Raw genomic sequence first — 70,975 nt, forward strand, 5'->3', positions numbered from 1 at the left:
CCAGTCATGTGACTGACCTGTTGATAATTAACCCCATTAGTGATAAAATGCTCCTCTAGCTGTTTTCATAAGTACCACTTACTTTTCCAGCCTCTTGTTGTCCCGTCCCTACTTTCTGAGATGTGTTGCTGCCATGAAATTCAAAATGAGCTCATATTTTTTCATGAAATGGTAAAATGTCTCAGGTTTATGTTGTTTATATTCTATTGTGAATCAAATATGGCAGGGCTTTTCAAAATGTGTGAGAGTGAGAAGAAATTATTCATTTGGTAGACCCCCACTCACGAAAGGATTGAAATTGGAAAAAAAAAACATTTCAAACATGTATGTCTAATCTTTAAACATTTCTAAAATTAATATATTTTGGTTTGAAAATGTCCTTAAACATCTGCCTTTCCCTCTTATTCAGTTATAATGCCATTAAATACCCTTTTTCATTTTTTGGGCCATTTTACAACTTCCTTCTGCTTCTTTTCCCCATTTTTCCACTTTTATCCCATTTTTGCCCTTTTTCACCTTTTTGCCCATTTAAGCTCCCTTTCATCATCAAATATCCCTTTTTCCCCAATTTTTGTGCTCATTTTTGCGACGTCTTTTTGCCACTTTTTCCCAATTTTTGTTTTTTTTTTTTTGTTTTTTTTACAATTTTTGCCACTTTTCGTCCATCTAAGCTGCCCATTGCCATTTAATACTTTTAATTCTTTTTAAATTTTTAATTCTTTTTTTGTTGTTGTTGTTGTTGTTTTTTTTTAAATTTTTGCCCTTTTCCCCTTTTTTGGCCACTTTTTCCCAATTTTTGCCACTTTTTCCCAATAATAATAATAATTATAATAATAATAATAATTATTATTATTATTATTTTACAATTTTTGCCACTTTTTCCCAATTATTATTATTATTATTATTATTTTACAATTTTTGCCCCTTTTCGTCCATCTAAGCTGCCCATGGCCATTTAATACCACTTGGTTCCTTTTTTTCCTTTTCTTTCTTTCTTTTTACAATTTTTGCCCTTTTTTTTTAAACAATTTTTTGCCACTTTTTGTCCATTTAAACTACCCTTTGCCATTACATACCACTTGGTTCGTCTTTTTTGGGCCTTTTCATGCCTTTATTTGATAGAGGAAGGACAGTGGATAGACGTGGAAACAGGGAAGAGAGTGGGGAGAGACATGCGGTGAGGGCCACAGGCCGGATTTGAACCTGTGCCGCCCACGTACATGGGAAGCGCCTTAAACCACTCAACCATCTGCACTCCCCTTGTTTCCTCTTTTTTTTTTTTTTTTTTACCTTTTTTGCCACTCTTGACTGCTTTTTGCCCATTTAAATCACTTTCCACTCACTTTTTTGTCACTTCTCACCCATTTCTGCTACTTTTTGACCATTTTTCCACCTATTTTTATTGCTTATTCAACCTGTTTTTGCCTGTTTCACCTCTTAGATTGTGGCTCTTGTGAAGGTATTTTCAATAGTTTGGCTCTTTGGTTGAGTAACACTGCTCTATAGCATAGTCCCTATAGTAACTATAAATTCATCCATTTTGCTCCATGCACAGCAGAGGTTAGCAAAGCAAATCACCTTTTTCAGGTTTATGGTTCCACGCCTCCCTGAGGCTCTGTGGCGCCCCCCAGAGGAGGCCTGCCTCACCCTTTGAAAACCACTGAAATATGGGTTTCTAAGATTTTACAGTCATTGAGTTCTGTTTTTATTTACATTTGGTGCAGTGACCCAGCTTTTCTGGAACTGTACTTATATATAATCAGGTCAATTAAAACTAATCTAGACTGGCTTTGTTATATATTTGGAGTTTGCTCTGTTAAACTTCCCAACTACAGGTCAAATTTCACACGCTGACAATTCAACTCTCTAATTTTAGAATATATTTTGCTTAATATTTGATTTTATTCATTTTTTAATCTACGTTTTAATGATTTGTAGTGATATTTTAATCTTCGCTCAGTAACATTCACCTGAAATGCCCCTCATGTTAAAAAGTGAACCTTTAAAGCAGAAAGAGTTACTGATGATTTCCCATCAACAGAAGCAGAGAGCCACGGCGTGCGTCTGAGTCGATGACGGTTTTATTGATTGTGAAAAGCAGAAATCTACAAACAGCCGCTGACCTCCAGCATCGTCGGTCCGACCCCGATCCAAAGGCAAACATCCGCTCCACCCGCCCCCATCGGCGGGGTTTCAGGGATGGAGCTTCATGGACAGGGAAAGAGGGAGGGACTTTGTGCTGGATAGCCAATCGGCTGACAGATGGAGGGTCTGCGCTCCACCCAGCCGGTCCAGAGGAAGCTGCTCAAGCCTTCCTCCGGACGCCGTGGGCGGAGCCAGGACCGACTGATTCTTTTCATCAGATACATTCACCAACAGGAGACGTTCACATCATCCAGCTCTGAAACACGGCACGCCGTCTACGACCACACGCACACTCACGCTTCTGGAATGTTCCTCCGAGGACGTTAGACTCATTTAACACTGGAATAAATTAAACCAAATTATCAGGACGAGTGTTAGTGCAGCTCACACCCTGAACTCTTATTTCATTCTTAAATTAGTGACATTTCTTTTTTTAGCCTCCTCAGCAGATTTAGAGGTAATCCTGATAAATTCATCTGTTCATTCAGGGGTTGTGATGCTGAAACTTTAACTTTTTAATGTCAGCGTTTCCATGCAGAAACGCTGACAAAGCTTCACACATGTAGACGCTGCATGTGACCCATAAATCCTGATAAACAGACGCCGTTTTTAAACATTTAGGAAGGTTTTTACCCTCAATCATCAAAATTACTGAGAACTAAAGAATGACATCCTCAGTCCATCCTCAGCCTGGAGACGTCGCCGTCGCTCTCAGCGTAGAAGAAGAAACGACCAGCAACATCAGCACACACACCCACACACCCAAACACCCAAACACACACACACACACACACACGGAGGGGGCGGGGCAGTGTCTATGACAGGTTGGGGCTCGGCGCCGGGCTGTTGGAGCTGTTGTCCTGATTGGCCGCCTGACTCCCTCGTGGAGGAACCTCGATGATGCGAGGTTTGTCGATGATGCGAGCGCGCCGGTCGCCTTTCTCTACGATCCCGATGATCCAGGCTCCACCCACCGCCCCCGGACCTCCGGCCCCGGAGCTCTGGCTCTTCATCTCTGAGCAGAACTTGGCCGCCTGCTCTCGTGGTAAACACACCAACAGACCGCCTGGAGGGAGGGAGGAGGGGCGTGAGGGGTTAAATAATCTGAGATGGTTAACTAAAATCTGAGTTGGGAATCTGAGATTAATGTTAGAAATCTAACATTAAAGTTGGAAATCTGAGATTAATGTTGGAATTCAGAGAGTAAAGTCGGACTTCTGTCGTTAGAGTTGAAATTCTTAGATTACAATTGGAATTCTTAAACTGGGAATTCTGAGATTAAAGTCAGGAATCTGAGATTAAAGTGAGAACCCTGAGTAAAGCCCAGCCCACAGGAGGATCTACGATGGTAAATCTATAAAGGTAAAAACACCAGGACCGTCTGTTTCAGTCAGCAGTGACGTATTAAACCTAAAATCAGCTCCATATTCCCGTGGTTTTAACCCCGTCTCACCTGACGTCTCCGCCGATGTGCCCTGAACCAGGTTGAACAGGTTCCCGCAGGCTTTACTGACGGCGGCCATCTTGGCTATGATTGGCAGGTTGTGGATAACGAAGGCCACCTCGTTTCGTTGCTGTGCTGCCAGGTTGTTGGCGTGACCCAACAACCCGAAACCCGTCACGTCTGTGGCGGCGTGAGCCTGGAACTTGTGCATCAGGCCGGCCGCTGGAGACGGAGAAGGAGGAGTCAGGAACATTCAAACAGAAACGAGAGAAGGATGTTCTGTCACAACAAAGCGTATCAGAGCGTACCTGTGCGGTTTAGCGTTGCCATGGAGAACATGGCTTCCTGATAGGCCTCTTTGACTTCCTCTTTGGTGATGACCAGCTTGATCTTGTTCCACCGCTCCGGCTGTGGAGTCAAACAGAGAAGGTAAACACGGGCTCTTAAAGAGTCAAACTTAAACTTTCTCTGACGATGAGGAGGGTCGACCTGATCGAGCCACTGATGAGCGTTCACCGCCACCTGAGTCCCCAGAGGTTTAGTCAGAACCAGAACGTCCCCGGGCACGGCGCCGTCAGGCCTGGAGCAAAAACACAAAACGTGAAGACGATGGTGAGACTGCAGTTTAAAACTTTATTTAAATTAACAGAACAAAAAATGAGTCTGAAACTACATTAAATCCTGCTGGGAGGATCCCAGAGTGTGCATGCAGAGCAATGCATGATGGGATTGTGTTTGACTATGCAGAAGTGTGCAGAGAACACCTGTGCTGTAGTACGCTATAAACCAGTGATACTCAACCTGTGGCTCTGGAGCCTCATGTGGCTCTTTTATGTCTTAATTTGAAATATTATTCTTTAGAAAACATTAAAAAGTTCAACTTTGACCTCAGAATTATCCATTAGAAGTCACATAAATCAGTTTGTTTCCCACACTTATACAGCAGGCTTTAATTTATGTTTTTGTTTGTACATTTCCATCGCCCTTATTTGCATTTTTTGCCACTTTCATCCCATTTTTTTGCCATGTTTATCCTACTTTTTGCTGTATGCAATTTTTCCCTATTTTGCCACTTTTTGCCCACTTAAGCTGCTGTTTGCCAATAAATGCCCATTTTTCCCCCTTTTTTGCTGCTTCTTTGCCAATTCTTGTCACTTTTCACTCATTCTTTTCTACATATTTGCTGGTTTTTGATCATTTGGCACCTGTAGCTAATGTTTTTGTCACTTCTCAACCATTTTTGCCGCTTTCTGCCCCTTTTGCCACTGTTTCTCCCAATTTTTGCCAATTTTCACCAAATCTCTCCATCTTATACCTATTTTTTTTCCCTTTTCACCCATTTTTACCACGTTTTGGTCACTTTTTGACCATTTTTGCCATATTCAACTTGGTTTTTGTTGCCACTTTAACCCTTTTTTGCCCATTTTCACCATTTCTTTTTAGCACTTTTCGCCCATATAAGCTGCCTTTTGCCATTAAATACCACTAATTTCCTATTTTTTTGCCAATTTTTTTCCAAATTTTTGCCCTTTTCACCATTTTTTACCCACTAAAGCATCCTTTTGCCATTACATATGTTTCCTATTTCTTGCCTATTTTTGCTCCTCTTGACTGCTTTTTGCCCATTTTAATCCCTTTTCACTCATTTTTTTGCCTTGTTTTTGCCACTTTTGGACTGTTTATTGCCAACTGTAATGCATTTTTTTGTCACTTCTCACCCATTTTTGCTATTTTCTGACCCTTTTTCCACTTTTTCTCCAAATTTCCGCCCGTTGTCATCAATTTTTGCTGCTTTTTGACTATTTTTGCCATCCTTAACTTATTTTTATTGCTTCTTCAAGCCACTTTTCACCTCTTAAATTGTGGCTCTTTCTGTGGTATTTTTCCACAGTTTGGCTCTCTGGTTGAGTAACACTGCTCTACAGAGACCCTGCCGACTGGAACAACAAGGTCAAACACTCTGGAGAAATGCATGCTGGGAGATAAAGATGAACCACCCAGGGGAAGGTGATGTTAAAAACATCAGCCTGTGTGAGACGTGGCGTGTTTTTAGAACGATCTAACGGTCGCTCACATGATGAACTCGTTGGGCTGACACACGACCGAGGCCACGCCTCCCACGATGATCCACGGGTTGATCACCGTCTGACCGCCCGTCACTGAAGTCCCGCCCTCCTCCGCTGCATCACGAAACCCACGGATCATCAGCGGCATCACGCGCTCGCGGTCCTGAGTCAAACACACACCAAGCGTTAGTAAAAGCAGAAAACTCAGCGTGCGTGATGACTGCATGTGTCGGCGGCGCTGTTCTCTCTGGTCAGACACGCAGGCGTGTAAATCCTCATGTAAGCTAAACACAGCTGCTGGGAGGATGACAGCAGAGTCATCACTCTGAGGGCTGATGTCTGACATCCTCTCACCTTCTCGTTCATCTTCTGGCTGACACTCAGCAGCATCAGCATGTTGTCACACTCCGTGATGCCCATGGCGTAAAGGTCGCTGAGGACGTTCGCACAGGCTATCCTTCCCTGAGAGAGAGAGAGAGAGAGAGACAGAGAGAGATAGTTAATGTGAGGGAGAAATGTCTAAACGAGTCATGATCAGGTTAAAAATCCACATATTTAAGGAGACTGAGGCTTAAACCAGAGCGCTGAACGGATGATCCTGTTTTTATGATAATTCAGCTTTAAACAGTAAGTTTACATCAGTTTGACTTTATAGCAGACTATGACGGTTTCTGACCTGTTTACCACCAGCATCTAACTTTAACCATCTAACTACTGAACCAAATACAATCACAGCTGCAAAAAAGTTGGGATGCTATGTAAAATGTAAATAAATGCAGAAGTCAAAGTTTGTGAAATCAGCTAAAATCATATTTGAAAACAGACATTTTAACATTACAGGAAAATATTAACTCATTCTGAATTTGATGGTAGCAACACATCTCAAAAAAGTAGGTCTGTAAATGTCTGGGAAGTGAGGAGGAATGTTGTCCCATTCTTGTCTGATGTAGGATTCTGGCTGGGTGTTTTCTATTGGTGAAAGGTCTGGACTGCAGGCAGACCAGTTCAGGACCCGGACTCTTCTCCTGTGAAGCCATGCTGTTGTGACGGATGTGGTATGTGGTTTAGCATGGTCTTACTGAAACAGTCACAGCCTTCCCTGACAGAGACGTTGTCTGGATGGGAGCATATGTCGCTATAAAACAGCGTTATTCAACCGAAGAAGTAGCAAAAAAGCTGGAAGTAGCATTAACAATCAGTTAAAGGAGGCAAAAATGGTCAAAACGCAACAAAAACAGGTGAAAAGGGGTGGAAATGGGGAGGAAAACTTGGAAAAAGGGCCAGAAAGTAGCAAAAATTAGTGATAAGTGACAAGAAAATGAGTTACAGGTGGCAAAATGAGTGAAAAGTGGCAAAAATGGGCAAAAAAATAGGAAACAAGTACTATTTTATGGCAAAAAGTAGCTAAGATGGGAAAAAATTGAAAAAAATGGTGGAAACGCGACAAAATGTATAAAATTGCCAAAAAGAAGTGGCTAAAATGGGCACAAATGAGGAAGAAAGTGGTATTTAATGACAAAAGGTAGCTTAAACGGGTGAAAAGGGGAAAAAAAATTGGATGAAAGTGGCAAAAATTGGAAAAAGGGGCAAAAAAAGTTGCAAAACAATGGCAAAAAAGTAGGAAAAAAGTGGTATTTCATGGCAAAACGTAGCTTAAAAGGGCGAAAAAAGGCAAAAAATGGTGAAAAAGGGCAAAAAATGGGAAAAAAGTGGCAAAAAGAAGAGGCAGAAATGGGGGAAAACAAAACTATTGATATTCAATGGCAAAAAAAGTAGCTTAAATTGGAAAAAAATGGAAAAAAGAATTTGCAAAAATGGGCAAAAAGTAGGAAAAAAGTGGTAATTAATGACAAAAGGTAGTTTAATTGAATTTAACGTGGAAAAAATGGTGAAAAAGGGGCAAAAAAGTTTTCCATTTGTAAGGTTTTCATTTGCAGTAATATTTAAAATAAAGACATAAAAGAGCCACATGGTGAGTATCACTGCTCTAAAAGCTCTCTCTACTTTCAGCATTGATAGTTCCTCTCCAGATGTTAGAGCTGCCCACGCCATAATAGGCACTAATGCAACCCCATACCATCAGAGATGCAGGCTTTAGACCTGAGCCAGGAGAACAACCTGGATGCTCCCTCTCCTCTTTAGTCCACAGGACACGGACTCTGTGGTTTCCTCTGACCACAGAACAGTTTTCCATGTTTCTTCTGACCACAGAACAGTTTTCCATGTTTCTTCTGACCACAGAACAGTTTTCCATGTTTCCTCTGACCACAGAACAGTTTTCCATGTTTCCTCTGACCACAGAACAGTTTTCCATGTTTCTTCTGACCACAGAACAGTTTTCCATGTTTCCTCTGACCACAGAACAGTTTTCCATGTTTCCTCTGACCACAGAACAGTTTTCCATGTTTCCTCTGACCACAGAACAGTTTTCCATGTTTCCTCAGTCCATGTTAAATGAGCTTTGGTCCAGAGAAGACGGACCATGGTGTTTCTGGATCCTGGTCACATATGGCTTCTTCTCTCCATCATCCAGCTTTAACTGTCATTGGTGGATGGCACGGCCAACTGTGTTGACAGACGATGATTTCTGGAACTTCCGGAGCCCATGCAGAGATTTCACTACAGAATCATGTCAGTTTTTAATGCAGTGGCCCCTGAGGGCCCCTTCAGCCTTGGCCCTTGCTCTCAGAGATTTCTCCAGATTCTCTGAATCTGTTGATGATATTCTGGACTGTAGATGGAGGGAGATTCAAAAGTCGTTTTATGTTGAGGAAAATTTTTCTGAGATTTTTCCACAATTTTTAGACTCAGTTTATCACAGATTGGTGAACCTCTGCCCATCTTTACTCCTGAGAGACTCTGCCTCTCTTAAATGCTCCTTTTATACCCAGTCATGTGACTGACCTGTTGATAATTAACCTGATTAGAGTCAAAATGCTCATCCCACTGTTTTTTTCAGTTGTACCACTTACTTTTCCAGCCTTTAGTTGCCCTGTCCCTACTTTTTTGAGATGCGTTGCTGCCATCAAATTCAAAATGAGCTCATAATTTTATGAAACGTTAAAACGTCACAGTTTAACCTCTGATCTGTTGTTTCTGTTCTAATGTGAATAAATCATGGGTTTATGAACTTTGACAAATATTGTGGCTCCAATATCAGCCTTTAGTGGGTAGAACAGATGCATTATGGGAAGAGCAGCCTGATACGACCATCACATTTAGTTTGTGTTTTTGTCTTTGCAGTTCCAGTATTACACTGGAGGATTTCACAGCTAAAAGGAAGGTCAGAGTTTTTTAGTTAACAGGAGAGTAAGAAGCCTGGAGCAGCAGTGTGTTTGTTAAAGGAGTAACTGAGTATAAATAAATAAATATATTATAAAGTATAAATAAAGCCTCCATGTTTACTAGAACAAACACTGCTACAGAGACCGGCCCATCAGCAGACTCGTCTCTGTGTTTGGACAGCTTTTCTCCCTGGACGGTTTCCTGGACAACAGCAGGTCGTGTTGGGGTCTCACCATCATGTAGGGGTCCTCCACCAGGGGGTAGAAGAAGTCTGTGGTCTGAACCAGAGAGAGGCCTCCATGTCTGAGAGGGATCACGCAGCAGTCCATGCCGACACCTGCCAACAGCAGGAAATAAGCTCCATCACTGAGTCAGGGGTACGAACAACATCCACACATGTACAGAGAGAAATGTCAACGCTCTGACTGGGCTCTACATCTTCTTCTGACCATATATGGTCATGCTTTAACTCAGGGGTGACAAACTCAAGGCCCGGGGGCCAAATCTGGCCCGCGGTGCAGTTATACCCGGCCCACCAGATCAGATCATATTTTCATTCTAACTGGTCCACCAGTATGAGTCTGCGGATTTCCTCCAGTATAACAATGTAAACTTAACACTGATGATTTATAACATCCTTGCTGACTCATAAAAATTAGAAAAAGTAAACAGTAAAAATAATTAGATAAAAAACCTCGAATGTAGGAGAAATTTGTGTTTTCTCTATATTTTTAATTTTGCATCTCCCATGACTTAAAGTTATGGTTTTGACTTGTTTCATATTTTAACATTTACATCTCATAACTTTGACTTTTATCTCATATTTTTACCTTTTAGATTATTTTACATTTTAAATCCCTTTTTAGACCTTTTAAAGTCATGATTTTGACTTGTAAATCTCATGAATTTGAAATTTAGAAGTAACTGCATATTAAATCACAACTACATTATTGTGGGAAAAAAAATTGCAATTAAATTATTTTCTTGCATCGTTCATCCCTAGAGGTCTTTACCATGAAATATGGTCCATATATATCAGTTAAAAAGAGTTTTGAGGTTTTGGCATATCAGAAAAAATGTTGCATGCCAACATGTTTTTGAGTTTATTCAAAAACACCTTAATTTCAGGGAGCAGGAGCATGAATAATCTGAATATTTCTAGTCCTAAAGCAGCATTTTGACCACTCTGGCCTGATCTCAACCAACAAAAGTCCGAGGAAAGTTTTAGAGAAAATCTAGATACCAGTTTTCAAAATCTAGACTTTTCACAAATAAGATTTATCAGTAAAACTGGGCTGTTTCTTTAGTTTTCACACTATTGTGTAGGACAGTGATACTCAACATGTGGCTCTATTGTGGTGATTTGTGGCTCTTTTATTTCTTGATTTGAAATTTTATTCCCCCAGAAAACCTTTAAAAGGAGAAAATCAGAATTATCACATTAATCCGTTTGTTTCCCTCACTTACACAGTAGGCTTTAATTGTCAACCTCTATTTTTGTCTGCATATTCTCATTGCCCTTATTTGCATTTTTTGCAACTTTAATTCCACTTTTACTGCTTTCAGCCCATTTTTGACACTTTTATCCTGCTTTTTGCAAGTTTCGCCCATTTAAGCTGCCTTTTGCATTTAAATGCCACTAATTTCCCATTTTGCCACTCTTTCATGCTTTATTTTGCAATTTTCCCACCTTTTCTTCTGATTTTTGCCCATTCTTGTCACTCATTTTTCACCATGTTTATGGACCATTTTGCCACCTATAACTCATCATTTTTGCCACTTTCTGACATTTTTTGCCACTTTTCTCCCAGTGTTTGCAGCTTTTAGCCCACTTTTGCCACTGCTTTTTGTCACTTTTCTCCCTTGTTGCAATTTCTTGCCCATTTAAGCTGCCTTTTGTAATTAAATGCCACTTGTTGCCCATTTTCCCAACCTTTGTCTGATTCTTACCCATTTTAGTCACTTCCCACCCACTTTTTGCTACTTTTCCCCCAGTGTTTGCTGCTTTTTGACCACTTTAGCCCCTTTAACTTATTTTAATTGCCACTTTTCACTCTTAGATTGTGGCTCTTGTAAATGTATTTCCAACAGTTTGACTCTTTGGTTGAGTAACACTGTTATAGGAGTTTCCCAGCCATCGCAGTGACTTCTATTTTAGTCCCTGTGTTATCAAACAGGTTCCAGTGTAATGTGATTTCCCTGTAGTTTGAGGCACTGATGTCCTGCTCCAGTGTTACTGACTCCAGTCTTTGTTCAGTCTGATCAATGATTTCCAGCCCTGAAGGAGTAAAACAGCAGCTAACTCAGCTCTGATGGTTGTGAAACCTCTGAACAGGAGAAATAATCTACCAGCAGATTAACCTTTGCACCAAAATCTTGTCAAACATTTCTGCTGAATCATCCATGACCATACTGGTCTCACTGGTTCTCTGACATTTCAGAGAGCTCGATAAAACGCTGCTAGCTCCTATTCTCTTATTACATTCATCTATGCTAAGCTAACTGGCGGCTGCTGGTGTTCTCTTAAATATTAAACTAAATAAAACTTTGTTATAACTCATAAATAAAGTTTTTAAACCCCCAGTGAGCGTCAGGCTGCCATATGAGTGAACATACGCTACGATACGCTGAAGCTACGCTAACTAGCTAGCTGACGTTGAATGGTGTTACGATTAAATGGGCGACCGTGCAAACTGGTGACTGCTAGCCAAGATGACGTTGACATGAGCGGCTCAAGAGAAATTACTTCACATACGTTAACGATTACTTTTTTCTGTTAAATTTATTAATTCGAAGATCGAAAATGTAGTTTTTGTTTTTTTTTACTCTAAAAAATGGCTTCCCTAAAATGTATGACTCAATGATAAATGATAAAAAGTTATTTCTGCTAAATCGACTCCTTACATAATTTAAACATTTGACATTTTAATGTCAAATGTATTTTTTTTCTTAAATTTACAACTTTGAGACACCAACGTATTTGTGTTTCTTGTAGTTTTAGTAAAAGACAAATTTTGACTGTCTTTAAATGTACTGTAATTTAATTTAAAAATAAAACACTGAAATTCAAATCTATTATTATATTCAAATTGAATTTACAAATATTCATTTGAAATATATTTATCATTAAAACTTTTTTTGTTTTACTCTATGGTCGTTCCATTTCCCAATTCTATTTCGCATCCGGTCACCAGTTAACACGGTCCCTAGTTACAGCGTAACACCGGTAACGTTTCTGACAGCATGTCCGGGACGTGAAGCCGAGCTCTGAGGACTTTACCGAGCCGGGGTCCGGGCAGCTGCTGGCCGAACTCTGGTGCCTGGTCTCCGGCCTTCGGTACCCCATCTCCTCGGTCCGCCTCCAGTCCCTGCAGGAGTTTGAGCAGAGCCTCCTGCGGGACTTTACAGCCTCATCCCTTCAGGTCCGAGTAGGCTGTGAGCCGGAACCCGCGCTCCAGGCCGTGCTCCTCGGGTTTGAACGGCTTATATCCGGGGGGAAAGCATCCCTCGGTGCCCGCGGCTTCCACAGAGGAAGGCGGGGGAGTGGAGCCTGACATGCCGGCCTTTAGAGCTCCTCAGGTGGATATCTCCTGAAGAAGACACCGATAAATACAGAAAAACGATGAATGGAGCGTGAATCCGGACAGAGCCGCTTCAAAGAGGAGACGAGTGTGAAGCTTAACGAAACACAGCCGATTCTACTTCCTGTTTGGACTTTCACAATAAACGTATAATGTGTACCTCCAATAGAAAATGCTACATTAATCAAAAATTTCATCAATAAAATGATTTTATATTTGATTTTATCTTTCATCATATCAATTCAGCTCATTTAAAACAGAAACGAGATCTAAATTGTCCGAAATTAAGGCACAATCTTTTTATTTTGAAAGCAGAAACTACGCTTTACAAACGGTAACGGCCGCCTGAAGCTCACGTTAGGCTGAACCGTCAAATTTAAATACTTGTGCGTTTACTTTTAGGGCTGGGCACATATCCTGATATGTTTTGCGCTGCATGCCTTTGTATCTTTGATATATTAGTCTGTAAATAAGTAAATAACAAAAACTAAGTAATTTCTAGGTCAGGTCCAAATGCAGAGTGTCCCACGTGGACTTTTATCAAAAGAACAATGTCTACTTTTACATGAAAAATGACATCAAAATAAAATACCAGTTTAAAACAAACAAACAAACAAAACAGTACTTATGTTGAACAAATAACGGGGATGCACTGAAGTGTACTGGTTTGCTGACATGTCCAGATAAAAACTTGTTTGATACCACAGTTACAAAAATAAAAGTCAGAGACACCAAATAATGGGTGATGTTGATCAAAACTGTATTAAAACTCCTGAACGTCATCATTATTATTGCTTTTGCTGAACCTCTGACATAAACAACACTGTTTTACCCCATTCTTCATTTGAAAAATACGGATATGACTTCCACACTAATTGTGTGAAACAGCATTGTGAACCATTTCCTTATTCACTGACACTAAACACAGGTGTGTACTTACTGCAGACTAACCTGTCAGGTATTAACATGTCCATTATCTCTGTTATCTATGATCAGGCTTCTCTCCAGTCTAAAACATGGAGATGCCGGGGATTGAACCCGGGGCCTCATACATGCAAAGCATGCGCTCTACCACTGAGCTACATCCCCGTTGTGACTAAGTGTGTTAAATGACAGTTTAAATAACAGTCATCTGCGTGGACAGAAACATGAGATGGTCACATGTTTACAAGAGGATCGGTGTTACTATGGTTTTGTTTTATTTAATCCGAGAATCAGATTTTTCTTCTCCTATCCTGACTTTAAAATCACAATTTTGGTGAAAAAAAAATATGAATTCTGACTTAAATCTCAGAATTCCGACTTTAGCCTCTGAATTATTTTTTTGTTTGTTTTCAATAACAGGATTCATAAAAACTTTTTTTTACACCTTAAATTCAGTGTTGTTTTTAATTATTGTTTTCAACCATTTATTTTTGGCCATCTTTTGTGTGTTATTATTGGAGCGTCCACATGAGGGCGCCAGCATGAAAGTCTGTAGCTCTGACTGAGTGATCATCAACAGGAAGACTGAGCCCAAACACAACAGGCCCCACAGAGTTCACCAGGATGATGTCATCATTTAGACTTAATTAAACATTCCATCCTTGCCTTTAAAGGATGATGTCATCATTTAAACTAAATTTAACATTCCATCCCTGCCTCTAAAGGATGATGTCATCATTTAGACTTAATTTAACATTTCATTCCTGCCTCTAAAGGATGATGTCATCATTTAAAGCTAATTTAACACTCCATTCCTGCCTCTGAAGGATGATGTCATCATTTAAACTTAATTTAACATTTCATTCCTGCCTCTAAAGGATGATGTCATCATTTAGACTTAATTTAACATTCCATTCCTGCCTCTAAAGGATGATGTCATCATTTAAACTTAATTTAACATTCCATTCCTGCCTCTAAAGGATGATGTCATCATTTAATCTTAATTTAACATTTCATTCCTGCCTCTAAAGGATGATGTCATCATTTAGACTTAGTTTAACATTCCATTCCTGCCTCTAAAATATGATGTCATCATTTAGACTTAATTTAACATTCCATTCCTGCCTCTAAAGGATGATGTCATCATTTAAACTTAATTTAACATTCCATTCCTGCCTCTAAAGGATGATGTCATCATTTAGACTTAATTTAACATTCCATTCCTGCCTCTAAAGGATGATGTCATCATTTAAACTTAATTTAACATTTCATTTCTGCCTCTAAAGGATGATGTCATCATTTAGACTTAATTTAACATTCCATTCCTGCCTCTAAAGGATGATGTCATCATTTAAACTTAATTTAACATTCCATTCCTGCCTCTAAAGGATGATGTCATCATTTAATGTTAATTTAACATTCCATTCCTGCCTCTAAAGGATGATGTCATCATTTAATCTTAATTTAACATTCCATTCCTGCCTCTAAAGGATGATGTCATCATTTAGACTTAATTTAACATTCCATTCCTGCCTCTAAAGGATGATGTCATCATTTAAACTTAATTTAACATTTCATTTCTGCCTCTAAAGGATGATGTCATCATTTAGACTTAATTTAACATTCCATTCCTGCCTCTAAAGGATGATGTCATCATTTAAACTTAATTTAACATTCCATTCCTGCCTCTAAAGGATGATGTCATCATTTAATGTTAATTTAACATTCCATTCCTGCCTCTAAAGGATGATGTCATCATTTAATCTTAATTTAACATTCCATTCCTGCCTCTAAAGGATGATGTCATCATTTAAACTTAATTTAACATTCCATTCCTGCCTCTAAAGGATGATGTCATCTTTAGACTTAATTTAACATTCCATTCCTGCCTCTAAAGGATGATGTCATCATTTAAACTTAATTTAACATTCCATTCCTGCCTCTAAAGGATGATGTCATCATTTAATCTTAATTTAACATTCCATTCCTGCCTCTAAAGGATGATGTCATCATTTAATCTTAATTTAACATTCCATTCCTGCCTCTAAAGGATGATGTCATCATTTAAACTTAATTTAACATTCCATTCCTGCCTCTAAAGGATGATGTCATCATTTAAAGCTAATTTAACATTCCATCCTTGCCTTTAAAGGATGATGTTGGGGGTCACTGTTTTATCCATACAGAACAACCAAGACTTGACCCCTCTCCCCCAAGGTCACAGTCTGTCAATGTCAAGGACATTGTTGCTGTCTGTCAGTGAGCGCTAGTAGCGGGTATGGACGGGATAATTTCAGCAAACACTTGTTCCCTGACACAGCAACTTTAAAACAATGTTTTATTTGATTTTATTTCATGTAACTGTAAGGCTGCTGAATCGTTGCGCGGGTATCACAGATGGCATGTTTCCATTATAAAAAGCAAAAGCAAAATAAGCAATAACTAATGAAATAATAACCCCAATAAAAGAAACAATAGCTATCACTGCCGCCATCTCTGATCGTAGTCCTCCACACTGAGCATCCTCTGACTTAGTTCCTGGTTTCACCTCCTTCAGCTGCATGGATGCACATCTGTAATGACAGAGGGATAGACACCACACAGGTCAGGGGTTTAGCTTCATCAAACCTGATTCTTAATACCCAGATCAAACCAAAGATTAACAACACAGCTAGTTAGAAAGTTGCAGCTGTCTGAGCCTTTAGAAAGTTGCAGCTGTCTGAACCTTTAGAAAGTTGCAGCTGTCTGTACTTTTAGAAAGTTGCAGCTGTCTGAACTTTTGGAAAGTTGCAGCTGTCTGAACTTTTAGAAAGTTGCAGCTGTCTGAACTTTTAGAAAGTTGCAGCTGTCTGAACCTTTAGAAAGTTGGAGTCGTCTGAACCTTTAGAAAGTTGCAGCTGTCTGAACTTTTAGAAAGTTGCAGCTGTCTGAACCTTTGGAAAGTTGCAGCTGTCTGAACCTTTAGAAAGTTGGAGTCGTCTGAACCTTTAGAAAGTTGCAGCTGTCTGAACTTTTAGAAAGTTGCAGCTGTCTGAACCTTTGGAAAGTTGCAGCTGTCTGAACTTTTGGAAAGTTGCAGCTGTCTGAACTTTTAAAAAGTTGCAACTGTCTGAACTTTTTGAAAGTTGCAGCTGTCTGAACCTTCAGAAAGTTGCAGCTGTCTGAACTTTTAGAAAGTTGCAGCTGTCTGAACCTTTAGGAAGTTGGAGTCGTCTGAACCTTTAGAAAGTTGCAGCTGTCTGAACTTTTAAAAAGTTGCAGCTGTCTGAACCTTTAGAAAGTTGCAGCTGTCTGAACTTTTAGAAAGTTGCAGCTGTCTGAACTTTCAGAAAGTTGCAGCTGTCTGAACTTTTAGAAAGTTGCAGCTGTCTGAACTTTTAGAAAGTTGCAGCTGTCTGAACTTTTAGAAAGCTGCAGCTGTCTGAACTTTTAAAAAGTTGCAGCTGTCTGAACCTTTAGAAAGTTGCAGCTGTCTGAACTTTTAGAAAGTTGCAGCTGTCTGAACTTTCAGAAAGTTGCAGCTGTCTGAACTTTTAGAAAGTTGCAGCTGTCTGAACTTTCAGAAAGTTGCAGCTGTCTGAACTTTTAGAAAGCTGCAGCTGTCTGAACTTTTAAAAAGCTGCAGCTGTCTTAACCTTTGGAAAGTTGCAGCTGTCTGAACTTGTAGAAAGCTGTAGCTGTCTGAACTTTAAGAAAGCTGCAGCTGTTTTAACCTTTGGAAAGTTGCAGCTGTCTGAACTTTTAGAAAGCTGTAGCTGTCTGAACTTTTAGAAAGCTGCAGCTGTCTGAACTTTTAGAAAGCTGTAGCTGTCTGAACTTTTAGAAAGCTGCAGCTGTTTTAACCTTTGGAAAGTTGCAGCTGTCTGAACTTTTAGAAAGCTGTAGCTGTCTGAACTTTTAGAAAGCTGTAGCTGTCTGAACTTTTAGAAAGCTGCAGCTGTTTTAACCTTTGGAAAGTTGCAGCTGTCTGAACTTTTAGAAAGCTGTAGCTGTCTGAACTTTCAGAAAGTTGCAGCTGTCTGAACTTTTAGAAAGCTGCAGCTGTCTGAACTTTTAAAAAGTTGCAGCTGTCTGAACCTTTAGAAAGTTGCAGCTGTCTGAACTTTTAGAAAGTTGCAGCTGTCTGAACTTTCAGAAAGTTGCAGCTGTCTGAACTTTTAGAAAGTTGCAGCTGTCTGAACTTTCAGAAAGTTGCAGCTGTCTGAACTTTTAGAAAGCTGCAGCTGTCTGAACTTTTAAAAAGCTGCAGCTGTCTTAACCTTTGGAAAGTTGCAGCTGTCTGAACTTGTAGAAAGCTGTAGCTGTCTGAACTTTTAGAAAGCTGCAGCTGTTTTAACCTTTGGAAAGTTGCAGCTGTCTGAACTTTTAGAAAGCTGTAGCTGTCTGAACTTTTAGAAAGCTGCAGCTGTCTGAACTTTTAGAAAGCTGTAGCTGTCTGAACTTTTAGAAAGCTGCAGCTGTTTTAACCTTTGGAAAGTTGCAGCTGTCTGAACTTTTAGAAAGCTGTAGCTGTCTGAACTTTTAGAAAGCTGTAGCTGTCTGAACTTTTAGAAAGCTGCAGCTGTTTTAACCTTTGGAAAGTTGCAGCTGTCTGAACTTTTAGAAAGCTGTAGCTGTCTGAACTTTTAGAAAGTTGCAGCTGTCTTAACCTTTAGAAAGCTGCAGCTGTCCGAACTGAGCTGTTGAAGCTCAGATCAGGTCATCTGATGATGCTACTTGTGATTCAGTTCATTTAATCCCTTTCAGCCCATTTTTGCCACTGGCTGCATTTTTTGCCAATTTTAGCTTATTTTTGTCAACTCTTTCATCATTTTACCTCTTTTGCCACTTTTTCTGTGCACTTTTTAACCCATATTTTTAAAATGGTTTAGTCCAGTGTACCCATCTTCATTATAATTACCCACAAAAAGCTAATTCTGTTTAATGAAAAGGGGCTTACATCTTGAAAAAGGCTAAACTGTACTACAGCTTTATCAAATAAATTAATTTTGTTGCATTGGTCAGAGAGGTCTTTATTCAGGTTAAAAATAAAATGTTTATCACAGATGAGCTTTACAGTGGACCATGATGTTGCTGATCTTCCTGGCCTCAGAAAGCGCCCCCCTTTATCCCCCTAATGGATGGCCTTGGTGTTCATGTGAGACCTGAAGCTTCACTCACCTTTTATGAGGCTGACAAGATGTAAACATCCCATCTGAGAACGTCCCAGCAGAGCACCTAGAGCAGACTGTGTCTGAGACTGATGTTCCTGCAGAAAAGGGACAAAAACTGTTGAATAAATGAGACTGAGGACAGCGTTTGGTCATTCTTCCACCAGAGAACAAGGCTTGGACTGACAATCCAGCACATGGGGCATCTTCCAGTGGGCTGATGTACTAGGAGCTGGTAGGGTTTATCTGTCTGTATTTTAGAGGCAGAGGCCCATCGTTTGTTTTCTCTATAATGACAGTTTACAGGTGTGTCTACAACCCTCCTCTCCCCGTCCACCTCAGCTTAGAAATTGAAACTAAAACAAACTAAAACTGTCTTTAAAATGCTGCAAATGTAAAGATTGTGTTTCTGCAGATCTGATGCAGGGATGGAGCCGTGAGAGGTGAATATTCAGGGCTTAGCCCAGTTTAGAAAGAACTGGTCTATCAGGCAGATATATGCACTGTTTTAATATCATAGTAGATTTAAAATGCCAACAAATCTGCGTCATCTGGGCAAAAATAACTCAGTTCCACCTTAAAAATGGCATCCTTAAGAGCCAATATAATTTTTAACATGTAAACATTCACAAAGTGTCTCAATCCTTTTGAAACAACACGCTGATGATCAATAATTTCCACTTCTACCACCTGAAAAAGGCAGAAAATGTTCAGTAGTACTCTTTAAACCCACTTTAAACTCACCGTTCTCTCTGATGTATTCTCCTGGTCTACAGCTTGTGTGTTTAATTGCCTGCAGGCAGCTGTTCTCTGCAGACTCTATGCAGTAAAATCCCTCCAGAGGTTCACAGACTGTGTCTGAGGTCTCTGTACAGGATGCATTCATCCTCAGACCCGAACCTGTCAGCACAATCAGAGGTTAGACATAATTCACATATTTATATATATCATTATAAAAACAGCCCTTCTGGGTCCTCTGGGCAGTCTTTTGTCTCCTTCAGGCTCAGAGGGTTCTGCACAGTTTCTAGGTACACCCTGGACAACAAGGAGCACTCACACCCACATAAACGGGCAATTTAGAGTCACCAATTAACCTAACGAGCATGTCAGTGGTCTGTGGTGGAGAGAACTAAGGCCCGTCCACACGGAGACGAATTCAGGAGTATACGCAAAAGTTTTTGTCATATCGGCGTTTCATCCACACTGAAACGGCATTTTGGGTGACTGTAACCGATACTTTTTGAAAACGGGTCCCAGAGTGCACAAATCTGTAAATGACTACCGTTTTGTCTCCGTGTGGCGGCCAACTGCATCTTTCTTGAAACGAATACATCCCACATAACCACGGACAACAACCAGAAGGACAACTAGAAGAAAGTTTGTCAGTTTTCTGTTATCTTCTTCTCTCTTTTGGTGCATTTCCATGGCAGCAATACAGCGCCATGTACAGGCTTGACATATGCACTACAGCCCTGATCATCAACTGGTGGCCCGGGGGCCATATAAGGCCCCCAAAGCTTCCTGTCCGGCCCACAAAAGATCAATAAATTCAGAAAAGGATGAAAAGGAGATGTTGTGCTTTTAAGAGTATCCTGTCTGCAGCTCTTAAATCCATTACAAAAATGACTAATAGTGAAACCATTGAAACCCAGCTATTTTAAGAAAATATTAAAGAAAGGGGGTTAAGGTTTGCAGAAATGTTGCCAAAATGGCCGGATTAAGTGATGAAAAGGGGCTAGAGAGTATCAAGGTGGGTGCTAAGATGCAAAATGGGTTGTTGAGTGACATAACTAGACTGAGATTTGCAGGAAAATGTGCAAGAATGTGCCAAAAATGAGGAGAAAGGGCAATGGGTAACAAAAATGGGTAAAAAGTAGCAAAAATTATGCAAAAGGTAATAAAAAGTGGTCAAATAGTTGTAAAAATTGATAAAAGCATGCCACAAAAGGGATAAAACATGCAAGAAAAGTGGTTTAAAAGGGGTTAACGAATATCAAAAATTGGGTTAAAGAGGCAAAAATGGGAAAAAGTATCAAAAATTGGTTAAAAGTGGAAAAAATATAAACAAAAAGAAGTAGTGAAAAGGTGTTAAAGAGTGGCACAATGAGGGAAATTACTGGCAGGAATGATGCAAAAAGGGGTCGAAGAGTGGTAAAATGGGTGAAACGTGGAGAAAACAACGCAAAAAAAGGAAGTGAAAAGAGTTTTAAGTGGCAAAAAGACGAAAAGTGACAAAAATTGAAAAAAAAAACGACACAAAGGGGGTTAAACATGCAGGAAAAGTGGTTAAAAAGGGGTTAAAGAAAGGCAATAAATTGGTTAAAGGGGAAAAAAGGTATCAAAAAGGGGTTAAAAGTGTAAAAAATGAGTTAATATTGGTGCTAAATCACAGCTGGGGAGGGCCCAGCTCTGCTGTCAGGCCTGTCTTCTTGTGTCCTGCTGTTATAGATAATAGAGATAGATCTCCCTGGTAATGACTAAAAATGTCCTGATGCAAATACTACTGCAATAATATTTCATATAATCTATAACATATCATTCAGACCAAAATATTGATTTGATTTTTGTTTATGTGAAAGTCTGACCCCCAGAGTTTCTGTCAAACCTGGCCCTTGTGCAGATGTGGTTGATGACCCCTGACCTACAGCGTTTTTAGTCGTTCCGTGTTTACGCGGATATTTCCTGAAACGATCCTGTCTTCACGAAAAATTTCATCAAAATAAAACAAATATATCATTTTCGTCTCCGTGTGGACGGGGCTTTAGAGTGATCCGTTAACCTAACGAGCATGTTTGTGGTGGTGGGAGGAAGCCGGAGAACCTGGAGAGAACCCACACACGCACGGGGAGAACATGCAGACTTTGCACAGGAAGGCTCAGACCAGGAGGTGAACCAGGTGAGGCAACAGCGCTGACCCCTGCACCCCCGTGCAGCCCCTTATTTCTTATAATACTATATTTAATTTTCTCATGGTTCTACAAAACCAGGTTCAGGTCTAGGAAAGACCAAAAAACTAAACCAGTTTGGTGATTAGCTCTTGGAGAGAGTGGGGAATGACATGAGGGAAAGGAGCTCCAGGTCAGGTCTGAACCTGGGCTGCCAGTGTGGAGGACACCAGGACGGTCCCAGCTCCTCTGATTGGTCCCTGTTATAATGCTGACTCTAGAGTTCTGATCTTGGATGTCAGTATTTTAGTCTCTCTACTCAGTTAAACTGCTGAATGATCTAAAACCTACCTGTGTCACAGCTTCTACAGTCATAGCAGCGTGTACGGTTACTGGGATGGTCCATAAAGGTTCCCTCGCTGCAGGACACACAGCGAGTACTGCTGGAGTCCGTGCAGGCTTCATCAACCAGACTTCCTGTTTCAAAATAAGACGATAGAGGAGTTTATATTAAAGATGACAGGAAAACCTCGTCACCATCTCTAACGTCATCATTCTCTGGAAACCTTCAGGTGATCTCACCTGGAGGACACTGAGGACAGCACCTGTCCCCGATCTGAAACTCAGGAGGTCTACAGGTGAGAGTCTGAGCTGAGGAGACGATCATCAGGAGGATCTGGAGAGAAAGAGAGAGACCTTTAACCAGACTGGACTACAGAGGGACTAGATTTAGCTCTGATTTATGGGGGATAGTCAGTGAGCAGAGAGAGACGTTAACTTTATTTAAAATGTCAGAGAAAGATCAGGAAACTGAAATAACTGTGAACTAAAGACTGATGAAATAATAAAATATTGCACCATCAGTGTTACCGCTGATCCTGGATTCAGGGTCATTCTGGATAAAAACAAAGAGGAGACTCTTCTTTTATGCCATGAATGAGCCGAGAGTTAAGACGAGGAGAGACGAATCCAGACTGAGGGCGCCATCTGAAACAAGGGAGAACCACAGTAACGCTCTATTTATTATAGCCGACACATTAACAGGATGATAAGACAGAAAAAAAGGTTAAAAAAGGAGGGAAATGGGTGAAAGTACAAAAAAACTAGTGCCTGCAAAAGTACTGACCCCCTTGTTGGGTCAGTCACGTTAAAGGGGCTGAATATTCATTCATGTCATATCACTGCATGTCTCTACTGGCCCAGTCTCTGACTCTCTAGACCCGCCCCTGCTACAGTAAACTGGTTTATCTCTTTGTTATTTGGATAGTGTCTCTGAGGTCCCAGCAGAGTCCGGATCATGTCTACTAACAGGATCGACCCACATGTGGAGCTGTTTACACCCAAACAGGACTTCAGTCCTCTGATCCATTCAGCAGCAGAGACTTCTCTGATCCGGATCACCAGCTCTCTGAGAGTCCTCTCTCTCAGGTCTAACTCAGTCAGCTGACTTTAACAAAGTTTAACGTTTACCAGAGAACTTTAATAAAGAGAATCAGGAGAGGAAGAGACTCAGACCTACCTTCAATCATGAAGAGGCAGTGTGGGAGTGCCTGAGAGAACTTCCTCTCACCTTCACAATAAAGTCCTCCTCCTCCTGCCGCTCCTCAGACTGTGATGAGAGCAGCAGCTTTATTTTGAAGGTTCACACATGCATTGTTAACTTCCTGTTGTGTAAACAGTCAGTAGGTTTCTGTCACCTCTGTCCTCATTCACCCCGCCGTTACAGACAGAGACACTTCCTGTTTCTCTGTTCCTCCTCTCTCTCACACTCCCTAAAGACACTCTGGTCTCATGAGGCAGACATTGATGTTAAACTGAGTACATTTAGACTCTGTGTGAACTTTGTTTACATACTGGCTACGCTCACACTGCAGCTGGTTTCCAAAGGATCAGATACACATCTGATCTAGAACCACATACTAAAGTGACCTGGTTCTGATTTGGAAAGGTCAGATTCAATGCGACTTGTGGTGTTCACACTGTCAGAGAAACATCCAGGTCACTTTAAACTGCAGTGTGAATGTAGCGGTGGTCATCATCTTAACATGATGGACAAAGACAGAAAAATCTGAATCAAATGTAGTTTATGACATTAGTTAGCTTTCCACACTGACGACAACAGACTGCCATACAAGTAATGCTGTCAGTCACTAATGTACACAAGAGGTTTAGATGACTCAGCAAAAATTAGACACAAGAACCCAACATTAAAGCTTTTAAAAACACTGGTGGTCTTAGAAGGAGGTCTAAAATGCTCATTTTCCTTTCTTGCAGTCCCTGTAGAGTTTCAGGTTACAGAGGCTCAGAAACAGCGTCTAAGCCTGCAGGAAGTTAAAAAAAACTGCTCAGTGCTCTCCTCAAACACGTCTACCACAGTCGTCTCCAGGATTTGATGGACCCCTCACACCCTGGACACAGTCTGGTCAGCAGGCTGCCATCAGGGAGGCTGAGAACCATCAGGGCAAAAACCAAAAGGCTCAAGAACAGTTTTAACCCAAAGAGGCGTAGACAGCTAACCTGGCACGCCATCTGGTAAACCTCTCATAGACAGAAAGGCAGAGGCTTTGAAATAAAACTCAGAGTGTGATTGGATGAACGTCCTGTCTGTCACATCTTTACGGGCCAATCAGAGCAACAGAACACGTGATGTAGCCGCTACTGAGGAGTAAACTCCATAGAGAACTGCATAACGGTAACCATGGCGACTGTAGACATGTCAGTACTCGACTTTTGTGGGTTTTTGAAAAGAAAACAACTCACTGCTGTTCTTTGTTCTTCTTTTAACCAAGAAATGTGGTCAAGCTCTGATAAAAGTGGCGCTTTAGCAGCATCCACGCTAACCTCCTCCTCCATAACTGCACCAGCTCTTGCTGCTGCTTGTTTACGTCACGACTCTGCTGCGCCTGAAAGTACCGCCCCTCATCACTGATTGGTCCTGTCACTTTCTAATCGGGCCCAAACAGTTCAGACAGGAGCTCCGAAGATGGATTCACCAGAAAGAAACATGGAAACGGGCGTGTCCATCTGCTTTGTAAGGTTAAGGGATCAGTAGGTGGAATAAGAATGTTATCTGAGCGTCTCTTTCTATACTAATGTGAAGTTAGCTAAATATGCTTGTCTAGGTTATCTGAGGTGATGTCGTCACTTTGTACTCTCTAGTATTGTGCCGTTTGAGGTGAAGCAGTCAACGTTTACATATGTTGGTATCAAAGTTGCTCTAATAATCACTTTCAGCTTATCGTTTCTATGCAAAGTCCCATTTAGATAGAACAGAGTGGAAGTTGTGCCCATATTTCATGCAAAGAATCATGGGAGATAGGAATGAGGTGGACTGATGCCTTTGAATCCTTACAGCAGTGTTTTCAGTGAGCCTGGGTCTGTGTGACTTTTGGGGACTTGAATGATCAAACCCACACCAGTTAACCTGATATTAGATGGATTTTTATTCATTTTAATCCAGTTATGATCCTTTATTACTACCAGCCTGAATAATAACCATCATATTGTTACCCTCTGTGAGGGTCTGTCAGCCAATAGCAGGCTGTTGTGTAATCACATGATGCTGCCTGAATAAAGCATAAAGGAGAGAGCCTGTGCTGCAGCCTCCTGTGTTATTGTTATTTTAATATTTAGCAGTAAAACTCAATAATCAGAGATGCTGTGAATCATGATTCTTTTAGTTGAGCCATGTTCTGAGTCAAATATTTCAGACCAGGCCTCGGTATCGGCTGAAACCCAACACCTCGGTATCAGGAAGGAAAAAGTGGTACCAGAACATCGTTAACTATTAACACACAAACAAAACAAGAACAGATGTGCATCTCACAGGTGTGAATCAGGCCTGATATCCCAGTGTAAATAACTTCAGCTCATCTCTGTAAAATAAACTCTGAGCTAGCCAGCATACGTGTGTCCCAGAGTGTCTGATGTAATCATCCACTCTGTGGAGGGTTTAAAAAACATAAAAGCTTTTATTACAAAAGTGTCACAAAAACTCCACTGGATGTACACTAAAGGACAGAAACATGGACAAAGACACAGTATGAAAACCGTGTGTCTCTACAGCCAATCAGACCTCTTTTCTGAAGTCTGTCGCTGTAACCGTTAGTAACAGCGTCCTCTCTTAAAGCAACAGGAACTTAAAGCAACACCTGCATCAGAACTAAAGGAACATGTCGATAAAGATGATTAACACAAATCTAAAGTTTTTATCCATACCACTGATGAATTTTTTTAGAATAAAACAACAGAAACAGTCCTGGTCTCATACGTTTGTCAGTGATTCATTCCTGGTGCAAACACCCTGATCTTCATCTGATGTGTGGGGTAAATACTGCAGAATCCAGCTGGATCTCATTCTGGGGAAAGAAGAGATTTAGATGTTAAAACAGACCTGTTAGTCTTTCTACCTCTTGTAAAATTGTCTTTTATTATCATATCTGTTCAGTATGCACACTTTACAACGATACCATGAACGTACACAGACCTGTACATACTAGAAAAATACATCCAAGAGCTTGTGTGTATTTGAATTTTACATTTTTATCTCCGTCGAGGAGGTCATGTGATCGGCAGGGTTTGTTTGTTTGTTTGTTAGATTGTTAGCAACATAACTCTAAAAATTATGGACGGATTTTGATGAAATTTTCAGGAAATGTGAGAAATGTCATCAGGAAGAACTGATTAGATTTTGGGACTGATCCGGATCACCGTCGGGATCCAGGAGTTTTTGAAATGATTCTGTGCTGTTGGGAGATAGGGCTGATAGCGGAGGTCTGCGCTCTCTGAGTGCTTTTCTAGTTTAAGTTTGTGTTTATTTCTTGTATGTTTGTATTTTTGTATTCCTTGTTGTCTAAGCATACTAGGCCACTGAAGCTGACTGGTTCTGAAGAACAGGAGAGGTAATGTCAGTGAACTCTGATAAAAACTCTACTGTCACCTCATCATTTAGCTTCCTCTGATGTATTTTTTCTCATTCTGTCAATCCTTTGAGAGAAGGTGGATGTGTAAGTATGATTATTTATTATTATGTAGTCACTTCATAAAATGAAGACAGAGTTAGACACACAGGACTGAGAGTGTATAACATACCGTATGATGATTTCTATGACCCTCCTGGGACAAGACAATAAAAAAGGTTATGAATAAATGAGGTTAAAATGAAGTATTTGAATGAGATCATGTTCTGTATACAGCTCATTCAGAAAGTATTCAGAGCCCTTCATTTTATTCAGATTTGTTCAGTTTCAGCCTGATGTTCATTTTTATTCTCATTACCCTAACTCAGTACCCCATCAGGACAAAGTGAAAACAGAACTTTAGAATCTTTTGCATATTTATGAAAAATAAAAACTGAAATATCACACTGACATCAGTATTCAGAGCCTCTCCAACAACACATGAAGCTGAGGCTCCTTCCATGTGTGATGCTGTAACAGCAACCCTCTGCGGGATGTTTCACCCATACCCCTCACTGCTCTGTGTCGGGACGGGGTAGATGAAGGCTAGAAGAGACGGGATCAACCCTTGGATTGCCGTGGTGCACATCAGAAAATGGGGCTCCCCAGAAGGTACTGTATAAATCCCACCTGTGGTAAATACAATGGCCTGTGGTGCCTAAAGATACAGTCAGACAAGCATAGGAGACCCAGGCTTTAATGGCATTCATGGTCAATGTTCTGGCAGCTGGAAACCAGCTTTTTAGTTTTGGTCGACCAAAACTAAAAAGCTGGTTAGTCTAGCTTTAGTCCATAAAACGTCCTTACATTTTTCACATTTGAATTTATCAGCGTCACAAACTCCACCTCCCTCTAACTATGCTTGGCTCCTAGTGCCAGCGTGTGTGTGAAATGGATGCCTGTCTCAATGACTGATTTACACACACAGGGATTTTTTTCACCCAAAATAACTGCCATGTGGCCGAGTCTATCGATGCGTCCGCCGTGCGTATTTGTGCAGACACTTCTGGCTTCATGCCGTTCACACAACGATGCTAACACTAACGCCACTCACAGACAGACAAACACAAGCTAACGTGTTGGTGATGTAGACCTGAGGCTGCTATCTGCAGAGGAGAAAAGGATTCGACACAGAGCTGAACTTTTCTCCTGCTTTAAGGCTCCTCTCTGACCGTGGCGCATACATGTCTATGAATAACCTCTCTCTCTCTCTCTCTCTCTCTCTCTCTCTCTCTCTCTCTCTCACTCTCTCTCTCTCTCTCTCTCTCTCTCTCTCTCTCTCTCTCACTCTCTCTCTCTCTCTCTCTCTCTCTCTCTCTCTCTCTCTCTCTCTCTCTCTCTCTCTCTCTCTCTCTCACTCTCTCTCTCTCTCTCTCTCTCTCTCTCTCTCTCTCTCTCTCTCTCTCTCTCTCACTCTCTCTCTCTCTCTCTCTCTCTCTCTCTCTCTCTCTCTCTCTCTCTCTCTCTCTCTCTCACTCTCTCTCTCTCTCTCTCTCTCTCTCTCTCTCTCTCTCTCTCTCTCACTCTCTCTCTCTCTCTCCTCAGCGAGCTGCAGAGTGTTAAATCATTTAACATTCCACCTCTATATTTTATCATGATGATACACCCTAATGATTCAACCTCAGTATGAGAGCTCATTATAAAACATTTCATACATGGCACGTTGCAGGAAAAATCTGACATCTTTCTCACGCGTTAATTTAACACATAATCTACTATTTTAATGAAAAACATTGATCGTTTTTAATATTAAATGGATGTCTACTTTTATGTAGATAAGGTGCTTTTAAGAATGAATCTGGCTAAAATGATCTACAGAGAGACCAGGAAAGAGTTGATCTCCTATCATGGACTGATAAGAAAAGGATTTAAGCCCTGATGTTTCTATTAGGGCCGGGCAATTTATCACAAATTAGATTCAATCCCAGTATGGCATGCTGCAATTTCCAAATCGCAGACAGTTTTTTTTAACCTGAAACGTGTCAAAATACCAGTTTGATACAATCTTTTTTCTTTTTTATGCTTTATACCAGTGTTACTCAACCCTGCTCAACCAAAGAGACAAATAGTTGACAAATATCTTTGAAAGAGCCACAATCTGAGGTGAAAGCTTGAAGTAGCAATAACAATTAGTTAAAGGTGGCAAAAATGTTGAAAAAGCAAGAAAAATGGTTGAAAAGGGGTGGAAAGGGGAGGAAAAGTGGAAAAAGGGTAAGAAGGGTCAGAAAGTAGCAGAAATGGGAGAGAAGTGACAAAAAACAAATTACAGTTGGCATAAAATGGTCCAAAAGTGGCAAAACTGTGGCAAAAAATGAGTGAAAAGTGACTAAAATGGGCAAAAAGCAGACAAGAGTGGAAAAAAATCAGCAAAAAAGAGGAATCAAGTGGTATTTAGTGGCATAAACTAGATGAAATGGGTGAAAAGTGGGAAAAATGGTGATAAAGGGCAAAAAGTGTCCCTTTTTAAGGTTTTCTGGGGGAATATTTAAAATAATACACAAAGAGCCAGGCGCTGAGTATCACTGCTTTATACATTATTCAAACCTTCAGGTATCTTTTTTTTTTGGTTAATGCATTTATTTTTCTCCATCTAAATGAGAATAAGAAGAGAGATGATCATCCCCTTCAATAAAGTCACTGATATCAAATTTGCTCTATGAGCCAAAATCACAGAAAGATATTTTTATTCTAAATGTATCCCTGGTTTAACTGATCTAATATTGTTCTGTTATAATATAGAAGGATTTCTTGCTGATGTTTGTTGAACAACAGAAAAACTGAGGAACCTAAATAATCACATTTTAAATCACAATATTGCAGGAAAAAACTGCCGTTAGATTATTGTTGTAAATGGTTCAGCTCTGACGTTTCTAACAGTGTGATTTCTCTTTAATGGGCTGTTTAACTCGTGCAGGTAGAAGTCCTTCAGGAGACCTGACTGTGATTAGACTCATAAAGCATGAGAACAGAGCATGTGTGTTGTCTCATCCCAGATGTTCAAGCTTTCTGCCTTTTTATATGAAACTGCAAACATTGTTAATGTCTGCTTTAACACTTGAGGATAAATGCTTGTGAGTTAGAATCACAGTTTACTTTTACATTTCAAAGGACTGTAAATCCTTTAAGTGTAAACCTAGATTATACTAAACAGGATTTCCAGACATCAACATTTCTGCTAGCTAAAACTGAGAGTGGCTTGTAAATTGAATGAATGAATGAACGGTGAAATTCACTTTAACACTGATTATTTATCATTATAGTTAAAGTCACTTGTAATGATATTTGGGGTTGGAGAGGTGATGCCATGGCGCTGCCATGTGGATGTAGCGACCACAGGTGATGAAGTAGGTGCTGAGGGGAGTCGAACATCTGCTCAGGAGTTTTAAAGATGAGAGGGAGCATCGCTGCAGTCCTCCACTGATCTGGGCTTTCTGGAGGACAGGAGAGATGAAGAACTTCCTCAGTGAGAAACACATGAAAACCTGACTGGGAGGTTAACAAAAATCACTGAAAGCCGTTTCTCAGGATCTCTGGAGCTCAGTCAGAGGCACCATCAGGTTCTTGGTCTCCTCTCTCTCCAAGGTCCTTCTCCTCGATGGTGACCAGCTCTAGAAGAGTCCTGGTTGGTCCAGACTTCTTCATGTGAGGATTCTGGAGGCCCCTGTTCTCTCTGGAACCTTCAGAGCAGCAGAAATGTTTCTGTAGTCTTCCTCAGATCTGTGCCTGTCAACAATCCTGTCTCTGAGCTCTGCAGCTCCTCTGACCTTTGACCTCATGGCTTGGTTTCTGCTCTGATATCATTGTCAAAATGTTTCTTCCGTTTTCACTTTGTCCTGATGGGGTACTGAGTGTAGATTAATGACAATAAAATGAATTCAATCTGCTGTTTCAGGGTGAAACATAAGTAAACTGAAAACAGTGATTTAGGTCTGAATATATTCTAAATGAGCTGTAGATGCTGAAACTTACCGTTGGAGTCCGAGATAAGATAGTCCTCCACAATCTTTGTAAATAGTGAACTGTGGCCAAAACTACAACAACGATTTGAATTATCCCCAAAAAAGCTAAAAAAAGTATGAAAAATATTACAAATGAGTGTAGAAATTCACACTGAGCATCTTCTGCCTCGGTTCCTGGTTTTAGGTGCTGCTGTAGATTCATGAGTTTACATCTGCAACGACAGAGACAGCAGACACAGACCTCCAGCTTAGCTCCTCAAACACAGACTATTTACAAAAATCACCTGAATACCAGAGTCAGTAAATCCTAGACAAAGACAGGAACTGACCCTGTGGTTTTAGTTAGAATTAAAGCAGAGACAGAGACCAGCCTGAATCCAGCTGGGTCCACGTGAGACCAGAAGCTTCACTCACTGTGTATGAGGCCGACAAGACGTAAACGTCCCATCTGAGAACGTCCCAGCAGAGCACCTAGAGCAGACCGTGTCTGAGGATGAAGTTCCTGAAAAAAATAAAACAGACAATAAAACTGTTAAATAAATGAGATAGTAGAAAATAAATAAAACAGACAATAAAACTGTTAAATAAATGAGATAGCAGAAAATAAATAAAACAGACAATAAAACTGTTAAATAAATGAGATAGTAGAAAATAAATAAAACAGACAATAAAACTGTTAAATAAATGAGATAGTAGAAAATAAATAAAACAGACAATAAAACTGTTAAATAAATGAGATAGCAGAAAATAAATAAAACAGACAATAAAACTGTTAAATAAATGAGATAGTAGAAAATAAATAAAACAGACAATAAAACTGTTAAATAAATGAGATAGCAGAAAATAAATAAAACAGACAATAAAACTGTTAAATAAATGAGATAGTAGAAAATAAATAAAACAGACAATAAAACTGTTAAATAAATGAGATAGCAGAAAATAAATAAAACAGACAATAAAACTGTTAAATAAATGAGATAGCAGAAAATAAATAAAACAGACAATAAAACTGTTAAATAAATGAGATAGCAGAAAATAAATAAAACAGACAATAAAACTGTTAAATAAATGAGATAGTAGAAAATAAATAAAACAGACAATAAAACTGTTAAATAAATGAGATAGCAGAAAATAAATAAAACAGACAATAAAACTGTTAAATAAATGAGATAGTAGAAAATAAATAAAACAGACAATAAAACTGTTAAATAAATGAGATAGCAGAAAATAAATAAAACAGACAATAAAACTGTTAAATAAATGAGATAGCAGAAAATAAATAAAACAGACAATAAAACTGTTAAATAAATGAGATAGCAGAAAATAAATAAAACAGACAATAAAACTGTTAAATAAATGAGATAGTAGAAAATAAATAAAACAGACAATAAAACTGTTAAATAAATGAGATAGTAGAAAATAAATACAACAGACAATAAAACTGTTAAATAAATGAGATAGTAGAAAATAAATACAACAGACAATAAAACTGTTAAATAAATGAGATAGTAGAAAATAAATAAAACAGACAATAAAACTGTTAAATAAATGAGATAGTAGAAAATAAATACAACAGACAATAAAACTGTTAAATAAATGAGATAGTAGAAAATAAATAAAACAGACAATAAAACTGTTAAATAAATGAGATAGTAGAAAATAAATAAAACAGACAATAAAACTGTTAAATAAATGAGATAGCAGAAAATAAATAAAACAGACAATAAAACTGTTAAATAAATGAGATAGTAGAAAATAAATAAAACAGACAATAAAACTGTTAAATAAATGAGATAGTAGAAAATAAATAAAACAGACAATAAAACTGTTAAATAAATGAGATAGTAGAAAATAAATACAACAGACAATAAAACTGTTAAATAAATGAGATAGTAGAAAATAAATAAAACAGACAATAAAACTGTTAAATAAATGAGATAGTAGAAAATAAATAAAACAGACAATAAAACTGTTAAATAAATGAGATAGTAGAAAATAAATAAAACAGACAATAAAACTGTTAAATAAATGAGATAGTAGAAAATAAATACAACAGACAATAAAACTGTTAAATAAATGAGATAGTAGAAAATAAATACAACAGACAATAAAACTGTTAAATAAATGAGATAGTAGAAAATAAATAAAACAGACAATAAAACTGTTAAATAAATGAGATAGCAGAAAATAAATACAACAGACAATAAAACTGTTAAATAAATGAGATAGTAGAAAATAAATAAAACAGACAATAAAACTGTTAAATAAATGAGATAGCAGAAAATAAATAAAACAGACCATAAAACTGTTAAATAAATGAGATAGTAGAAAATAAATAAAACAGACAATAAAACTGTTAAATAAATGAGATAGCAGAAAATAAATAAAACAGACAATAAAACTGTTAAATAAATGAGATAGCAGAAAATAAATAAAACAGACAATAAAACTGTTAAATAAATGAGATAGCAGAAAATAAATAAAACAGACAATAAAACTGTTAAATAAATGAGATAGTAGAAAATAAATACAACAGACAATAAAACTGTTAAATAAATGAGATAGTAGAAAATAAATACAACACACAATAAAACTGTTAAATAAATGAGATAGTAGAAAATAAATAAAACAGACAATAAAACTGTTAAATAAATGAGATAGCAGAAAATAAATACAACACACAATAAAACTGTTAAATAAATGAGATAGTAGAAAATAAATAAAACAGACAATAAAACTGTTAAATAAATGAGATAGCAGAAAATAAATAAAACAGACAATAAAACTGTTAAATAAATGAGATAGTAGAAAATAAATAAAACAGACAATAAAACTGTTAAATAAATGAGATAGTAGAAAATAAATAAAACAGACAATAAAACTGTTAAATAAATGAGATAGTAGAAAATAAATAAAACAGACAATAAAACTGTTAAATAAATGAGATAGTAGAAAATAAATAAAACAGACAATAAAACTGTTAAATAAATGAGATAGCAGAAAATAAATAAAACAGACAATAAAACTGTTAAATAAATGAGATAGTAGAAAATAAATAAAACAGACAATAAAACTGTTAAATAAATGAGATAGCAGAAAATAAATAAAACAGACAATAAAACTGTTAAATAAATGAGATAGTAGAAAATAAATAAAACAGACAATAAAACTGTTAAATAAATGAGATAGTAGAAAATAAATAAAACAGACAATAAAACTGTTAAATAAATGAGATAGTAGAAAATAAATAAAACAGACAATAAAACTGTTAAATAAATGAGATAGTAGAAAATAAATAAAACAGACAATAAAACTGTTAAATAAATGAGATAGTAGAAAATAAATACAACACACAATAAAACTGTTAAATAAATGAGATAGTAGAAAATAAATAAAACAGACAATAAAACTGTTAAATAAATGAGATAGCAGAAAATAAATAAAACAGACAATAAAACTGTTAAATAAATGAGATAGTAGAAAATAAATAAAACAGACAATAAAACTGTTAAATAAATGAGATAGCAGAAAATAAATAAAACAGACAATAAAACTGTTAAATAAATGAGATAGTAGAAAATAAATACAACACACAATAAAACTGTTAAATAAATGAGATAGTAGAAAATAAATAAAACAGACAATAAAACTGTTAAATAAATGAGATAGTAGAAAATAAATAAAACAGACAATAAAACTGTTAAATAAATGAGATAGTAGAAAATAAATAAAACAGACAATAAAACTGTTAAATAAATGAGATAGTAGAAAATAAATAAAACAGACAATAAAACTGTTAAATAAATGAGATAGTAGAAATTTCCTCCACAAATTAAATGATCATAGACTGTGTCTATGTGTTACAAATTTTTAAGAAAAATCTTAAATAGCACCTGTCTCTCTGATGTATTCTCCTGGTTCACAGCTTCTGTGTTTCTGTGCTTCCCAACAGCTGCCTCCTGCAAACTTTATGCAGTAAAATCCCTCCAGAGGTTCACAGACTGTGTTTGAGTTCCTCCTACATGGAGTCTTTATCTTCAGACCAGAACCTGTCAGCACAATCAGAGGATAGACCTGGATATAATACACTACTGATCATCCTAACAGCAGATACAACAGCATGAACAGATACCAGTAGATGATGGTTTTATTCACTTTAATGCTGACATTGAAACTCCTAACTGCAGATTCAGAGATTTTTATTAGACAGACTGAGCTGTTTTTATGGTCAGACATTCTACACTGAGTAAATATTACACCTAAAGAACTACTGATAGAAACCTACCTGTGTCACAGGTTGAACAGTCATAGCACCATGGTAGATTAGTGTGATGGTCCATGAAGGTTCCCTCAGTGCAGGATGAACAGCTAGTACTAGTGGAGTCAGTGCAGACTTCATCAACATGGCTCCCTGTTAGAACCAAAATGAGACAGTAGTGAATGTTAAAGATGTGTGTATGGTTTCATCCATGATCATATTGATTATTAGTGTTGTTCTCATTGTTCTCTGAGAGCTCCTCAGAGATGGGCACAAGATTCTCAGGATGCTTTTCTGAGCATAACACCTGCACCAGTTATTCTAATGATAATGAAATCAAAGGGACTGCTCTCTGATCCCAACATAAATATCAAAAAAAAAAAAAAATAGATTTTTTATTTCATTTATTTTCATAAACAAAAACAAGAAAACGAGACGTTTCTTCAATATTTGATTTAGTTTTAATAAAAGATAAATAAAAGGAGACATTTTATGTATCAGTTATTCAGTTATCAAACATGGACTAAAGGAATGATCCACAGATTGACTGTCTTCAATCAAACTGCTCTCCATTGATTCTATTATTACTGAACAGTAAACCAGTGTGTTGGATTCATGGATCAACTCCTCATGATAAAGGCTAAAACAGATGTGAGCTTCTAGCAAAGCAGGATCAGTGTGAAGCAGAAAAACCACTTTACCATCTCTAACATCATCATTCTCTGGAAACCTTCAGGTGGATCTTACCTGGAGGACACAGAGGACAGCACCTGTTGTTGATCCAAAACTCAGTAGATCCACAGGTGAGAGTCTGAGCTGAGGAGACGATCATCAGGAGAATCTGGAGAGAAAGATTTTAGAGTGAGTGAATCCTGCTGAGAACAGAGAGCTTTAATCAGACTGAACTACAGAGAAACTAGATTTAGCTCTGATTTATGGGGAGTTCAGTCAGGAAGGTAGAGTCCTAGAGAGCAGAGAAACTAACAATCATTGACTGATCAAATCTCTTACCACCACAGTTACAGCTGATCCTGGTTTCAGAGACATTTTGGACAGAAGGATCTCAGGATTCATTCTTCTTCATGGCATAAAGGAGCTGAGATTGAGAAAGAAGAAAAATGAAGACTCTACTGTATTAAAGATCCATGAATGGTTGTTCATTCTGCACATTTAGTGTCTTCATGCTCCAATAAAGCAGGATTAAAGCAGCAGAGCAGACTAGAGTCTGCAGAAAGGAAGAGCAAACAGCAGAAAGTCAGAACATTTTCACAGTAAACCTGATTTACAGAGGAGGTTGAATCATTGTGATAGCACCTGTAGCTAGCTGCAGTCAACATTAGCCCCCCCCCTTCAAGGAGAACCAACCACAGCAGCATGGCTACCACATGGATCTGGACTGAGCTCTAAGAAGTGTACAGTGTTGTCAGCTGTTAGGGATGGGTTTGGGTCTGCAGCTCCTGACCATGAATACACCACAGCCTGCTGCTACATTAGTTTGAGTTTCAAAACAGGAAGCTGCAGGACAAACTAGTTTAACATCTCAGTCAGAGACATGCAGCAGAGTGGAGGAATGACAAGAGTGCTACAGGGCTGTATGTTAGCTGTTTTAGCTCATAGCACTGGTGCTACAGAGGTCCACAATCCTGTAGCACAGAACAGAAACCTGTAGCACAATGTAGAAAATGTTTGTTACATCTCTAAAACCAACATGGAACCAAAATATATGTTAGTGAGTGAATGTACTTGATAAACAAAACCACAACAGACTAAAATAGCTCTCAGTTAATGTCTATGTCTAACAGCCAATCACTGCTAAACACACACAGGTATTGTCTTGTTAAGCACACAGCAGCAGCTCCAATAGTAGAGAAGGGAAAATGCATGGTTTTCTCTCTTTAATCAGAAGTTAGTGCAGACTGAGGGCTCTGTCCCTCACTGACAGTTCACTCACTGTGACCATCCATGGAGAGGAGGAGGAGGAAGCTAGCAGATCCTGGTTTTTAACATCCTCTAGTCTACCTGCCTTCAGAAAAACTTGGATTAAAGCAGCTCTCCTCTTAAACATAACCTCCACCTGTTCTAGAGCCTTCCTCACCTGTTAGAGCTGCTGCAGGTCACTCTCTCACCATCCTATCAGCTGTGGAGCGTGGCTGCTCACTCTCCAGACACGCTGAACTGTGATTTTATCCTTCTGTTGTTGGTTTGGATGTAAAAAAGTCTGTTTTTAAGTCTACTGATATGGGCCTATGGGTCTGGAATAAAGTGTAGAGTAATCACTGATCAATGATCCTGCAGAGAACTCTGACCATGTTAAACCAACAGACTGGACTAGAAGAGGATCAGAGGATCTACTTTCTCTGGATGGAAACCTTCCTGTCTGTAGTCCTCAGTCAGGTTTAGCTCCAGAACCGGATCAGTCCAGTCTTCTTCTTCTATTCTGCATTAAGGTTGTCCTGGATCCAAGAGAATAATTCCATTTAACTGTAGGAAAGATTCAGGACCAAGAAGACGTCACCATTACCATAATTCAGAGTCAGAACCTGATTATCTACCACTTTTCTGGAACATGACTGACTTCCTCTGAGAGAGTTTCAGCATTAAGACCAAAATAAACCACTTTAACTACGTTTAAGGTTTACTAGAGAACTAGATTAGAGAGAATAGGAAGGAGCAAAAACACTTAAATGCCTTGTAGAAAGAGGAGGACTCTTCGTCTGTATGAGGGCGTTTCCTTTCACTTCCACAATAAGAGCTGACTGTTAACCCTGGTGGAGGATGACTAACCCTGGTGATATCTGTGGTCAATGCTCTAAAACGGTGGTCCCCCTCTTCCTCTCTGGTTCTACCTCTCTGGTTCTACCTCTCTGGTTCTACCTCTCAGGTTCTTCCTCTCTGGTTCTACCTCTCTGGTTCTACCTCTCAGGTTCTTCCTCTCTGGTTCTTCCTCTCTGGTTCTACCTCTCTGGTTCTACCTCTCAGGTTCTTCCTCTCTGGTTCTTCCTCTCTGGTTCTACCTCTCTGGTTCTTCCTCTCTGGTTCTTCCTCTCTGGTTCTACCTCTCTGGTTCTTCCTCTCTGGTTCTTCCTCTCTGGTTCTACCTCTCTGGTTCTTCCTCTCTGGTTCTTCCTCTCTGGTTCTACCTCTCTGGTTCTTCCTCTCTGGTTCTTCCTCTCTGGTTCTTCCTCTCTGGTTCTACCTCTCTGGTTCTACCTCTCTGGTTCTTCCTCTCTGGTTCTTCCTCTCTGGTTCTTCCTCTCTGGTTCTACCTCTCTGGTTCTTCCTCTCTGGTTCTACCTCTCTGGTTCTACCTCTCTGGTTCTTCCTCTCTGGTTCTTCCTCTCTGGTTCTACCTCTCTGGTTCTTCCTCTCTGGTTCTTCCTCTCTGGTTCTTCCTCTCTGGTTCTACCTCTCTGGTTCTACCTCTCTGGTTCTACCTCTCTGGTTCTTCCTCTCTGGTTCTACCTCTCTGGTTCTTCCTCTCTGGTTCTACCTCTCTGGTTCTTCCTCTCTGGTTCTGCCTCTCTGGTTCTTCCTCTCTGGTTCTTCCTCTCTGGTTCTGCCTCTCTGGTTCTTCCTCTCAGGTTCTTCCTCTCTGGTTCTTCCTCTCTGGTTCTACCTCTCTGGTTCTTCCTCTCTGGTTCTACCTCTCTGGTTCTACCTCTCTGGTTCTTCCTCTCTGGTTCTTCCTCTCTGGTTCTACCTCTCTGGTTCTTCCTCTCTGGTTCTTCCTCTCTGGTTCTACCTCTCTGGTTCTACCTCTCTGGTTCTTCCTCTCTGGTTCTTCCTCTCTGGTTCTTCCTCTCTGGTTCTACCTCTCTGGTTCTTCCTCTCTGGTTCTTCCTCTCTGGTTCTACCTCTCTGGTTCTTCCTCTCTGTTTCTACCTCTCTGGTTCTACCTCTCTGGTTCTTCCTCTCTGGTTCTTCCTCTCTGGTTCTTCCTCTCTGGTTCTACCTCTCTGGTTCTTCCTCTCTGGTTCTACCTCTCTGTTTCTTCCTCTCTGGTTCTACCTCTCTGGTTCTTCCTCTCTGGTTCTACCTCTCTGGTTCTACCTCTCTGGTTCTTCCTCTCTGGTTCTACCTCTCTGGTTCTTCCTCTCTGGTTCTACCTCTCTGGTTCTTCCTCTCTGGTTCTTCCTCTCTGGTTCTTCCTCTCTGGTTCTACCTCTCTGGTTCTTCCTCTCTGGTTCTACCTCTCTGGTTCTACCTCTCTGGTTCTACCTCTCTGGTTCTACCTCTCTGGTTCTTCCTCTCTGGTTCTTCCTCTCTGGTTCTGCCTCTCTGGTTCTTCCTCTCTGGTTCTTCCTCTCTCTAGACAGGCTGACAGAGGACAGATGTCATGTTCTAAGGTAGTCTGGGATTAAACTCCAACAGAGTCAGAGATTTAGGATTTAGGTGAACCATCAGGTCCTTCTCATGTGTCAGACTGGTCTCCTTCCTTTATCGTCCTCATCGTTGCTCGCTTCTCAGTTTTCAGAGAGGACCTGAAAGAGAGAGAGAGGAGATTTCCTAACAGTTGTAGAGATGTGATCAGTCCTCCTGGTCTCTAATGTTCTTCTTCTTCTGTAAATCAGTCAGATCTATGAAAGCGTCCTGTTAGGAACACAAACATCAGCTAGATTTCTGTCTGCTGGATTTCTCTTTAGATCCAGAGAACTCTGATGAAATCAATCAGTGAAATATCTGAACTCACAGAGCAGCACTCTCTGACAGCTTTAACCATCACTGACTCTATTATTCCTGGATTTAAAGCTTTATGTCATCAATATTCAGCTCAGTTTGAACACTGATTGGTTGAAACTGCTGCAGTAGAATAATCACAGACCAACCACAGTGAAAGAGTCGCTCTAGATTTAGATTTCAGTCACAGAGGAGGCTTTAAAAGCTGCATGTTCACATGTTCACATGATTTTATCTTCACAATAAATCAGCAGAACCAGAAGAGACGGAGTTCATCTGTTAAAATACTTTATCAGAGCAGGAGCTTTATTTTGAAGGGCTGATGCTGCTGTGATTTTAAACTCCCTATTTACTTTCAAACAGGATTTCCCTGGCAGGGCGCCACCCCACTTTATGCTTTAACTTCTCAGCAGGATTTCCTTGATCGTTATCCTCATTGTCCTGCTGTAACAGAAAAAAAAAAGCTTTCAGTAAACAAAGAGTAACAACACAGAGTTCTCTTTATTCATTCCCAGATCATCAGACTGCACACATCAAATACACGATCTCCCCTCTCTCATTCTAATGTCCAGGGCTGGTTCTGGGTATAGGGGATATAGGTGGTCACCTAGGGCGCCATGCTGAGGGGGGCGCCCCTCGATCACCGTCTCATCTTGTCTCTCTCTCTGTCTCTCTCTCTCTCTCAAAACACACAGCGCTGAACGGACCGGATGTAGAGGCAGAGCCCTGTGTGGGACAGCTAACACCCCACCTGCCCATTCCTCCTGATTTTCCTGATCTTTAACACCTGTCTGTGTGTGTGTGTGTGTGTCATCGCTCTCTCCCACCTGTACCCGCAACATGTGGGTCCAATTCCTCCTAAAGTCTGACCCTCCACGTAAGACATGGAATGACAGAAGCTGTGTTCAGGTTAATAAATTATAATTGTTCTAAATTCCCCATTAGTAATGCTAAAATGCAGTTTTATTGTTTATTTTTAGTCAGGCATTCTCCTGAACAGCCTGGGGTCCTTTCAATCTCCTGCAGGCATATTGTTGAGCAGCTGGGGTCCTAGGGTGATATGAGGACCAGCTCAGATGAAAATTGGTGTTTTACCTGCAGAAACAGATTTGTTGAATAGAGGTTGCGTTCGTGAAGAAAGTCAGTGTTACTGACCTGAGAAAGTGTCTGAGAGAGTGAAAATGAGAGTTATATTTCATCCTGTTCGTAATAGTAGCCTACGTGTGTGTTACTAGGCTGTTTTTCTCCCGCTATCTTGTTAGTTATATGCTAATGCTAATCAGCTAGCTCCATTCTATTATGTGTTGTTGATGAGGGCGTGTTTAAATGCTAACTAAGCTAATTCATAGCAATTTGTATGAAGCATCTTTGTGCTTCATCTCCTGTGCAGTTTGTAGCTGCAGCATTGCACTGAACATTAAGAGATATATTTTCAATGATTTAATAATCTCCTTAAACTGTAAAAAAGGACAGCATTTTGATATTCTGTACATGTTTATTGTTTTACAGAAACCATCCTCTGTTCTTCCTTGGTTGTATCCCCCTTCTGTCCTATATAAATGACATAAACAGTTCTCTGTGTACGTCTCTACTCTCTGACCGGAGTCACTGTTGTGGATAGAGTAGATCAGCATCACACACATCAAGAAGCTTTTAACTTCTAATATTGGTCCTTCAAGATGTACTTCACCCTCAGCAGCACTATGAACGTACAGAGAATATCGACAGCTGAGATCGGAGCACAAAGTAGAGGACGTCTGAGACAGCTTTCAACACACCTGCAAGGCTATCAGGTCAGCTTACCACAGTCACTCATGCCTAACACTGCCCCTCTCCAAGACATTAACCAGAATGCCAGCGCACAACAGCTGCAGTCACTCAGCCTGCAGACCGAGTCTGCCTTTAATGATGACCAGCCACACGGTGTGCTTGGGCCCTCTCCCAGTGTCTCTTTAGGAGCAGTTGATAAGGTGACTCAGTGGAATCTTGTATCTTGCTCTAGTAGTCTTCCTGGTCTGCTGAGTGTGTGTGAGGAGCGTCAGTCACCTACCCCCTCCGAAGATAGCTCCCATAGTCAGCGTCTAACAGAGCACAGTATCAGTGATGGTGAGCCTGGTTCTCCTACTACATCTCAAGCTGCTCACCATAGTCTGAGCGTTCCATTAACCCATCCATCTGGAGTCTATCCTAGCAGCACATTGCCCCAGCAGCCATCGCGAGTCCAGCTGGGACCGTCCACCGAACCTCATGTTAAGCTGCCACTAACATCACTGCTGCTCACAACAACCTCCACGTTGCAGTCTCAAAGGATAACAGCTCCTACCCTGAGCCAAAGGCGGGAAAGCTATATCCTGACTCAATCCCTACCGTCAACACTAACCTCTGCACCATTGTTTGGAGCAGTTTCCAGGCCACCTACCCCAGCAGTGACAAGCATAGTTATGCCACCAACTAACTTCCATGTAGTGAGTGCCAGGAGATTCATCTCAGGGTCCTCCATGATGTTGCCAAATCAGGTCCCCGTGTCTACCTCATCACTCCAAAGAACCGTGCCTCACTCGCCAACTCCAAACAAGGGGGTAAGGTGTACCTCAAGGTGGTGCCAATTATAATTAGCCATGGTAGCAGGTCGCTGCAAACCTATGCGGTTCTGGATGATGGTGCTGAGCGCACTGTTATTCTGCCAGCTGCTGCTCAGTATTTGGGACTTAGAGGTGAAACAGAGTCCCTTGCTCTGCGGACAATCCGCCAAGACATTGCTTGTCTCACTGGTGAGTCAGTTGATTTCCACGTGGCCTCTCTTGAACAGCCTACAGAGCAGCACCAGGTTAAGGGTGCCTTCACAGCAAGTCAGCTAGCACTGGCAGAGCAATCTTACCCCATGACTGCACTACAGAAGCGTTACAGACACTTAAGAGGCCTCCCACTGCGCACATTCAGTAATGTGCAACTGCTCATTATTAAAAATAAAAACCTCTAAATGCACTGTTCCACATTATTAAGCACAACACAGTTTTAAAGATTTTATTGGTTGTAAAGAAGTGAAAATAGTCATTATTGAATCTGCAGCATTAGGAGGTCATATTTACTGAAATCAAAGATATTTCAGTCAAAAACATCTGAACAGGACAAGTTCATGTTAACATAGGAGCCCTTCTCTGAGTTTTTGGAGAGTTTCTGCTTGAATTTCTTTGCAGGATGTCAGAATATCCTCCCAGAGCTGCTGTTCTGATGTGAACTGCCTCCCACCCTCATAGATCTTTAGCTTGAGGATGCTCCAAAGGTTCTCAGTAGGGTTAAAGGTCAGGGGAGGATGGGGGCCACACCATGAGTTTCTCTCCTTTTATGCCCATAGCAGCCAATGACACAGAGGGATTCTCTGCAGCATGAGATGGAGGATTTTCATGCACATATATAACAGGGTCAAAGTTCACCTCTTTAGTTCAGTGTTGTTATAATGACACTAAATTACCTGCCATTGTCTGTTCTGTATCAGCCTGAGAGAAACGCCTTCATCCATGATGCTGTGTTGTTGTCAGCAGCCCCTCCTTCCTCTGTTTTCTTCTTCGTTGGTCATTAGTAGATGTTCTCTCCTCTTTTGAATGAATCCCTGTTGGAGAGGTGGGTGTCCATTGTTCTGTCCAAGTTTACATCTGTTTACATCCTGATGTTAAACGTCACATCTACATATTTTAATCCTTACAGTATCTCGTCTCACGTTTCCACCTGTTGACATGTTTATCTGCTTTAAATTTCTAGAATAATTACTCTTATGGGAGTCAGGGATGTTCGTTTCCCGCGCACGGTGAGTTAAGCTAGCTCACGCGCACATCGTCTACAGCTAACGTACGTTCATGTCATGCTAAGCTAATGCTACGTTCTGTGCTTTTATTTTGGTAGGATCCGGAGCGGCTGTGGGATTATGGGAGTTTTTGTCTCTGGTTATCTCTGCCAGATTAAAGTGGTCAAAGAGAGAATCCATTACTGTCAGAATAACTTTTACTGAAGTCTCCAAAGAGTACTTTTTTCAGATTTTGAACAGTAAAAGAGAAATTAGTTTTAATGATTTTAACTTTCTACAATAATGATTATTTTATTAAAAGCCCTATTTTATGATGTTTTCTGTGTTTTAACAGTTTTTACCCTGAAAGTGGCCTCTGAAAATATGAGAATTGTTGTTTTGTTAAAATATTTTTGAATTTAATTCAGTCTATTTTTAAAATGTGTGTTTAAATCTGAGTTTCTGTCTCATTATTTCATGACAACATTAAGTATGTCACTATAATTATTACTACTGCAGTTGTCACCAGTTTGATGTGGTCAGAGAAATCTGACACGTAAACGTTGGGGCTGTGGTGAGGTCACTGCACACACCTGAGCACAGGTAATCACAGCCACACTGAGGACAGGGAGTCACAGGAGAACAGGTGCAGGAATCATGAGTTAGTGGTTAAGTTAGTGTTTCTTCCTCACATGTGGAGCTGGTTTTAGACCTGATCTTCTGTATTTAAGACAATGATCGTTAATAAAGAGTTCACCTTCAGTCACGAGGATCTCCTCCTTTTTAACCACCATGAGGTGGAAATGACTCCAAGTTCCCTTCAGTGGCCTCCTTCATCAGTCCACCAGGGAATAAAGAATTTTCCAGATGGTCTTCATCAGTGTCTGGATTCAAGTCTCCGCTAACAGCTACCAAAGCATCAGGATGTTTTGTCTGAAGCCTTCAAAGTGTCCGGTTAATAATAAAGCTCTCTAATCTGATCTAGAATATTCTTTCTGATATTTTAGAGGATTGTGAAAGCAGAGAAAGTGAAAATATACGGTGGCTGCTTGTTAAAGAGTAGAGAAGAGGGTGTGTGGCTGTTTTATTCTGATTGGAGATCTGACCTAAAATGACCTCAGAGTTCAGCTGGGTCGACCCATGGTGTTTACATTTAGAGACAGGAAGGAGGAAAGAATCAAATGTGGATTTTTGCTGCTTTAATAATTATATTATATATTATATATATTATATTATATATATAAATATTTCATTTGGAGTATTTTAGACCAAATCACTTTTGGTTATCATTGTTTACATTCAGGACGGAGGAAACCAGAGAAGGTCTGTGACTCTGCAGGGCTCCAGAGTCCAGATTCTCTCTTGCTCCACAGTAGAGACGTTTCCAGTCTCACTACTTTGGATCAATAAATCATTTGGACTTTGGAGGGCTGCAGTGTGACAGACGTTTTCTTGCTCCTTATTCTTCATGTTTTCAGCTCCTGTCCACCGTGGTTTGGATGTGTGTGTTCACACCTTCCTTTAAATTTAGGATGGAGCGTATTTGTGCTGACCTTCATGGCCCCCCAGTGTGGCGGGGCCCCAGAAAGCTGTCCCCTTTATCCCCCCTTATGGGCGGCCCTGAGCACATGCAGAGAGGAACTTTGCATGTTTGATTAGGATGGAAATATGTTTGAATGCTATGAAATCAACTTTCCATTTCCAGTGTCCCTCTGGAGGTTATTCATCAATCAACCAGCAGGTGGCGCCTCCTGACTGCATGAACACGGAGCATGCGTGGAGCTGCTCTTACTGACTTTATTGTGTTCAGCTGTGTGACTCTCCATTCATGGCTCATTCATCAGTTCTGATGCTGGCTCAGCCAATCCTGAGATACATCACATTTTAGAGAAAAACTCTGACAATCATTCACATCAATCTTTGAGCTCAGGAGTTTGGACAAGATTGACACTGAACTCCATCAGAGCTTCTCAAAGTGGGGAGGAGGGAAACTAAGACACACTGAAGTGATTTTAAAGGTTAGAGGTCATCTGTTACAGTACATCTGAGGGTCACTAAATCCCTGAACACCCCCAGACTCCTGAAGGCCCCTCATCTCTCTATATGATGATGATGTTTGAATGCATGATGTTTCAGTGCTGCAGCAAACACAGGAAGCTGCATGACATGCATCATATTTTCCTTCTGCCATCCAAACAGTGATTTCAGTTTTTCCACATCATTAAAATAGAAATTAAAAATGGAATAAATTTTGGGTTACAGCTCCTCAGACAGGACCAATTTAAAATGACCGTCTTACAACCTCAGCAGCGATGGCGTGTTGTGAGAGGCCTCGCTTATGCAGCTCGACAGTCCGACCACGTTCAAAGACAGAAAGCTTGGTTGTCTTCAGTATAAACTGTTGTGATTGGTTGAAGAGTCACATGGAGCTGATGAAGTCTTCAGTCATTTTAACACAAACCCTCAGATATTTCTGCTGTCTTTGTTAAAGTCCATGAAGAGTTTGGACTTTAGTTTCTACGGTAACAGAAACATCCACTCCTGCTGCATCCTACACGGACTCTGAGCACCCATGTTCAGGATTCAGGATCACAGTGGGTCTGATTAAAGGTAGTAGTGATGAGGTTTCCTCTCTGAATGAAGGAAAAGTCTAGAAGAGCTCCACATCCTTGTAACGCTGCCACACATGGATAGAAGCAGCTGGGAGTGTCAGACTGGTTTAGATCCATTCTGGAGCTGAAGAGTCAGTCCAACTATTGCTGGGTTCTGATTTATTTCACCAGGATTTATTCCCACTGAGATACAAAAATCTCTTTAACCAGGGACTCCTGATGCTGGAATAATGTGTGTGTGTTTCTGAGAAGCCTGCTTCACCACTTTACCAACCTCTTTAAAATTATTTTTGACACTTTTACCCAGTGTTGACACTTTTTCCCTTTTTGTTGCAGTGTTTAACTCATTTTACCGTTTTTGCTCATGTTCGCCCCGTTTTTATCCACTGTTAACCCACTTCTGCCGTGTTTGATTCATTTTACTACTTTATGCCTACTGTTGCCTTTTGTTTCTGCCACTTTTTTTTTGCAAATTTTACTCCCTTTTACTCATATTTCACCACTTTTTGGGCCATTTTTCTTCATTTTTGCCACTTGTTTTTCTCATTTTTAACCCACTTTGCTACGTCTTTGCCACTTTCCCCCTTTTTTGCCATGTTTTACTATTGTTTTACTATTTTTTGCCTGTTTGCCTCTAGTTTTTGCCGTTTCTGACAGTTTCCTTTTTTCCATGTTTAACTCATTTTACTGTCTTTTCCACCTGTTTTAACCTCTTTTAACCCTTTCTCTCCACTTCTTTGTCTTTCCCACAGGTGTTCAGGTGTTTTCCATCTCTAAGTTCTGTCAGTGTTTCTACTTTATTTATGACATCCTGCTGGTTTTGACCTTTATGTTCTAGTCTGCAGTCTGACCGTTCTGTTCTAATAGTTTAGTTCAGTGTGGTCCATGTTGTCGACATCTACAATAAAAATCTCATTCAGATTTTTTTTCAATATTATTTTTATTTATTTTCAACATTTTCTAAACATACAAGACAAAAAACAAACACAAGAAAATAAATTCTAATGAAGAGAAGAGAAAGAAAAAAGAGAATAAAAGTAGCAGCTTGTAGACCACATCACATAGATACAAATAAACATGGTCCCAGTTCATTGTCTCTTTAGTGCTCAGAGTCCCAGCATGGCAGCCATGTTGGGTGGGTGTCAGAGGTCCATAAGCGGTTCCCATATTCTTAGAAAAACATCTCCCTTGTTTTTAGGGTGCGTTGTTCCAGACGTAAGGTTTGTTTGAACAGGTTAAATGTAGGGGGTCTGTGCTGACTCCACATGAGTGCAGAGTTATGTAGGATATCAGAGCAGTCCTCTCTTTATGTGTGGGACCCAGGGTCCTGTTCAGTTCTGAGCTGAAAAGATAACATATTAGTGTACAGTCTAGTGAAGGCCCCACAACCTTCACAGTCAGGTCATGCATGTCCTTCCAGAAGTGTTGTAGCTTTCTGCATTCCCAGCAGATGTGCATAATTGTCCCTACAATGTTTTACAGCCATGACATCTAGGGGTTGAGTCTGGAAGCATCTAGGCGGAGCGGAGTGAGGTACATCCTGTGCATAAACTTATAGTTCTGTTCAGATATTTTGTTACAAGACAGTGAAATAAACACACTCTGACCAGTGTTGGTTCATTACTTTAAAAAGGTAATTAGTTATAGTTACTAGTTACTTCTCCCAAAAAGTAACTGAGTTAGTAACTGAATTACTCCAGAGTTCTTCTTCTGTCAGTCAGTGGGTGTAATCTGATTCTGTTTAAGGAAAGGGTTCAGATTTTTAAAAATCTATACTGAACTGTAGCATAAATAAGTAAAGTCATTTATTTAGCTTTGATAGGAGAGTCTATTATTAACACTAAAATAAAATATGATTATTACAGGTTAACTTTATAATGGACCATGGTTTAATAATGATTAATAACTAAAATCATGTCTAAATGATGCTCAGTGAGGGGGAGCAGCTCGAACACTCCAGTGTGTGAAAGAGGAAGAAAGAACCAAGAACCTGCAGACTGAGACGTCTCACATTCAGTAACCACATCCGTTAGACATCTGTCTGTAAAAATGTTGTCAAACACCACTGTCAACCCTACAGACAGGGTGTGTTTGTTTAAACAGGAAACCAACCTCATGAAGGTGGGTGTGGTGAAAGATAATAACAGTAATACATTTTATTTATAAGAGCCTTTCCCAACACTCAAGGTCACTTTACAGATAAAACAAGCACAATAAAAACAGCAGATAAAAGCTCACGCTGTATAAAACAGGACAAAGTAATTACAGAGAGGAGGCTAATCTGAACAGGTGGGTTTGAGTCTGGATTTGAAGAGAGGGAGAGAGTCAGTGTTCTGGATGTCTGGTGGGAGTGAGTTCCAGAGTTGGGGGTGCTGAGACGGGCAGAGAGGAGGATGGAGGAGGAGGATCTGAGGGAGCAGGAGGAGGAGGCTATGTGGAGGAGATCAGAGAGATGGGGGGGGTTGTGGATGGCCTTGAATGCATACAGGAGGATTCTGGATTTAACCAGGAGCCAGTGGAGCTGCTGTAGGACGGGGGTGATGTGGTGAAATGAGGGAGTTCTGGTGATGATGCGAGCAGCTGAGTTCTGGACCAGTAGAAGTTTATGGAGAGATTAGAGAGGGAGACCAAAGAGGAGAGAATTACAGTGATCAATACAGGAGGTAACGAGGCTGAGGACGAGAACAGAAGTGGTGTGGGGGCTGAGGGAGGGCGGAGGAGGTTGATGTTGTGTAGGTGGAAATATGCAGACTGGGTAACATTACTGATGTGGGTTTGGAGATAGGGAGCTGTCGAGGACGACACCCAGACTCTGAACCTGAGGGGAGGGGGAGACTGAGGAGCTGTCAGTAGTGAGGGAGAGACTGTCAGCCTGACTCTAACACCTTCAGCACATAGATGAAGTAAACATCAGTCACTGTCTCTGTCAGTCTCCAGATCCTCTGCTGGGGTTCACTGGTTCTACTGATCATTAGTCAGATCTTTTTAATGTTATTCAGTTTTATTTTGAAGGGGCAGCTTTCAGAGACTCTCATCTAGAAAGGAAAAGGATGATGGAATAAAGTAGACTAGAGATAAAGCAGCTGGGTCTTGGTAGGTGAAGCATCAGTCTGTGCTGCTGCTGTGACTCATGGAGGGTTAGAGGATTTCTCCTCCTTCATGGCTCTAACACATCAGTCAGAATGATCTGGGAGGGGGAGAAGACCCTGGGACCCACATCTGAAATCCTGCTAGGACAGTGGTGTAGTAGAGGCTGTAGCGCTCCATTCTAGTCATTTCTAAGTTTGCAGGAAAGAAAAAGTCTGAACCTTTGAAGTTTTCTGCTTTTCTGCATTAATGATCATCAAATGTGTCCTGATCTGTTTCTAAGTCACAAGTTCAGACAAACACAATGAGTTTAAGCTAAAACCACAGAAATAATCAATATATTTACAGTCTCTACTGAGCATTAAACATCCACAGTGCTGCTGGAAAAGGACTGAACCCTGGATTTAGTCACTGGTTGGTCCTCCTTAGGGGGCAGAACAGAGACTCAGGAGGTCCCAAACATTTCTGTCCCTAAAGTCAGAGAGCTGAAAGTTAGATCTGTGTCACACTGAGAGTTAATGGTTAATGATCACACTTTAGAAAATACAGGAACATGTCTGTGTTCAGATCATTAACACAGATTTAGAGATATTTAGCAGATTTATAGAGGAGGATTCAAACAGGACTGTGGCCTCACTAAGGATCTTTCTATCAGCCTCAGTTATCACCTGGTACCAGATCTGTAGTCTATGTCGTCTTTTGTCAGATCTTGTAGAACACAGCCTCCACCAGAGTTAACATCTGTTATTATTGTGGAAGTGAAACACACTGATGCACATGAAACAACCCCTCCTCTTCACACAAGCTACGTCAGTGTTTCACCCTCTTCATATTCTGGTCTTAATGCTGAAACTCTCTCAGAGGAAGTCAGTCATGTTCCAGAAAAGTGGTAGATAATCAGGTTCTGACTCTGAATTATGGTAATGGTGACGTCTTCTTGGTCCTGAATCTTTCCTACAGTTAAATGGAATTATTCTCTTGGATCCAGGACAACCTTAATGCAGAATAGAAGAAGAAGACTGGACTGATCCGGTTCTGGAGCTAAACCTGACTGAGGACTACAGACAGGAAGGTTTCCATCCAGAGAAAGTAGATCCTCTGATCCTCTTCTAGTCCAGTCTGTTGGTTTAACATGGTCAGAGTTCTCTGCAGGATCATTGATCAGTGATTACTCTACACTTTATTCCAGACCCATAGGCCCATATCAGTAGACTTAAAAACAGACTTTTTTACATCCAAACCAACAACAGAAGGATAAAATCACAGTTCAGCGTGTCTGGAGAGTGAGCAGCCACGCTCCACAGCTGATAGGATGGTGAGAGAGTGACCTGCAGCAGCTCTAACAGGTGAGGAAGGCTCTAGAACAGGTGGAGGTTATGTTTAAGAGGAGAGCTGCTTTAATCCAAGTTTTTCTGAAGGCAGGTAGACTAGAGGATGTTAAAAACCAGGATCTGCTAGCTTCCTCCTCCTCCTCTCCATGGATGGTCACAGTGAGTGAACTGTCAGTGAGGGACAGAGCCCTCAGTCTGCACTAACTTCTGATTAAAGAGAGAAAACCATGCATTTTCCCTTCTCTACTATTGGAGCTGCTGCTGTGTGCTTAACAAGACAATACCTGTGTGTGTTTAGCAGTGATTGGCTGTTAGACATAGACATTAACTGAGAGCTATTTTAGTCTGTTGTGGTTTTGTTTATCAAGTACATTCACTCACTAACATATATTTTGGTTCCATGTTGGTTTTAGAGATGTAACAAACATTTTCTACATTGTGCTACAGGTTTCTGTTCTGTGCTACAGGATTGTGGACCTCTGTAGCACCAGTGCTATGAGCTAAAACAGCTAACATACAGCCCTGTAGCACTCTTGTCATTCCTCCACTCTGCTGCATGTCTCTGACTGAGATGTTAAACTAGTTTGTCCTGCAGCTTCCTGTTTTGAAACTCAAACTAATGTAGCAGCAGGCTGTGGTGTATTCATGGTCAGGAGCTGCAGACCCAAACCCATCCCTAACAGCTGACAACACTGTACACTTCTTAGAGCTCAGTCCAGATCCATGTGGTAGCCATGCTGCTGTGGTTGGTTCTCCTTGAAGGGGGGGGGCTAATGTTGACTGCAGCTAGCTACAGGTGCTATCACAATGATTCAACCTTCTCTGTAAATCAGGTTTACTGTGAAAATGTTCTGACTTTCTGCTGTTTGCTCTTCCTTTCTGCAGACTCTAGTCTGCTCTGCTGCTTTAATCCTGCTTTATTGGAGCATGAAGACACTAAATGTGCAGAATGAACAACCATTCATGGATCTTTAATACAGTAGAGTCTTCATTTTTCTTCTTTCTCAATCTCAGCTCCTTTATGCCATGAAGAAGAATGAATCCTGAGATCCTTCTGTCCAAAATGTCTCTGAAACCAGGATCAGCTGTAACTGTGGTGGTAAGAGATTTGATCAGTCAATGATTGTTAGTTTCTCTGCTCTCTAGGACTCTACCTTCCTGACTGAACTCCCCATAAATCAGAGCTAAATCTAGTTTCTCTGTAGTTCAGTCTGATTAAAGCTCTCTCTGTTCTCAGCAGGATTCACTCACTCTAAAATCTTTCTCTCCAGATTCTCCTGATGATCGTCTCCTCAGCTCAGACTCTCACCTGTGGATCTACTGAGTTTTGGATCAACAACAGGTGCTGTCCTCTGTGTCCTCCAGGTAAGATCCACCTGAAGGTTTCCAGAGAATGATGATGTTAGAGATGGTAAAGTGGTTTTTCTGCTTCACACTGATCCTGCTTTGCTAGAAGCTCACATCTGTTTTAGCCTTTATCATGAGGAGTTGATCCATGAATCCAACACACTGGTTTACTGTTCAGTAATAATAGAATCAATGGAGAGCAGTTTGATTGAAGACAGTCAATCTGTGGATCATTCCTTTAGTCCATGTTTGATAACTGAATAACTGATACATAAAAATGTCTCCTTTTTATTTATCTTTTATTAAAACTAAATCAAATATTGAAGAAACGTCTCGTTTTCTTGTTTTTGTTTATGAAAATAAATGAAATAAAAAATCTATTTTTTTTTTTTTTTGATATTTATGTTGGGATCAGAGAGCAGTCCCTTTGATTTCATTATCATTAGAATAACTGGTGCAGGTGTTATGCTCAGAAAAGCATCCTGAGAATCTTGTGCCCATCTCTGAGGAGCTCTCAGAGAACAATGAGAACAACACTAATAATCAATATGATCATGGATGAAACCATACACACATCTTTAACATTCACTACTGTCTCATTTTGGTTCTAACAGGGAGCCATGTTGATGAAGTCTGCACTGACTCCACTAGTACTAGCTGTTCATCCTGCACTGAGGGAACCTTCATGGACCATCACACTAATCTACCATGGTGCTATGACTGTTCAACCTGTGACACAGGTAGGTTTCTATCAGTAGTTCTTTAGGTGTAATATTTACTCAGTGTAGAATGTCTGACCATAAAAACAGCTCAGTCTGTCTAATAAAAATCTCTGAATCTGCAGTTAGGAGTTTCAATGTCAGCATTAAAGTGAATAAAACCATCATCTACTGGTATCTGTTCATGCTGTTGTATCTGCTGTTAGGATGATCAGTAGTGTATTATATCCAGGTCTATCCTCTGATTGTGCTGACAGGTTCTGGTCTGAAGATAAAGACTCCATGTAGGAGGAACTCAAACACAGTCTGTGAACCTCTGGAGGGATTTTACTGCATAAAGTTTGCAGGAGGCAGCTGTTGGGAAGCACAGAAACACAGAAGCTGTGAACCAGGAGAATACATCAGAGAGAGAGGTAGGTCTCTCCATCTGTGTAGGGCTGGGCAATTATGACAAAAATCAAAATCACAATTAATTAAACTTTTTACCTGGATTATGATTAATAAACGATTATTCCACCCCCAGCCTCTGACTCTGTTTGTTCTGTTAATATTTGTATAATTTTAAAACAAACAACTGAAAGGAACAGGCACAGATTAACAATTCATGTTTATCTATTGAATCATACACTGCCTGGCCAAAAAAAAAGTCACCGCCAAAAAAAGCTCACACACTCTAATATTTGGTTGGACCGCCTTTAGCTTTGATTACAGCAGCATTCGCTGTGGCATTGTTTCGATAAGCTTCTGCAATGTCACAGATTTATTTCCATCCAGGGTTGCATTAATTTTAATATTGATGATGGGAGAGTCTGACCACTGCGCAAAGCCTTCTCCAGCACATCCCAAAGATTTTTTTTTTTTTTGGCCAGGCAGTGTATGAAATCAAAACACACATCAGCTGAAATGAAAATGTTATTTATAAAAAGTCAAAGTTTTCCAAGAAAAGGGTGAAAAAATTGAAATAATTACCATGGTTTCCATCAGTTATCAGCTCTAAATGTCGGTTTCCATTATTTTATGATTAATTGTTCATCTCTCCGTCTGTGTTCTTCTGCAGGAACGTCTACCTCAGACACGCTCTGCTCTCCCTGCTCTGCTGGAACATTCTCAGATGGGACGTTTACATCCTGTCGTCCTCATAGACGGTGAGTTCTTTCTGTTCTATGTTTGACAGAGTTTGCAATTGTGTGAAATTCAAAATACCAGTGACCTGGCTAATAACTTTATTTCAGTCTGTTTGGCTTCTCTTGATTCTATTGATCCCTGTAAGATCAGACATAAATCCTCTGTGAAAAAGCAGCCTTGGATGAACAACAATATTCGCCACATTAAAAGGGACTGCAGAAAAGCCGAACGTAGATGGAAAAAATCTGGCCTGGTGGTACACCTTAACTCTACGAAGGAGCTTTTATTACTTTTTAACAGAACTGTAAAAAATGCCAGGGCTTGCTTTTTCTCAGAATCAATTGCTTCCCACCATAATCCTCAAGTTTTATTTAACACTGTTGACCTTCTGGTAAACCCAACCTCTCCCAGTGTCCCAGTCAAAAGTGAAGCAGACTGTGAAATGTTTTGATCATATTTACTGATAAAGTGGAATCTATCAGAGCCTCTATTTTCCCTAAAATCCACTTTATCCAAATCTGACAGTCTCTCCCTCACTACTGACAGCTCCTCAGTCTCCCCCTCCCCTCAGGTTCAGAGTCTGGGTGTCGTCCTCGACAGCTCCCTATCTCCAAACCCACATCAGTAATGTTACCCAGTCTGCATATTTCCACCTACACAACATCAACCTCCTCCGCCCTCCCTCAGCCCCCACACCACTTCTGTTCTCGTCCTCAGCCTCGTTACCTCCTGTATTGATCACTGTAATTCTCTCCTCTTTGGTCTCCCTCTCTAATCTCTCCATAAACTTCTACTGGTCCAGAACTCAGCTGCTCGCATCATCACCAGAACTCCCTCATTTCACCACATCACCCCCGTCCTACAGCAGCTCCACTGGCTCCTGGTTAAATCCAGAATCCTCCTGTATGCATTCAAGGCCATCCACAACCCCCCCCATCTCTCTGATCTCCTCCACATAGCCTCCTCCTCCTGCTCCCTCAGATCCTCCTCCTCCATCCTCCTCTCTGCCCGTCTCAGCACCCCCAACTCTGGAACTCACTCCCACCAGACATCCAGAACACTGACTCTCTCCCTCTCTTCAAATCCAGACTCAAACCCACCTGTTCAGATTAGCCTCCTCTCTGTAATTACTTTGTCCTGTTTTATACAGCGTGAGCTTTTATCTGCTGTTTTTATTGTGCTTGTTTTATCTGTAAAGTGACCTTGAGTGTTGGGAAAGGCTCTTAAAATAAATGGTGTTATTATTATTATTATTATTATTAATAATAATAATAATAATAATAATAATAATAATACTCACTATGACACTCCACAAACACAGCCACACAGTTTTAATCAGTTTTATCCTGTTACTCTGTCAGAGCTTTTAGAAACAGTAGCCTCCATGAGAGTGTCCTCCAGCCCCCTTGACATAAAACCCACTAAGTTTTTTGGGGCGCGCCGGTAGTAAAGTGGTTAAGGCACGCACCATGTACAGTTGAAAGCATAAGTTTACATACACTATATAAAAAGGCACATAAACTTTTTTTTCTCACCGTCTAACATTAAATCAGATTAAACTTTTCCTGTTTTTGGTCAATTAGGATTACCAAAATTATTTCTATTTGCTAAATGCCAGAATAATGAGAGAGATCATTTTTTAGACAATTTTTTATTATTTTCTTGAGAGTCAGAAGTTTACATACATTTCATTAGTATTTGGTAGCATTGCCTTTAAACTGTATGACTTGGGTCAAATGTTTTGGTTATGCTTCCACAAGCTTCTCACAATAGTTTGCAGGAATTTTGTCCCATTCCTCCTGGCAGAACTGGTGTAACTGAGCCAAGTTTGTAGGCCGCCTTGCTCCCACATGCCTTTTCAGCTCTGCTCATAAATTTTCAGTGGGATTGAGATCAGGGCTTTGTGATGGCCACTCCAAAACATTGACTTTGTTATCCTTAAGCCACTTTGTAACCAGTTTGGCAGTATGCTTAGGGTCATTGTCCATTTGGAAAACCCATTTGCGCTTTAACTTCCTGGCTGATGTCTTGAGATGTTGCTTCAGTATTTCCACATAATGTTCTTTCCTCATGATGCCATCTATTTTGTGAAGTGCACCAGTCCCTCCTGCAGCAAAACAACCCCACAACATGATGCTGCCACCCCCATGTTTCACAGTTGGGATGGTGTTCTCAGGCTTGCAAGCTTCCCCCTTTGTTCTCCAAATGTAACGATGGTCATTATGGCCAAAATGTTCAATTTTAGTTTGGTCAGACCACAGAACATGTCTCCAAAAATTAAGGTCTTTGTCCCTGTGTGCATTTGCAAACTGTAATCTGGCTTTTTTATGTTTCTTTTGGAGTAATGGCTTCTTCCTGGGAGAGTGGCCTTTCAGCCCATGTGGGTACAGGACTCGTTTGACTGTTGATAATGACACACTCTCACCAGCTTCAGCCAGCATCTTCACAAGGTCTTTTGCTTTTGTTCTTGGGTTGAGATGCACTTTTTGGGCCAAAGCACGTTCATCTCTGGGACACAGAACCCGTCTCCTTCCTGAGCGGTATGATGGCTGGACATAAACTTCTGGTTTCAACTGTACATGGGCAGCCCCAGTTCAAATCTGATCTGAGGTCCTTTGCTGCAGGTCTCTGCCCCACTCTTGTCCCTGTTTCTGAGTCTATCCACTGTCCTCTCTATCTAATAAAGGCATAAAAAAGCGCCCCCCCCCCAAAAAAAATCTTGAAAAAAAAAGAAAGTAATGAATTTTATCGGGCCTACTCTCAGTTTTTAACAGTTCTCTATCTAATGACTGTGTTCCTGATTATTTCAAACCTGCGTGTGTCTACCCTCTACTAAAAAGAAATGGCTTAGACCCAGCCCTCCCACAGAATTATAGACCTATTTCAAAACTGCCTTTTATGCCAAAAAAAAATTAGAAAAAAAAATGTGTCCAAACAACTTCTTGCTGCTCTGGACAGCACCCACATATTTGAAAAATTTCAATCTGGCTTGTGAAAACACCACAGCACTGAGTCTGCCCTTCTGAAGGTCACTAATGATCTACTGATGAATGCAGAGGAGGGCAGGTGCTCAGCCCTCGTGCTCCTTGGCTTAAGTGCAGCGTTTGACACCACAGATCATGGCATTCTTTTAGATAGACTGGAGCACTGGGTGGGGCGATCTGGCACGGTTTTAAAGTGGTTTTATTCTTGTTTATCAAACAGGAGGTTCTGTGTCTCTGCGAACAACCATACCTCATCATTTTCCACAATGAACTCATTACATCCTCCTAAAATGAGGAGATCTATCATGTTTCTAGTTGATTTTCAGATCACTGAGTTCATTTGAAACCCTGAATGTTGAACATCAACTCTCCATTTAAACTGAACTCTGAGCTGATTGGTTTAGAGTGTGAACCTCTACAACAGTGAAATCTTTGAGGCTCCAGAACGTTCTGATGGGAACTGAACACAAACTACTGCTGGCTAACATTCTGCCTTTGATTAGGCTCCGCCCACTGTGAGGAGCGCTCTGTGTTGTTAATATTTCCTTTAATAACTGTCCCTTCATCATTACAGGTGTGAATCAGAGAAATGGGACCTCCTGAGACCAGGAACTGACTCAGAAGATGCTGAATGTGGAGGACTACAGTCAGACAGGACGGTTCCTATAGTTGTTGTTTTTGGTGGTGCTGTTGTTGGTGTTGGTGTTGCTGCTATTGGTGCTGTTTTTTTATGTACAGCAGTTGCAGATGTAATGATCTGCATAACAAAGAAGATACAAATGATTCCAGATTCAGGTAAGGAATCTCTATGATGGTAAAAGTCACCTTGTTTATTTATGATGATTCTGACATGACTTTATTTCTCATGTTCCAGGAGCAGATATAGAACCAATGAATGTCTCCCAGGTATGTTTTCTCCTTCATGTTCAGTCAGTCCATTTACAGTTAAATAATAAAATCAAGTCTCTGTCTGAAATCACACTCTGGTTCCTTTATAATGCTCTATATCATGAGTATACTGTCTGAGTCCTGCACCCACGGGTACCAAATGGAGACCTGAGAAAATGTTCAGCTATTGGAGAAAATATAATTCTATCATTTTAGTGTTTAGTCAAAACTATCCAAGACCAAAACATGACAGAGACCAGAGTGAACCCAGACCAAGACCATTCTGGAGTTCTCCAAGTCCACTATATAGTCCACTATAGTCAGCTCACTGTGGAGGGAAAAGGAAGGAAGGACTGATTGGTGATTTCAGACTCAACCACTCACTGATCTTTGTTTTCATTGAAGGGTGTGGCTTCAAACGGAGACGAACCTCCAGACATGGCGACAGAAGACAGCGCAGTGTAACTGGTGAGTCAGAGTTTCTGTGAATGTTGTCTAACTGACTGAGGACACGTTCCGTCTGTTTGGATCGATCTGCTGTACGTGGATCAAGACGTTTTGCAGCGTTGGTGTGATTTGAAATACTGTGGTGCATGCTGGGAAATGTGGTTCCCCCAGCAGCCACTGTCTAATTCAAACACTGGTGACAGGCCTCAGGTGGGTCTTTGTCTAAGGGTCTCCTTACTCCTGAAACCAGTCCTCTGTTGTTCCTGATATTATTTGATTTAAAGCTCAGATAAACTTTATCATGTCTTTACAAATGAACCATCAGTGTCAGGTTAAAATAAATCTTTTCTTTTCACAGATCATGATGGAGGAAGGAGAAGCTGGTGGGCAGTGGCGTGCACAGACTTTTTCAAGGGCAGGGGTGAAAAAAAAAACAGGGCACATCCAGCGTGTTCTCGCCACTGAAGAGGGCGCTAAGTTTGGCATGTTTTGGAGGTCACTTTAGTCATGTTTATATGTTCACAAATGACACATAATATAGCCTCAAAACAGACTAACTAGACAGACTACTCAGGTTAGTTTGTAGTTAGGATCAGCATCCACAAGAACTGTGGAGATTCAACGCTGGACTGTGAAGAACACAGAAATAAATCAATAAATCCCTAGGGGGTCTGGGGGTCTTCCCCCACAACATTTTCAATGAAGTAGATGCCATTTCCTGTATTCTAGTGCATTTAACACCATATTAGCACCAGATAATCCAAACTGGTTCTGTCAGATATAGTTCTGGATCAATATAGATCAGAAAAGGGCCCAACATAAAAGTCACTGCAGCAGTAATGTTTCAGAGGATTTCTTGGTCCTATTGGTCTTCTGGAGTTTAGTGTGTTTTCTCCACCCAAGAGGGTAATTAAGAGGGTACTTAAACACGCCTTTTTGCCACCCAAGTGGACAGTCTATCATGTTTCAACCAGCCAAGGGGGCAGTTTAGTGAGTTTTGCCAACCAGGAGGGCACTTTAGCACGCGTTTTGGCTTCAAAGAGAGCACTTTAGCATGCATTCTGGCTGCAAAGAGGGTACTTTAGCATGCATTCTGGCTGCAAAGAGGGTACTTTAGCATGCATTCTGGCTGCAAAGAGGGCACTTTAGCACGCATTCTGGCTGCAAAGAGGGCACTTTAGCACGCATTCTGGCTGCAAAGAGAGCACTTTAGCACGCATTCTGGCTGCAAAGAGGGTACTTTAGCATGCATTCTGGCTGCAAAGAGGGCACTTTAGCATGCATTCTGGCTGCAAAGAGGGCACTTTAGCACGCATTCTGGCTGCAAAGAGAGCACTTTAGCACGCATTTTGGCTTCAAAGACGGCACTTTAGCACGCGTTTTGGCTCCAAAGAGGGCACTTTAGCATGTGTTTTGGCTACAAAGAGGGCACTTTAGCACGCGCTCTGGCTGCAAAGAGGGCACTTTAGCATGCACACCACTGCTGGTGGGTTTTTAATGCACACTACAGGGTGAATGTCCTCCAGGATCTGGTTCCTGGATTCTGGGTCCTTATCCCTGCAGTGTTCATAAATATCCTCAGTCTGTCCTAACAATGGTCCACTGAGTTAGACCTGAATCTGAAGGGGACTGAAGAGAGGACCAGGTTCTGCTGTCAGAGGACTTGGAGATGTGGTCTTTAAAGGTGGATCTTTAGAAGGCCGTATAAACCACATACATCTATCTGCTGTGCCTTTCTACTGATGTTCTCCACGCCTTCGTAGCTCTTACAGACAGTTTTCTAGTGAGCCTGGATCTCGGCTGACCCTGCAGAGAAAATGAGGGAACCACCATCCTCGTGGTTAGTTTGCACGCTCAATGTGAGGAGAGAAATGATCAACGTGGACCAATGAGAAGCCAGGCTCCTCTCTCTCTTCTATAATAAAAGCATTAAAGTCTGAAAATGAAAAAGCAGCATGAACATAGCCTAGACTTCTGAATGTTAGTTTTCCATGTTAGTCTGTAAACCAGCATGTAAACAGCTCTGTTAGAGTTTTTATGGTTTTATTTTTAATCATTGATTTTTACAGGAATATTTCCTGGCTGCTTTATTATTAATGACCAAAAATATCAAGGATAATTTATATATTTTTATAAAATATCTGTCTCTGTTCTGTTCCAATAGGATGTGAGAAAATTTTGAGTATTTTAGTACTTAAAGGAGATATATTATACCCTTTTAAGACAAGCTTAAATTGGTCTCAGAGGTTCCCAAAACATGTCTGTGAAGTTTGTTGCTGAAAAAACGCTCCAGTATAGGATTTTTGTATATTTAAAACCCCCTCTGTTTCAGCCCTTCTCAGAACAAGCCATTTCTGTGTCTGTGGCTTTAAATGGTAATTAGCTGTCTGACTCCACCCCTCTCAAGAAATGGATGCAGTACTCCTCTTACTACAGACACTTTTAGCCAAAGGTTAGAGCTTGACTGGGATTTGAACCATCAGCCTCCCAGACCGTAGTCAGCAGGATAACCCACTGAGCTATCAGCATCTCAGCTATTCATTGAAAGGATCAGTAGAGGAGGGCAGAACTTTCCTCCAGGTGGGGGAGGGCCAACCAAACCTGGGGGCGGGTGCTTACGCTCCTGGTGAGGTCACCAGCAGCTAAATCTGAGAACTGCTAGTTTCAGCACACAATTTCTGAAAGGTGGAGAAAGAGAGGGGAGAGGGAATGGATTTTTCTGGTATTTGAGGGGATTGTGGACAGGGGCACATATTTGTGTTAGAAAAGTCTGAAAAAGTGATTTTTGCATAAAATGTCTCCTTTAATGTGAATTATTCTGTAAATATTTCACCTTTTTTTGTAAAAATATATGTGAATGTTTGTGTAATATATTACAAGAGAAGAGATTTTGGGAGGGACTTCTTAAACCCTCTTGTATCCAACAAGATACCTCAGAAATCTTGTATTTTGTATGTTTTTTGTCCCTTTTTTAAATAAAAATATGAAACGTCTCTGTCTCTGTCTGGTTGTGAGCTCTGTTGCTCTCATGTTTATTTTCAGCTCTTTTTCTGTAGTCCAAGGGTTAAAACCTCCCAAAGCTTATTTTTCCCAAATATGTTTATTGAGTTTTCTTCATTTTTACAGTAAACAAAATAGAACTGATATTAGAGAATACATGATAAAAACTATTATTCTGGTTGATAGGGGTTTTTAAATGTGTTTATTTTATATTATATTATAGGATGGCCTTCAGTCAATCACATGATTATGAAATTAAATGAATAAATAAAATAAAGCATTCTGAATATCATTGATAAGAATATCTGACTTTAATGTAAATGTAGCTGTAGTTCCCTTTGTCTGCCACCAGGGGGCAGTAGCTCGGTGGTAGAGCAGTATGATGGTCCAGGAGCCAGTCTCCAAAGTTTCAGGTATCTCTCAGGTAGCAAAGGTGTGTAATAATGTTGCTAAAGGTCCATGTCTGTAGTTAATCTTTGATTCTGACAGACTTTCCTGAGTGTCAGTCAGTCAGAGTTATCAGCTGATGAAGAGAACCAGACCCCTGTTAAAGACTGCCGTCTAGACTCTGGATCAGGTCCTGGTTTACACTCATGCTGGACATTTGTCACAGTTGAAATATTGTTTGCTCTCATTTTAAAGGAGATCCTCTCAGCTTTGATTCAAAGCCATGTTTAAATCTTTCTGACAAATACAGACTTTACTGCAGCTCTTCAGTCAATCACACATTTTGACAGTTTTCACCTCCATTCTATTCTATCTTTTAGCTCTGGGACAAGCAGGAACATCAGGGACTAAAACTCAGACCCTGGACTCAAGGAGCCACATAAGAGACTTTCTGGGGTCCTGCAGAATGGGGGTCAATAGAGGTCACCAAAATCCTGCTCCACTGTTAAAGCTGTGATAAGTCTATTTCATTTGAAGCTGAATAAAAAGCACTCTGATCAAAGAAACAAGAATAATAATTGATAGTGTTGGACAGTTTAGCCTTTATCAAGATGAGAGTCCTCTACTTTAACCAGAATGAGCCTTTATTATATAATGATAACAATGTGGAACATGAAACTAAAGCATTTAGAAAGAGACATCAGAAAATAAAGAAGAAACTGCAGCAACGTCTATAAAAACACTCATTACTAAATGATGGAGGAAAGGCTCCCTGTGTGTGACGTCACAGCCCCGCCCACCTGCGTTCATCCCATTGGTTCATCCCTGTGTCACTCAGAGGGGTAAGGCTGCAGCCTGGAGACCTCTGGAAACTTGAGACTGGCTCCTGGACCATCATACTGCTCTACCACCGAGCTACTGCCCCCTGGTGGCAAAGAAAGGTAAGCACATCTAGATTTACATGAAAATGATAGATTTTCTTATATTTACAGTGTTGTATTTTATTTATTCATTTTTTTCATAATCATTTGATTAACTTAAATTCAATTTATAACATAATATTAAAGAAAACGCATTTAAAAAAAAAACCCCTATCAATCAGAATAATAGTTTTTATGACAGGAGTGGACTTCAGCTGTCTCCTGGTCCTTCTCTGTCTCCTGGTCCTTCTCTGTCTCCTGGTCCTCCTCTGTCTGCTGGTCCTCCTCTGTCTCCTGGTCCTTCTCTGTCTCCTGGTCCTTCTCTGTCTCCTGGTCCTTCTCTGTCTCCTGGTCCTCCTCTGTCTCCTGGTCCTTCTCTGTCTGCTGGTCCTTCTCTGTCTGCTGGTTCTTCTCTGTCTGCTGGTCGTTCTCTGTCTGCTGGTCCTTCTCTGTCTGCTGGTCCTTCTCTGTCTCCTGGTCCTTCTCTGTCTGCTGGTCCTTCTCTGTCTCCTGGTCCTCCTCTGTCACCTGGTCCTTCTCTGTCTCCTGGTCCTCCTCTGTCTCCTGGTCCTTCTCTGTCTCCTGGTCCTTCTCTGTCTCCTGGTCCTTCTCTGTCTCCTGGTCCTCCTCTGTCTCCTGGTCCTCCTCTGTCTCCTGGTCCTTCTCTGTCTGCTGGTCCTTCTCTGTCTCCTGGTCCTCCTCTGTCTCCTGGTCCTCCTCTGTCTCCTGGTCCTTCTCTGTCTCCTGGTCCTTCTCTGTCTCCTGGTCCTTCTCTGTCTCCTGGTCCTTCTCTGTCTCCTGGTCCTTCTCTGTCTCCTGGTCCTTCTCTGTCTCCTGGTCCTCCTCTGTCTCCTGGTCCTCCTCTGTCTGCTGGTTCTTCTCTGTCTGCTGGTCGTTCTCTGTCTGCTGGTTCTTCTCTGTCTGCTGGTCGTTCTCTGTCTGCTGGTTCTTCTCTGTCTGCTGGTCGTTCTCTGTCTGCTCCTCCAGTATAAAGACCTGATCAGTTCTAGTGTTCTGATTCTCAGCTTGATCAGGTTGTAGTGTCACTACTTCAGGGCTGAATATCCTGACTGTGGTTCATTCTCTGTGTCAGGTGTTTGCTCATGTTCAAAGCTAACCTCTGAGATGAGAGCGGACACGCTTCATGTTCTGTCCAGGTTCCCCTAGACCCTAGACCCTAGACCGGGGACTCAACCAGCCCCAGAATAAAGTATAAATAAGAAAGCTGAGAGGGAAAATGTCAGAGGAAGCTCTAAAATGATTCTGTATGAGCAGAGATTGTTGGACAGCTGCAGGATGTATTTGCAGCAGGCTAACCAATCAGAGAGGAGATATTTTTCTGCATCATCATGTCTGGTTGTCTTTGTTCAGCTTCTCATCTTCACCCTCAAACATGGAGATGTTAGTGGATGAAGCCAGGGCCTCAGTGGTGCAGAGCATGCAGTCTATCTCTGATCTACACCCCTGAGGTAAACAGATCCACATTCACATGAAGATCATTGACTCCTACATTTACAGTTAAAAGATCACACTTCTGTTGGATTTCTGTGAGGTTTGTCAGTGTTCCCCCTGCAGTTCTGTGACTGATAACAGAGGGAGAGTCTGTTTTTATGGTCCTGTGATTCACATGTCCAAGGTGGTGGATCTTTAGTGGTCTACCAGGGTTCTGCAGGCTCACTTGAGTCCTGTAGCTCTAGTATTTCTGGTTTTCTGCAGGAGCTGATGAGGTCCAGAGCAGGTAGCTGCTGGATGATGAAGATCTGAACTGTTTTAATGTGCTGCAGAGCTGCTGACCTCTCACCAGGAACTGGTCTAATAATGAGAATAGGGAGTCAGACCTGAACCACTAAAGGGGAATAAGTCTGGTTCTGCTTCTCCTTCTCATAAAGAACTGAGGAAATCCTGAACAAACCCTGAGACTGGTTTAAAATAAATAATATGTGAACCAGCGTAACAAGAAACAGCTCTACCAGTTTAGCCCATTAATAAAAACAGGATTCAGTGAGTCAGTTTGATCCAGTTCTATGGAAAACTGTTAGACTGTTTCCTGTCACAGCGCTGAGTCAGCATGTTGGAATCTGACTGTTTACTCAAGAATTGAACGTTTTGTGAAGTAGAACAAGAACCATCAGGACTAGGAGAGGTTTTTATGTGTGTATGTGTAGTTGGGTAATTTAACTTTGCTTAGATCAGTGGTTCTCAACCTAGGGGTCAGGACCCTCTTTGGGGTCGTGAGACAGTGAGAGGAGGTCTCCAGATGCCCTAAAAAACAAAAGATATTTTTAAAATTCGCTGTGTCCACTTTACACCAATTTTAACACATTTTCTATTAAACCCTATTTTTGCCCGTTTTAAACTTCCATCACTTTTTTTCTGCCTTTTTCAGCTTAATGTTGTCTCTGGTGACCCATTACTGCCACTATTGAACCATTTTTACACCCAGCTGTTCCCATTTTAACCTCATTTCACCATCTAAAATGACCAATTTTGAGAGTTTATCCAATTTCTGCCAATATGTGCCTATTTTTTCCATCTCTGCTAACGCTTTTATTGCCAGTTTAAATCAATTTTCCATCCCATCTCACTAAATTTCCCCCATGTTTGACCATTGAAAAGCCATTTCAGCCACTTTTTAACTCCCCTCTAACATTATTTATGCCCATTTTTGCCATTTTAATCCATTTTGGCCATTTTGATCTAATTTTTGCCATTTCTAACCCACTTCTGCTACTTTTAAAATCCAACTTTACCACATTTTCCACCATTTTTAATACATTTTCATTCTTTTTTTTTTTTACAAAATAGATTTACATTTTTCAGAAGGCTTTTAACTACACAGATGAATAAATAGAGATTTGTTTTCTTTGATAAGAGTGGTTTATTCAGCTTAAATATAAAATAAGGATATCACAGCTTAACTTTATAATAGACCAGGATTTTGCTGACCTCCATGGTCCTCCAGTTTGACTGGGTCCCAGAAAGCTCTCCCTTTAATCCCCCCTTATGGACAGTCTTGTCTCCACATGACTATTCATGAAAGTTCATGGCTGTTCAGCCAGCTTCAGGTCCAGTGGGGGTCCCTGGTCTCTGGCACCTTCATACCTGTTATTCCTTCTCTAGCAGAGCTGGCTCTAGGAGGAGCTCACTAAGTTCCAGTGTACCTGTAGTTGTGGAGAGTTAGATTTTTACTTGATTTTCCCCACAAACACTGAGTGAAAATTCACCCCACTTGTTTAGACAAACTTGGTGCAGCTGAGGTGTTTCTCCCAGCTGAGAGCTGTTGGTGATCAGCAGGACAGGGAGGTTATACAGGAGCAGGCTGCTGAGTACTTCTGTTTGTGTGTGAGGGGGAAATAAAAACATCTTTTTATTTCCCTGACCCTTTATTTGAAATGACTCCCACCTTTCCTTATTCTGGGTCACTTTTTAGTTCTTCTATCACTGTGATAGAGTTAGTGGGTTGCAGTGTGGAGAAATAATCCCCTGTCGCCTTTTAGAAACCCAAGACCCATTTTGTTTTGTTCATGCAGTTTTTGTTAGTTTCTCCATTAGCGACCTTTCTTATAAAATTAGTGTTTTCTTTTGGGGGGGGGTCCTGTCCTTTACCTGAGTAAATGAGAACAACACTTTATTCTGAATGTGCAGACTGAAATCTAAAGAAACCTGTTGGAGCATGGATCACACCTTTAGCAGACTCAGACTAAAATAACCAGTCAGATCAGCGGCTCCTAACCTTTTTCTATAGAGACCCCCCCTTACTAGTCAGACAAGCTTTACCCTCCTAACCTGACACGCCTTTAGGAAAGGGCAGAGGATCTGAAATAAAACTCTGTGTGTGATTGGATGAACGTTCAGTCTGTCACATCTCTACGGGCCAATCAGAGCAACAAAACACGTCACGTAGCTGTGAGGTGCCCAGCTACCGAGGAATAACGGTAACCATGGCGACTGTAGACGTCGGTACACGACCTTTGTAGTTTTGGAAAAGAAAACGACTCACTGCTGTTCTTTGTTCTTCTGTTAACGTAGAAATGTCGTCAAGTTCTGATAAAACTGGTCATCATCCATCAGCTCTTTGAAAATCATCTCAGAGCTCAAACTATTTTAACACGTCATTAGACCAGCTGGAACTGCATAAATAAGAATATATGCTCATTACATCCTTTCTTCTAACTCTGTAGACATTTTTATGTGGCCTATTGAACAGGGCCGGTTCTAGGCATGCATACATGAGGGGGCAGGCAGAAATGTGAAGGGGGCAGCATGCTTACACATCATGCTCCAGCATATTTGTTGTTGTTGTTGTCTGTGAGGTACCAGCAGCATCACTGCTACTGGTACAACCAGGAGCAGCACTACCTTTTTGAAAAGCTCTGAAAAATGGAAGCATCGTGCAGAACTGAAGGAAACTTTAAGTCCAATGGCAAAATTGTGTTGTTATGCTACGCTGTTGTGATCAGTTTGAGTTTGTAGAAAATGGATGCAGAAACGCACATGAAGCTCTTTATGAGCTGCTGAAAGCAGTGGGAATGGAAAGAGAGTAAAAGCTTTGTAAAAATTACTGTGATTACTATCATTATTATTATCTAACCACCTCAAACCAGCATGCAGAACTAGAGACTGGGTGGGGCTTCTGTAGCAGGCATGAAAACGGGTCAGGGGTGAAAAAGGTGAGAAGGATACGACCCCTCTAGGTGGGTCCGGGGGAATTCTCCCCCGTAAGAAAATTTTGAATATTTCATATTTAAAGCATCAATCTGATGCATTTTGAGAGAAAAATCAAGCAGAATTACAAGACAGTATGAATGTATAATAAAGTCTCTATCTATACATGGTCACATTATGCTATATAAGAAATGAGACTGACAACTTCTCTCATTAAATGCGCAACAGCACAGCTTTAATGTAGTCGCTCAGATGTGCAAATGGTCTATCAGTATTATCATCAAATACAGACCCTGACAATGACAAACCTCAGACCACACTTATGTATGACAGGCCGTATGTGCTTACCAGCCAAGCCTCTCCATACAGCTCACTGCACAATTTTTCCAGATACAGCTGATAGTTTCCAGCCCAAAACTTGTCCAAAAACTACCAGAGTGCACAAAACAGCCCAATAATCAATATTTAGTGCTTTTTCTTTTGACGAATATACAAAACTCCATAAAAGTCCACTGACAGTTTAAGTACACCAAAAATAACTCCTATAACAACAAGCAACAACAGTCAACCATCACAACATGCTGATTTCAGGTGCATGGCCTCCACCTGCATCTCTGTTCCTCCAAAAACGGCAGATCTTATGAAGCTCAACAACATAACAGAATTAATCTGTATATTTAATATCATTGATACAGCAGCTGGTCAGGGTTAAACACACACTCCACTTTCAGAGAGATAAACAGACTTATCACAATTATTATAATTAACAGGTGACAGACATGACTGTATTATCTCACCTGTACATGCTGGGGTTTCTCCTTTAACACTGATGAAGAGAACAGAAACATCTGATCATAACATCTGTCTACATCAGTGTGTGTGGCAGCTGGGTGTGCAGTTCAACAACATGAGGCTAATTCATAACTCTCACCAGAATGTTTAGCTAGCTATAATGAATAAAACTGCAGAGTTCGACTTTGTGTCTACTTTATCAGGACCCCCACTCTTCCTAAACAACTGGACGTTTTCCAGCTTTGTATAAGCTTTCTCTAACTCAGTGCAGGCTACTGTGGGCCGTAGCCAACGCCAAAAAACAATATTTGCCGTCTTTATTGGTCTCCGAGAGTTTAGCTCTCTTGCAGACACGCACACACACATAAAAACACACACGGCACGACGTGCACAACCATCTCTCGCTGGCGCGCGCTCTCTCCCAATCACATCCCTGCTCCCTCCATTGACCTCTCCAGGATACTCAGAGTGACTGACAGGCTACTGAGGCGCTGGGTGTTTCCTGGGAGGAGGGTCTATGCTGACTGCAGACAGTAGATCCCACACAGCCACCCGGCACACAGCATGGAGCGGAGGGCAGAGAGCGATGAGGAAGCTCGTGCCCCTTTCGGTGGATTTGATTTGACACCACAGCCAGGACCACAGCCCTAAGACCACAGCCAGGACCACAGCCCTAAGACCACAGCCAGGACCACGACCCTAAGACCACAGCCAGGACCACGACCCTAAGACCACAGCCAGGACCACAGCCTTAAGACCTCAGCCAGGACCACGACCCTAAGACCACAGCCAGGACCACGACCCTAAGACCACAGCCAGGACCACGACCCTAAGACCACAGCCAGGACCACAGCCCTAAGACCACAGCCAGGACCACGACCCTAAGACCACAGCCAGGACCACGACCCTAAGACCACAGCCAGGACCACGACCCTAAGACCACAGCCAGGACCACAACCCTAATCTCAGACTCCAGACTCCTCTGCTGTTTTTTAACAGTGAATCACCAACAGAGTAGCAGGTCTGGATTTCCCTCGCCTCCACAGGGAAATAAATCATCTCTTGATTTGACTCAGGCTGATGACTGTTCATGTGAAAGTGATCACTATTCAGGGTTTGGATGATAAGAGTCCCAGCCGCTCAGTGAGAGATTCATTCCTAAACTATGAGCATCAATGCTGAGGATCTGCAGCTTCATTTTTCCACCAGATGTTTGTGGGTGTTGGTGTTGATGCAGCCTAAAGAAATTCTGGGTGTGAATATTTGAGGGTGTGGTGTGGTTGATGTCTTCACTCTGACTTTTAAATACTTAAAAACATCAATGCAATCAACCCTGACCTCATGGGAGAGTGGTGACCTCCCTTTAGGATCCCTTAAATCCTTCATTCCTCTATTTATCCTGGAGTTTCCCTCTAAGAAACTAAAACCTCTTTGCTGCAGAGACAGCAGTCTCTGTCTCAGTCCTAAAGTCAGCGTTTCCCTGAGAATATTCCCTCAGATCTTTCCTCTTCCTCTGATCAAGCCAAGCAGAATGAAGAAGACTCAGGTATCAAACAGTGAATGTTGGCATTCTGGATCTGAGCTGTCTGGTCTAAACTCTGATGACTGTTCTCGTCATTCTGGTCTGGTCTTTTAGCTCCACTCGTCTTCTCTCCTCTTATCTGTGGTCTGTCCTCAGTCTTCAGTCTGATGTCCACCAAGTTCTCCAGACCAATCACAGCAGAAACTCCTAAATATTGGTTCAATTCGCTGGTATTTTACTGTCTAACTGTTAAAGAAATCTGCTTCTCATTTTAAAGATCCTGTCCTCAGTTCAGCTCCTGCTATGTAGAACATGTGAGTGATGTGTAAACAGACTGCAGCCGCTCCTTTGGCCCTGATTTCTGGTATTCTCTGGACACAGACTAGTCCTGTTCTCTCCTCTTCTGCAGACCAGACACTCCCTTTACATTCACATTATCCAGAGTCAGAATGTCTTAAATCCCTCACAATTTCATTTTTCCCTGTAATGTTAAAAACGACTGTTTCATTTCTAACCCCACTGTTTTGTCTTGGATAAGGTGTTTGTGGTGGTTGGAGAAATCTCTGAAGAAAAGTCTGGATCTTTCTTATTTATTTACATAAGTTCATCTAGTTAACTGAAACTAAATAAAAACTAAGCTTTATCAAAAAAAAAAAAAAACAGAAAACTAACTAAAACTGTATAGTGCACTTATAAAACTAACTAAAATCAAATAAAAATGGATAAAAAATATCCTCAGTTTTAGTCTTTGACTCAACCAGACTGGCTGGCACCTACACCCAAGTCTGAGGAGAGTAAAATGGCCTGATCTGATTGGTTAAGACTTCAGAAAGTGGTAGTTTTATGTCTGGAGTTGTATTCAAACATCATCATTACGTAAATGCAATGATAAGTGAAGAGCAGCCTGTTTGAATATGTTTTTAAAAATGTATGATGCTCACTCAGCCCCGACATGTATCGGTAAAAAACTAAAACTAACACTAAAGCTACAAAAAAGGAAACTAAAATGAAGCGTTTTTTCAAAATAAAAACTAAACTTAACTAACAAACCAGCACTAAAAACTGAAATCAAACACAGAAAGTCAAAACAAAATAAAAATAAAAACTCATGAAAAATCCAAAACTATTGTAACCTTGGTCCCGACCTCTCTTTTTGATGCATTTTTGGGTATCATGTTTAGAGGGTCAGTGTATTTTCTGGCAGATCCATTTCCCGGTTGAAACCAGACTCAAAAAACTGGGAGACACTCTTGTTATTCTGTTTTCTTCATTTTTGACCAAAAAAAAGAAAAAAAAAAAAAAAACGGGAAAACGAATTTTAAAAAGGGCCAAGTTTTGTTTTTTCAATTCCATTATTTTGTTTTCTTCATTAAATGAAATACTTGAGGAAAAGGAAATCCTGCGACCCATTAGGAAAGGTGAGCAGAAATGGATCTGCCAGAAAATACCCTGAGCGGACAGCTGCCTGATACTGGAACGGCAGCTGCTCAGCTGCACCCAGGACCCGGTGGGCTGGTCCAGACTCCAGGGCGACTGCATGCATCATGGAGGGGTCGGATACCTGGAGGCGGGGCATGCATGTAGCTCAGTACCAAGGCTAGTGAAGTACTGAACCAGCATGCTCCCATACTTGGCCTGACCCTGATCAGGATCTAATTTTGGCCTGAGGTGGGGATTGGACAGGATGGGATCATTCTTAGACAGGACTGAAGTGAACATGTAGGTGGAGCAGGTTTAGTCCACGGTTGAACAGGATTCATGGACGAGTCTCAGCAGGTCTGAGGGAGGATTCTGTTCACTCTTCCTTCTAGTCAGCCATCATAAAGCTGCTGTTAATGCTGCTGTGATAAAGACTGATGGGTTTACTAGACCTGAAACTCTCATTTAACACACTTATCCTACCGGGGTGTTCATGCAGAGATTTATCAGTCATGTTTTTACCATCACTGCTGTAAATGATGATTATTTGTGTGTAGAAATATCTGTGACATTTTCGAGGTCAGCGAATTGAAAACAGAACAAGGAATCAAGACAAG

At 40.6% G+C, this 70,975-nt stretch overlaps 3 protein-coding genes, 1 long non-coding RNA gene and 1 other non-coding gene across 6 annotated transcripts; 2 read left to right on the top strand and 3 right to left on the bottom strand.

Annotated features, from left to right (window-relative positions):
- Positions 1–2,063: 2,063 nt before the first annotated feature.
- LOC121517408 (selenide, water dikinase 3-like) lies at positions 2,064–12,611 on the bottom strand. The gene is made up of 8 exons (XM_041799138.1): positions 12,221–12,611; positions 9,174–9,277; positions 6,010–6,117; positions 5,664–5,818; positions 4,079–4,169; positions 3,898–3,997; positions 3,599–3,811; positions 2,064–3,211 (listed from the first exon to the last, which is right to left on the bottom strand). Exons 2-8 carry the CDS (start codon positions 9,267–9,269, stop codon positions 2,961–2,963), a joined length of 1,014 nt encoding a protein of 337 aa, XP_041655072.1. The 5' UTR covers positions 9,270–9,277; positions 12,221–12,611; the 3' UTR covers positions 2,064–2,960.
- A 218-nt stretch (positions 12,612–12,829) lies between these two features.
- LOC121517054 lies at positions 12,830–37,220 on the bottom strand. Its single transcript, XM_041798560.1, has 16 exons — positions 36,751–37,220; positions 35,667–35,751; positions 35,403–35,496; positions 34,683–34,808; positions 34,291–34,446; positions 30,812–30,899; positions 30,408–30,609; positions 26,572–26,595; positions 23,051–23,089; positions 22,676–22,923; positions 22,351–22,402; positions 22,063–22,156; positions 21,832–21,957; positions 19,340–19,495; positions 18,606–18,693; positions 12,830–16,018 (listed from the first exon to the last, which is right to left on the bottom strand). The coding sequence occupies exons 2-16, from the start codon at positions 35,727–35,729 to the stop codon at positions 15,799–15,801; spliced, it is 1,776 nt and encodes a 591-aa protein (XP_041654494.1). The 5' UTR covers positions 35,730–35,751; positions 36,751–37,220; the 3' UTR covers positions 12,830–15,798.
- Positions 13,539–13,610, bottom strand: trnaa-ugc. Its single transcript has one exon. It is a non-coding gene; the product is annotated as a tRNA-Ala (tRNA).
- Positions 37,221–42,863: 5,643 nt separating the features above from the next.
- LOC121517409 lies at positions 42,864–43,363 on the top strand. The gene is made up of 3 exons (XR_005992551.1): positions 42,864–42,953; positions 43,092–43,137; positions 43,233–43,363. It is a non-coding gene; the product is annotated as an uncharacterized LOC121517409 (long non-coding RNA).
- Positions 43,364–49,699: 6,336 nt separating this feature from the next.
- LOC121517159 (tumor necrosis factor receptor superfamily member 14-like) lies at positions 49,700–58,313 on the top strand. 2 transcript variants are annotated; one of them, XM_041798721.1, is made up of 10 exons: positions 49,700–50,158; positions 51,158–51,242; positions 51,415–51,508; positions 52,105–52,230; positions 52,467–52,622; positions 53,267–53,354; positions 56,893–57,113; positions 57,193–57,224; positions 57,612–57,674; positions 58,012–58,313. In XM_041798721.1, the coding sequence occupies exons 2-9, from the start codon at positions 51,180–51,182 to the stop codon at positions 57,669–57,671; spliced, it is 840 nt and encodes a 279-aa protein (XP_041654655.1). In that variant the 5' UTR covers positions 49,700–50,158; positions 51,158–51,179; the 3' UTR covers positions 57,672–57,674; positions 58,012–58,313. The 2 variants fall into 2 exon arrangements, with proteins under 2 accessions (XP_041654655.1, XP_041654654.1); XM_041798720.1 differs by lacking the exons at positions 57,612–57,674; positions 58,012–58,313 and having other exon boundaries at positions 57,193–57,381.
- Positions 58,314–70,975: the final 12,662 nt, after the last annotated feature.

Source organism: Cheilinus undulatus, linkage group 11, assembly GCF_018320785.1.
Source record: "Cheilinus undulatus linkage group 11, ASM1832078v1, whole genome shotgun sequence".
NCBI lineage: Eukaryota > Metazoa > Chordata > Actinopteri > Labriformes > Labridae > Cheilinus > Cheilinus undulatus.

Coding starts and splice junctions, on each gene's coding strand:
- LOC121517054 (XM_041798560.1), bottom strand. CDS start 35,729: ATGAATCCTGAGATCCTTCTGTCCAAAATGTCTCTGAAACCAGGATCA. Junction 34,447..34,682: donor CTGTTCAACCTGTGACACAG/GTAGGTTTCTAT, acceptor TTGTGCTGACAG/GTTCTGGTCTGAAGATAAAG. Junction 19,496..21,831: donor CTGTAGAAGCTGTGACACAG/GTAGGTTTTAGA, acceptor TTGTGCTGACAG/GTTCGGGTCTGAGGATGAAT.
- LOC121517408 (XM_041799138.1), bottom strand. CDS start 9,269: ATGGACTGCTGCGTGATCCCTCTCAGACATGGAGGCCTCTCTCTGGTT. Junction 3,998..4,078: donor CTCATCAGTGGCTCGATCAG/GTCGACCCTCCT, acceptor TTGACTCCACAG/CCGGAGCGGTGGAACAAGAT. Junction 3,212..3,598: donor CACATCGGCGGAGACGTCAG/GTGAGACGGGGT, acceptor CCCTCCCTCCAG/GCGGTCTGTTGGTGTGTTTA.
- LOC121517159 (XM_041798720.1), top strand. CDS start 51,180: ATGAATCCTGAGATCCTTCTGTCCAAAATGTCTCTGAAACCAGGATCA. Junction 53,355..56,892: donor TCCTGTCGTCCTCATAGACG/GTGAGTTCTTTC, acceptor TCATCATTACAG/GTGTGAATCAGAGAAATGGG. Junction 57,114..57,192: donor ACAAATGATTCCAGATTCAG/GTAAGGAATCTC, acceptor CTCATGTTCCAG/GAGCAGATATAGAACCAATG.